General features: G+C 39.1%; 1 protein-coding gene and 1 pseudogene across 1 annotated transcript; both read left to right on the top strand.

Moving 5' to 3' along the window:
* The first annotated feature begins 37,179 nt into the window (after positions 1-37,179).
* On the top strand, positions 37,180-53,630 carry RAB32 (RAB32, member RAS oncogene family). Its single transcript, XM_002714864.6, has 3 exons — positions 37,180-37,617; positions 47,371-47,648; positions 52,001-53,630. Exons 1-3 carry the CDS (start codon positions 37,353-37,355, stop codon positions 52,148-52,150), a joined length of 693 nt encoding a protein of 230 aa, XP_002714910.1. The 5' UTR covers positions 37,180-37,352; the 3' UTR covers positions 52,151-53,630.
* LOC149126435 (ras-related protein Rab-32-like) lies at positions 52,404-71,599 on the top strand (annotated as a pseudogene).
* Positions 71,600-72,089: the final 490 nt, after the last annotated feature.

The following is a 72,089-nucleotide window of genomic DNA, read 5'->3' as shown; positions in this document are numbered from 1 at the left end:
AGCAGTGAAAGATGGTCCAAGTGTTTGGGCATCTGCCACCTACATGAGGACAAGGATGAAATTCCTGGCTCCTGGCTTCAACCTGGGCTGCCCCTAGCTGCTGTGGCCTTTTGGAGAAGAGAATCAGCATATGGAAGATCATTTTTCTTTGTCTCACTCTCTCTCCCTATAACTCTGTCCTTTAAATGAATAAGTAAACCTTTTTTAAAAAAATAACTTTTAGAAGTCAATGCATTTTAACTATGGAAGTAACATTTAAAATTTTTAAACAAAACTATATTCTCATTACTGAAATATGAGTATTAGTAGATAGTTATCATCAACACTGAAAAAAGGCAATAGATTTTCAGGCTAGATAAAAGATACAATATAATATGTAAGCCTAAAAAGAATATAACAGTAAAATGTATTTTATGCAAACAATAACCAAGTAGATAATAATTAATGTTCCCCAAATAAAGTTAAGATGGTGTTTATTAAGAAAGAACTACATCCATCATATATAAGTAAGTGCAATGAAACAGAAAAAAATGGGAACAGATTTGAACAGGCATCTCATGTTTCACATTTCCATTTGGCCAATAAATATAGGAAAAAATGCCCAGCTGTATTAGTCATCATGGAAATGTAAATTAAAGCCATAGAGAAATAGCACTGCACACCTACTCAAATAAAATTAAAGCATTTGATGACAGCAGCTACAGCAGGAAAGTGAGGAACTGAAACTCTTAGAAACTCTAAATGGTAAAAGAAAACAACTCTGAAATCATTCTCGCAGTAGCCTCTTACAGGTTCCAAATTAATACTGCCATTATAATGGAGGGTTTCTTTTCTGGACCTTAATTTTAAAGAAAAAAAAACAGGATTAGCATTGTGGCATATTTTGATAAAGCCGGCCTTATGATGCCTGCATCCCATCTGAGCACTGGTTAGAGATCCAGCGGCTCCACTTCCAATCCAGCTCCCTGCTAATGTGCCTGGGAAAGCAGGGGAAGATGGCCCAAGTGCTTGGGTCTCTACCATCCACATGGGAGATCTGGAAGAAGCTCCTGATTCCTGGCTTCAGCATGGCCCAGCCCTGGCCATTGCAGGCATTTGAGGAGTGAATCAGTGAATGGAAGATCACTCTCTCTCTCTCTCCCTCTCTCTCTGTTACTCTCACTTTCAAATAAACAAATCTTTAACAAAAAGAAAAAAAAACATATGCTATACACATATATCATATATATTTTAGTATATATTTGAATATATATTTCTAAGTTATATTTGACTATGTATACATTCAAGGTTATACACAGGTACTCGTATCTATTTTAAGGTAAACATCTGGTGATCTTTATTTAGCTTTTGTCATACTGTTGACATATTCATTATTAAATGTTTTCTTGTAACCATGAATCCCAGATTTAATAACCCTTCTGTATTGTGAAATATGTATACTGAAGATTCAGGTGTCTCAAATATATAGACAGGAAACTCACTAGTCTCTAGAACAGTGTTTCTATTTTAGATGCCACCCTCAAAAACGTTGAAACAACCTGTTATCTCTTAACTGGAGAAAAAGTTACAGTTTGCAAAGCATAATATATATTCTTTTAATTTCAATGCTGAACTTTTTAAAACTTTATAGAATCTTTTTACAATTCCAGAGTCATCTTTTCTTTTACTACTCAATGAAGTTATTTACTATTCTATCTCAACATTTGTGAAAAATCATTAAACCTATTGAAATAAGCCAGACTCCAAAAGACAAAATCATGTTTTATTTGTAGTATCTAGTAGAGTACAAAAAAGTAACGTATATGAATGAAAATGACATTTTGAGATTTGATTATTGTTTATAGCCTTTGTATATACTCCTGAGAAACTGTGGTCTTTCCACTTTCCACTTGTTGAATTCTTTACTTAGCGGAGGATTAATCCTGTGACTATAAAGTAAATTGAAAGTGTGTCATTGCAAAAATTAAAAGGACAAAAGAAGGGAAGGAAGGAAGGAAAGAAGGAAGGCAGGAGCAGGGAGGGGGGAGAGTGAGAAATATCATTATGGACTGAAAGTTGTATATATGAAATACATTAAATCTGTTCTTTTTGTATAAATAATTTTTTTTTTAAATTTTGACAGTCAGAGTAGACAGTGAGAGAGAGAGACAGAGAGAAAGGTCTTCCTTTGCCGTTGGTTCACTCTCCAATGGCTGCCGCAGCGGCCAGCGCACCACGCTGATCCAATGGCAGGAGCCAGGTGCTTCTCCTGGTCTCCCATGCAGGTGCAGGGCCCAAGCACTTGGGCCATCCTCCACTGCACTCCCTGGCCACAGCAGAGAGCTGGCCTGGAAGAGGGGCAACCGGGACAGAATCCGGCGCCCCGACCGGGACTAGAACCCGGTGTGCCGGTGCCGCAAGGCAGAGGATTAGCCTAGTGAGCCGCGGCGCAGGCTGTATAAATAATTTTTAAAAGAAGAAAGAAAAAGAAGTCAGCACGTGGCACAGCAGGTAAGGCCACTGCCTGTGATGCCAGCATCCCTTATGGGCACCAGTTCAAGTCCAGATTACTCCACTTCTGATTCAGTTCTCTGATAACAGCCTGGGAAAAGCAGTGGAAGGTGGCCAGAAAAGCAGATAAAGCTCCTGGGTTCTGGCTTCAGCCTGGCCCCATGCGGATGTTGTGGTCACCTGGGGAGTGAAACAGCAGACGAAAGATCTTTCCCTCTGTCTCCCTCTCCCTGTGTAACTCTGACTTTCAAATAAATAAATAAATTTTACATAAAAAAGAAAAAAAAAAACTGAAGACTTTCAGGAAATTTTTATGTTCTCCTGCACATGTCACACTGTTACTACTGTCCTTGCTGGACTTCCGAAAGGCCCTTCAGTATTTCAACTCATTTCCCTTCATCTTCCAGTCTTGCTATCAGCATGGGTTTACTCCTGGCCTGTCATCCAGCCTTTTTCTCCTTTCCCAAGATACCATGTTTTAATCGGTTTAGGCTGTATAACAAATGCCACAAGACCAGGTATTAGATACTAGGTTTATAAGCAATAGACATTTATTTCTCATATTTCTGGAGGCCAGACGTCTGAGATTGGGGTGCTAACGATTGGATTCCTGGGAGGGCCTCCCAACTTTTTCCTGTATCCTCATCTAGGGGAAAGCTTCTCTGGCCTTACCTTATAAAGGCATTAACTCCATTCATGAGAACTCCACTCTCAGGACTTAATCACCTCCCAAAGGGTCAGCCTCCAAATCATCACACTGAGGGTAAGAATGCACTGTATGAATTTGAAGAGTATATATTCACTCTGTAACACACCATCAATATAAGTTTCACTGACAATTTGGTAAAAATATTGTACCCAAAACGTTTTTAAAGTAAGTGTCAGATATCACTGCTCACAAAAGTTTCTTAGTCTACAGAGGTATTGTCCTTAAGGCCCGGTTTCCTGTTGGTCACCTTCTTTTTTCCAATGCCTTTCTATCACCTTAAACTCCAACTTGCTAACACCAAAAACAATTCTCAAATATTCATTACTCTACTGTACAGAAAAACGAATATCTTTTGTCTTCTTAATCATACTCCTCTAGAGCAACCCTGGAGAACAGGTGCTTCCAAAAATATCACCCTGTGCAACAGACATATACTATGCAAACACACAAATGCAGACACATACACGCTTATATGTGTTTATCCATATATCACAGTGATTTATTCAAAGGCAAACAATTCAGGATTTTCCTTTATAGAATTTCACATGCCTAGTAGATATTCATAGACTCTGAACAAATGAAATACATTTATAGTTATTTGCTTTAACATTTTTCTGCATATTCTAACTTTGTCAGTTCTTGGTAGATTTTATTCATTTAATCCACACAATAATTATATGACATAGACTACCATTATTATTTCCATTTCATAGATAAAAAAACCAACACAAAGAAAAATCAAGTGACCTGTGCAAAGTCACATAGCAATAAGTGATGGAGACAGGACATGAAGCCAGGCAGTCTGGCTCCATTGTATTAAAGGAAGTGTAGTGTAGACAAAGTATTTGTCAATTTAAATTATCTTAAATTTCTTTTCTCATAGTTCATATGGGTACCGTTTTAAGTGTTTCAAGTCCCAGCTACTCCACTTTCAATCCAGATCTCTGCTGTGGCCAAGGAAAATAATATAAAATGGCCCAAGTTCTTGAGCCCTTATTCCTGCATGGGAGACCCAGAAGAAGCTTCTGGTTCCTTGCTCCTTGCTTCAGATCAGCTCAGCTCTGGCTGTTGCTGCCATTTGAGGAGTGAACCAGTGGATGAGAGATTCTCTCTCTCTCTCTCTCTCTCTCTCTCTCTCTTTCTCTCTGCCTCTGTCTCTCTGTAACTCTGCCTTTCAAATAAAACAAATAAATCTTTAAAAAAATAATGAATCTAATATTTCTCTATACAGGTTAGTGATTGCAATTTTGCACAGTGTAATTCTGATTAAGGATCCATATTAAGAGAAGGGAGGAAGAAGAATGTGAGGTGCAGGGGAGTCCATATATTGATGCTAGCCACAAATTTCTTTTTTTTAAGATCTATTTATTTATTTGAAAGGCAGAGTTACAGAGAGGCAGAGTCAAAGAGAAAGAGAGGTCTTCCATCCATTGGTTCACTCCTCAGATGGCCGCAGCGACCTGAGAGGTCCTGATCCGAATCCAAGAGCCAGGAGCTTCTTTCCCATCTCCCATGCTGTTGCAGGGGCCCAAGGACTTAGACTACCTTCTACTACTTTCCTAGGCCATAGCAGAGAGCTGGATCGGCAGAGGAGCAACGGGGACTCAAACCAGCGTACATATGGGTTGTCAGCACTGCAGCAGTGGCTTTACTCACTGTGCCACAGCGCTGGTGCTGGCACTCATTTCTATTCAGAAGAAATTTTATGACATTTGAAGATGATCTACTGGTTTCAATGACAAGGTAGTATGGAAAAGAGAAGACCTGGAAATTTCTACCTAGTTCATCTGAAGAAATATTTTTATAAGACAAAGTAATGAGAATCATATCCCAACAAATGGGTAGCATGGCATTAACATCTTAAACACTTTTCACAACTAGGCTATGCATAGAAAAAAAGAATAAGAAAAAGTGCCTTTGCAGAGCAGATGGCTTGACACACATTACCAGTGATTTGTGTATACACAGTTTAAAACGAAAGTCTTTATTGTTCCCTGAACATGGCTTCTGATGACAGAAGCAAAGTCAACAGGTTTAAAAATATGCAGACATGTTAATAGAATTTTATGAATGGAGATTGCATTTCATCTATTAAAAAAGTAAACTCAACACCCTTTCCTTCCGTATGTCATAAGGCACCAGTTTTACTGATGGATGAGAAGTGCAATCTGGAAAAAGCTGCAAGACAGCAGTTACCAACTTCCAAAATAGAGACATAGAGGGAGAGACTGAGGGACACTTATCCTGAAAAATGCTTTGGCAATCACTAGAATAAATTAGCCCTAGAAAACTTTTATCAATGTACAGTGACAACACCGAAATATATTTAAAAAATAAAATGTTAAAAATTAGCAAGTAAAGACATAACAACACATGTCACAGTTTGATTCGGTATCTGAATGTCTTCCTCCTCAGATAAATTGCAGAGATGGACTTGTGAATGGGCTTTTGGGAGCCCATGAACTCCTTGAAATTATATGCCAAAAAATTTAAATCAGTAACTTCCTTTTATTTATACAATCTTATTAATCAATAATGTAATTTGTTAATAATAACAAGTTTATTCATTCTTGAATTTACCAGGTATATAATCATTTTATAGCACTGTGTTAGGGATTGTGGTTGTTTTCTATGGCTTGAATGTATTTTTCTAGAAAGAGAGAGTTCATTTGCATCAGACTTTCAAAAGGAACCAATCACAATTTAAAAAATGTTATGAAGCACTGATGTGTAAAATAAACTGAACTTTTTATATAGAGCAGGTTAAAAGACACAGTAACGGCTACATATAGAGTATTACACTAAACCTACCAGTACCTCCTGTTATCTTATACGATCCTCATAACAATCCCACATTGCTTTCCTCAATTTATACCTAGTAAAATTGAAGCATGGTAAGTATGAATGTGTGCCAAATGTCATACAGCTGACTCCCACTTTATATCTCCATTGTAATTCTTTTTTAAAATTGTTATTAATATAATACAAACAATACATTTCATGTATTTCATAGAAATAATTCTAAGAATTCTTGGTGTCCTTCAGGGCTCAGTCCTAAGGCCTATCTCATTTTCACAACTTGTTTGGGCATTTCTTTTCTCTCCTTTGATATAACTTACTATTTACATATTGGTAGCTATTGAGAATCTGCTTTTTGAGTGTACAGCTTCCTGCTAACTTCAAAGTCAGTGACTATAACTGTATTTGAGATTTCCCTGTTGTATTCCCCTTGTGTTCAAAGTATAGTTGTTCTTAGTTAAAAATGAGATCATTTTTTTCAGCTTTCCCCTTCAAGGCATATGGAATTGTTATTATCCATTTCCTGATTGCATAGACAAGAAACTTGGGGGCTACCACTGATATCTTGTTATCTCTGACCGCACACAGCCAAGCAACCACTTGAACTGTTCATTCAGCTTCCTAAATATGTCTGTTTGATCTCATGGCCTGCTAGACTTCCTGGAGATTCTCTTTTCTCCTAGGGCAGTACCCAAATGATCTACTTCCAAGGTCCTTCACAATACTGTCTTCTCCAGACTCATCTTTTGTAATTCCCAAAATCACAATTCAAATTTCAGTCTCAACAAAATATTTTTATTTCTTGATTAGTCATGTTCAATTTCATTCACTTTTTGCTTACCCTGATCCTTCCTGTAATTTCTACAAGTGCTTCAGTTCTTGTACATTAGGAATTGTGTAGTATCAGATATGCTAGATGAATAAATTCTAGAAATTGAATATACAACCTAGTACCTATAGTTAACCGTGAGATATTGTGCACTTCAAAATTTGTTTAGAGGGTAGACTCATGTCAATTTCTCTTACTACAAAAAACAAAACAAAACAAAACAGTGGGATATAAGGAAACATGGCAGGGGCAGGGGGTGTTGGTTATATCTATTTCCTTGATTGCTGTGATGATATCACATGTATTAAATATGTCCAAACTGATCAAGTTGTACACATTTCCTTGCATATTCCATTGTTATTTCCTTGTATATCAATGATACCTTTCTAGAGCTATGTTTTTTTAAAAAGCCAAAATCACATTTTATGGAAGAATTTTCTAATCCATCTAGAATGCATCAGATATCCTACTGTTTATATAACACTCAATTTCCCTCATTACAGAATTCATGAAATGATTGTTTTCATGGCATAGTAATATCATGGAGCAGGAAAGGCATGATTCACTGGTTCACTCCTGTATTCCCAAGGTTGAGCACATAGCCTACATGTATTAGAAAATTCTAGAGGCCGGTGCCGTGGCAAAGGTAAACCTCTACCTGTAGTGCCAGCATTCCATATGGATGCTTGTTCATGTCCCAGCTGCTCCTCTTCTGATTCTGCTCTCTGTCTGTGACCTGGGAAAGCAGTGGAAAATGGTCCAAGTGATTGAGCCCCTGCTCCCACGTGGGAGACCCTGAAAAGGCTCCTGGCTCCCGGTTTCAGTTTGCCCAGCTCCAGCCCATGTGGCCATTTGGAGTGTTTCATTCTCTCTCTGTAACTCTACCTCTGAAATAAATAAACTCAAAAAAAGGAGAAAATTCTATTCAATCCATAACCTTAACTTAATCCTCTGATTGGATCTCCTTTACAATCTCCTGGACAACTCCATTTCAGTTAGGTTGCCAGAGAAAAATACAACTTGCTAAGTTAACTTTGAATTTTTGAAAATTATACACACACACACACACACACACACACACCTGTTTGCCTTGGTCTATGCCTGTACTGTACTATTTCCTATCAGGAGTATCACAGCCAAATTTAGTGATGAGACCTCATAAGACATCCTGTAATGTTCCGGGGCATTTCTAATTGTTAGGAAATCCATCATTTTGTTATAACAAAATTGTCTTCCTCAATGCATTAACCTATTTCAGTTTCAATAGACAATTTGATTCTTGAGAGTAAAGCAAAATCTCATTCATGTTGATCTATAGCAGTGACAGGCACATGGACGGTTTTCCATAACTATCTGCTGAATATAAATGAATATAATTGCCTCTGGAACTACACTGTGTAAAATGAGTCTCAGTCACAGTCAGTTTCTCAAATATGTTATAGAGGTCTGCATAAATCTTGTCTTTTATATGGTGTTCCCAGTCCCTGAAGTATTTTTTTTTTTTTAATTTGAGAATCAGAATACCTGGCATAGAATAGGCAACTGATAACATTTGTCTACTAAGAATTTCTGTGTACTCAGCTTAAAATGAAAACTATTGATAGAGAAACTTAATGCCAGATATGTCCCTCCCAGGATTCATGTGCCAGAAGTTCAGTCCCCAGTGTGATGAGGTTAGGGGTGGTAGGACATTTAAGATGTAGGCTTTAGTGGAAGATGTTTAGATCATGCAACTATCACAATGGGAAGAAATCAGTGCTGACCTCATGGACTGAGTTGTCATGAGAGCCTGTTGATATAGAAAAAGCATGATGTGTCCCTTGCCACTCACTGGCATCCTGTCTCACCGTGTGATCTCTCTGCTTTGCATATGCTGCTGCCATAATTCCATCTACAACGTTGTGGTGTAACTAGGAGACTGTTGTTAGAGCCAGCAGATGCCAACACCATGCTTTCAGGCCTCCAAAACTGTGAGGTAAATAAAACTCTTTCTTTGTAAAGTCTCCAGCCTCGGGAAATTGTTGCAGTCATGGAAAATGGATTAACACAGATAGCTTTAATATATGTAGACATTACCAGCGGATATTGGTAAAAATAAAATTATTGACAATATATTCCACAAGAATGTATAACTTCTTAATCTTTCAGTGAAGAGACTTAACTATACAAATATATGTATATCTATCTATCATCTATCTAAACAAGCCCATAATTTGAGATGCTTTAATTTTGACATTCAATACTCTAATTTTTGTGCTATATTTTGCAAGAAACCAACAATTCTCAAACCTTATTAGTTGCCAATTCCCATCCCAAAACAAATTATCTAGATATTTTTGGCCTCTATATTTAACATGTATCAAGAGTTATCAATACCCCTTTTAATGAAATACAATTTTCCTTTTCCTCTTGAAATAATTAACATGAGAAATGATTGCATCATCCTGTTGTTTTTGTACAAAGAAATCTATAGACAAAGAAATAAAAGGAGTAACTAATGATTAAATCTATTGATTAAAAAGAAAACTAATGGGGGCAGGGCCCATTTAGATGTTAGATACACCATCATTAAGTTATTGAATGGTGAGGGAATTATCAATATATTTTCAAAAGTTCATACTTCCTTTCTGTTCTCTTACTAAACTTAATATAGTGATCATGTATAGTAACTAGAAAAAACTTTATTAAATTAAATTTTATAACCAGAAACATTTGATGTAAAATGGGTAACTCAATACTACCTTTTATTTATTTATAACTGTAGTTACTAAGATATTATATTGATTCTGTGTTCTATACTCAAATCTGGCATGGACTTGGATGACTGTCTGCCATTTCTGTGTTTCAAGCAATGAGAAATGGGGAGGTAAGAGAATAAATATTATTCTAGATTGAAATTTGCATGTGACCATACTACAGAACCATCAGTGCACCAATTATTGAAAATATTTCAGGCAAAATTAAAGGGGTGATAACTAAAGCACATTCCTCTAGCAATATACCTGAAGGAGTGTGTCTTAAGCACATAAACAGAACAGAAGGGGCAGACGTGTGGCACAGCAGTTAAACTGCTGCTTCAGATGGATGCCTACATCCCATGTCAGAGTACCTGGCTTGGAATCATCTTTGATGTGCTCTCAATCCCAGCTTTCTGTTAATGAGCATCCTGGGAGGTAGCTGGTGATGGCTCTAGTTTTTGGGTTCCTGCCTTCCGCATGTGAGACCCAATTTGAATTCCTGGCTCCTGGCTTCAGCCTGGCCCAGCCTTGCTGTTAGAGGCATTTGAGAAGTAAACCAGGAGACAGGAGATCTCACTGCATCTCTGCTTTTCTTTATCTGCCTGACTTTCAAACAAGTACTAAAATATTAATTGAAAAAAAAAAAAAAGAAAATTGCTGAAGAAAGCCGGTTACATCTTGCCCTTAATCAAGGAGTTACCATTAAAAATAGGTTTTATGAATAGAAATTCATGTTTTGAAGAGAATATGTATAAACATATGTTTGTGTGTGCTTACACATGTGTGTTTGTGTATGCATTTATACAGAGAAAGGGAGGGAGTGATAGAAACTGATTTTATTCACTGCCATGCTGGTACCAAGCCATATAATAGCTCTATGAGTAATACTGGGATTTCAGAGTAGATGAAATTGTCTTCCTACCAACAGATGCCACAGTAGCTGCTGGCTGTGGAACCATGGGTCATCCTCATGCCCTAGCTGCACATCCTGTATCACCCCAAAAGAAGTAAGCAGCACTCCCTTATCCCTCCCCTTGCAATGCCTCGGCTCCATTTGCTCCCCATCTTCTCAAATACAAGAGTTGAGGGGAATCCCTGGAGTAGGCTATAATTGGCTGTCAGAGAAAAATGCTTTTATTTTAAAGAGAAAAACAGTCAAAAAAAAAAAAAAAGAAGAAGAAGATTCCACTGGCTGCAGAATCATGGTGACAAGCTGCTGTTTGGAAGGCAAATCTCTGCTTCTGCCACCTCCACATGTATCTGGGAGGGAGTGTGCAAGAAAATACTCTGCCTCTGCACTGAAGATTTTTCTTTCTTTTAAGATTTATTTATTTATTTGAAAAGCTGAGTTATAGAGATGGGGTGTGAGGAAGACAGTAAGATCATCCATCTTGTGGCTTACCCCCAGATGGTACCAAAGGCTACAGCTGGGCCAGACCGAACCCAGGAGCCAGGAGTTTCATCCAGGTCTCCCATGTGAGAGGAAGGGGCCTTAACACTTGGGCCATCCTCAGCTGTTTTTCCCAGGTATATTAGCAGGGAGCTGGATCAGAAGTGCAGCAGTCAGGACAGGAACTGGCACCCATATGGATGCCAGCATCACAGGTGGTAGCTCTACCCAATCTGTAATACTGCCAGCCCCCTGGAGATTTTTCTACTCAGGAGATGCTTGGCCAAGCCCCTGTAGGGAAATAAAATAAGCAGCCTATCCCAGAACACTCAAAATGAGAGAAATTCAGGATCCAGTAAAGCAGAAGATACAACAGCCCTCCTGGGCCATATACTGTAAGTGATGGTGGGATTTGAACTGCTAGGGACCCTAAGATACGTAAGATTTTCTTTCTTTGAACTATAGCATCTGTTCAAGCTGTATCCCTAAATTCCTGACTGAGCTCCTAAAAATAGCACATCTCCTGAGACAAATGAGTAAGACTCTGAACAGTGCTACAGGATGGGGGGTAGAATGCTTGCAACTGAGATTTAAGAGAGAAGTTATCAGTAGGAAAGGGGATCAAAAAGAAATCCAAGAGCTGATATAAGAAACTCCCTTTTCTTATGCAATCATCATCTACTTTGTAAAAAAAAAAATGAGTGTCAGTGTCAGATACAAACATATTGAAGAGGTTCTCAGAGAGTGGTCCTCAGATAGTTCAAAATTAAGAAAGAGAAATGTGAGAAATAATTCCTGAAATTTAAAAAATGGCATCCAGGGAAATTGTATCAGGTTATAATTGTTTAAAACATGATTTATTCTTGTAAATAGGAAAAAGCCGATTAACTGGGAAAGATGCTGTTATGATTTAGATAATTGGATGATGTTAGTGCCAAAAGGAACCAAAAATTTTGCCTTGGACTTGACTGAACACCTCTGAGAGTAGTGATAGTCAAATACACCCCTAGCACAGAGCATTGGAATGAAACCCTCAGTTTTTACCACGCCAAGACAGATGAGAAACTGTGGTATCTGCCTTTTGTTCCTTGTGGGTAAATTAAGCGTTAAATAAACAATGCTAAGCATCACTGACCAGGTCTGATTCAAATAGCAGATGTGATTATTTGGGTAATTGGCATACGATGTTAGTCTCAAGCTAGACAGTGCCTGGTTTTTAATTCCTGAATTCTTACAAGGGAAATAATTCAGATGCTATTTATTCCCATACACTTTGTTGTTAATGGAATTTAGATATTTTTCCATGTTAAAATAGGCTTCATAAAGTTAATGTAACTGTCATGGTTTAGGAAAGTGCAGCAAAGTACAGCCTTTTCTATACAAGTGAACAACATTGACTTTCAGAAGTAAAATAACATCAACTTTGAAGGCACTTTTTAAAAAAGATTTTATTTATTTATTTGAGAGGTAGAGTTACAGACAGAGAAAGGGAGAGACAGAGAAAAAGGTCTTCCATCCACTGGTTCACTACCCAGATGGCCACAATGGCTGGGCTGAGCTGAGCTGAGCTGAGTTGAGCTGAGCTGAGCCAATCCAAAGCCACAAGCCAGGAGATTCTTCTGGGTCTGCCACATGGGTACAGGGGCCCAAACACTTGGGCCATCTTCCCCTGCTTTCCCAGGCCATAGCAGAGAGCTGGACTGGAAAAGGAGCAGCCTGGACATGAATGAAGGGCACCCAAATGTGATGCCAGCACCCCAGGCAGAGGCTTAGTCTACTATGCCACAGCACCCGCGCCTTTTGAGGGCATTTGTTTCAGGATTCTAAAATAAGTAAAATAAGCATAAGCCCCCACCTCAACTCTGTAATTTAATTGCCATCAGGGTTTGAAACTTCATAATCAAAAATAATCTCTAAATATGGCAATTGTCCCTAAACAATTCCAGGTACTTACTATTAATTTTTATATTGTGGTAAGATTGAAAGCTGATATTATAGGAAGTTCTCTACCTCTTTCACTCCAAATGACTCTCCATAAATCACCTAACATTATTGTTATTACTTTATTTTTTATAGGGAAAGAGAGAGAGACCTTGTTTCCCCAAACACTGAAGATTGATGTTTAAATCAGTGATCTGTTGGAAAGGCATGAGTGGGATGCTCTTCTCCCAAAGCATTAACTCATAGCTTCCAAGATGGTCAGAGAGCAATAAATCATTGAGCGAATGACAGCCTCAAGCAAAAGAAGTCATCTCAAGAGACTCATTTCTCTTGAACATGTACAGGTACAAACAGGTTCAGGCAGGAAGCAGCCATTATGTTAAGAGCTAGGTTCAGGAGAAGGTACCGTTTTGTACATAGCCTAAGATGACCTCCTTGTGGGTTATATAAGTTGAAAAAGACATACTCTTACCCAGTCTAAAGCATTTGTTCCAGGCAATGGCATTAAATTCTGTTTAATTTGAGGATTTAAAAATAACCTAGCTCTCCCTAGAAGTACAGCCCATGAGATGAGAGTTGTTCTATTTCATCTGATCTCTACCTCACACTAAGTTTTGGAGTTAGTCTCCAAACACAGATATATATGCTGTAGGAGAACAGGACAAAATTAAAAAGTCAAAAGCCTATTAAAATGTACCCAGCTATAATAGCAAGAGAATGTGGATCCAAGGGGAGCAAAAACATAATGATTTCTCTTCTCATAGGAACAGGAAGATGCCAGGCACTTCCATGTGTTCCTCTCCAGGGCTAAATTGCCTATGGGTGGTGAGAGAATGTTGGCATAGCTTATTTAAGGATATTTTGTTCACAAATCATGCTTACTAATATTTCATAATTCTATAAATATTAGGAAAATGAATGTCCCTTTGCATCCAAATAAAGCAAGAGGAGATTATAATTGCATATTCCCGATGACACCCAGATTCTCTCCAGGGGAATGTAGATAGAAGTATTGAAACTACCTATAAGCCTGCCTGCAAAATCTGACTAGACGACCAGGACAAAGCAACTGTGCTTTTCCCTAGGCAATTTCACCAACCCTAAGGTGCAGAAGCACATGAATATTGAAGAATCTCACCTATAGCAGAGGGCTAGAAACATCACAAGACCTGGCTACACAGTACTTAGTATTGTGGTTAATGGGGAATAAAATAAAAGTATAAATAAGCCTCTGGTTTCTTTTTGGATACTTGCAAACAATCAAGGATGGTCCTACCCACAGGCAACATTTATAAGAGTTGAAAAACCTTCAAAGAATAGGGGTTTACAAAAATTGAATGACAAGGCTGACTTAATAAACACCTAACAGTAAGGCCAGGCAGATACATAAAGGGAAAATCTAATAAAATAAATAATATCACAAAGAATAACTTGTTATTCAAAAAAGAAAAATATGATAACAGTCTATCGTGCAAAAAGAAGCTAGGGATTTCTTCTAAGACATTAGAGAAACAATTAATGAACAGTCACTGAGTTTTGTAATTAAAATTTTTCTCAATATGTGAATGTTATCAAGAGCTATGAAACTAGGAATGTAGTTCTAAAAGGAAAATAAAAGCATTATTTTCTAGCTACATCATGTGAATTACTAAGTAAGCCAGTCTAAAGTCTTTTCCTGATTTCTTTCATCTGTAAATTCAACCTGAGATGGAATACAAGATGGAAACAGCCATTTTTCCCCAACTTAACAGTCAAAGGAGAATGGAAGATGGCTACACTGATGCCAATGTGGTGTTTTGAGGTCTCCAGCACACAAAAAAAAAAAAAGATGAAACGACATCTTATTATCAATTATTTTGTAAACAATGTGCTTAAGGAATGCTTACATTTTGAAAATTATTACTAGTTTCTATATCTGAAAAAGGAAAACAGGTTACTTTGAAATACCCTATTTAAATGAACAAATTTGTATTACACTACTCTGCTTTTTCTTAACCAGGATACTTCAGAGTAGTGTTCCAAATAGTTCACTATCTTAGGATCAAAGAGTATATATTTATTTCCTTTCTATATAGTTTAGCCAGCTTCATAGTTTATATACATGCCTAATTGTAAGGTGGTTAATTTGACAGCTATAAACTACAGAATGCTAATTATCTGCACTGCCTCCAAGCACTTGTAGCTGTATATTTAGAGCAGACTTTCTGTTTAATAGTTTAGCAGATATCACAAACCAGTCACAACAAAAATTTGGTATATTTAATTTGTAGTGTTGAAAGTTTACCACTAATTGGAGAGGTGAATGATAATGAGGCCACAAGGAAGTAGAATTTCCTTGTTTCTGAGCTATAAATGACACACCTATCTAGAATTAGTTGGCTCACAAATGTAGAACTTTCATCTGAAAGAACTTTATGTTAACATCCTTGTAAGATATGAAATCATAGAAATCCACATTTAACAATAATGTAATACATGTGTATTTGGCCATAATATTTCTGCTCTAGGAGATGTAGATACAGTAGTGAGCAAAACTAAGTGTTAGCTCTCAAAAATGTAGGTTCTAGATCAAGAAGACTGCCAAGATGTGCATATCTGCATACAAGCTTAAAATGAGATATGGAAAATAGAGAGCAAGGGAGGTATGGGTACTATATTATTGTAAAGACCAAATGAGTCAAAGGGATCACACAAACAAGACTAGTGTCTTCGAATACTAACTGATAGAATAAAAAAGGGAGAGAACGATCCAACATGGGAAGTGGGATACACAGCAGACTCATAGAATGGCAGATGTCCTAAACAGCACTCTGGCCTCAGAATCAGCCCTGAAGGCACTCGGATCCGGCTGAAGAGCCCATGAGAGTATTTTAGGCATGGAAAGCCAAGACACTCTGGAAAAAAAAAAAAAAAAAAACCCTAAATGAAAGGTCTCTGTGAGTGAGATCCCAGTAGAAAGAATGGGCCATCAAAGAAGGAGGTACCTTTCTCTGAAGGGAGGAGAGAACTTCCACTTTGACTATGACCTTGTCTGAATAAGATCGAAGTCAGCCAACTCAAGAGGCTTCCATAGCCTTGGAAACTCATGACTAGAGCCTAGGGAGATTTCTGACGCCATAAACAAGAGTGTCAAATTGTTAGGTCAACAACAGGAGTCACTGTGTACTTACTCTTTATGTGGGGTCTCTGTCCTTAATGTGTTGTCCAATGTGAATTAATGCTATAACTAGTACTGAAACAGTATTTTACACTTTATGTTCTGTGTGGGTGCAAACTGATGAAATCTTTACTTAATATATACTGAATCGATCTTCTGTATATAAAGATAATTGAAAATGTATCTTGATGTGAATGGGTGGGAGGGTAGTTGTGGGGGGTAAAAAGCCATTGTAATCCATAAACTGTACTTTGGAAAATTGTATTTACTAAATAAAAGTTTTTTAAAAAAGATTAAAAAAAAAGACCAAATGAGGTCTCTGCAGTATTGTGATAATTTAGGGAAGACCTGAGTTATGTAATCATGGCAAAGAACAAGAGCTAAGGTCATGTGTTGTGGACTGTTTCTAACATTTGGGAAAGAGCAAAGCATTGAATGTGAGTAATGTGGAGTCAACGAAGGGGACAGGGAATGAGGCAATATCACAGACAGAGCCGGGTTTGGATCACATAAAGCCTTGCGGGCTTTGGTAGGGACTTTGGATTTTCTGTGAGTGAGGTGAGAAGCCTTAGGAGAGTTATAAGCAAGTAAAGGCACGATCTGATTGATCTTTCAAAATAATCAGTGTATTTGGTGTGGAGAAAATAGACTATAGGGAATAAAGATAGAAGTAGTAATTTATTGCAATAATTCAGGGAGAGGAAAGTGGTTTGTCTAAGGTGTTAACAGTGGTGAGTTGTAGGAGATAAAAGTTAGCTTGAGTGTGGATTTATTTTAAAGTCACCAAAATCTAAGAGTAGGACTTCGTTCTGCTTTGTTCTCTTCCATGCCTGTAGCTTCCAGAAAGTACCAGGATATAGAGTGTACTTAATAATATCTTTAAAATACAGAGTTAAGGTAAGGCTGGTAGACAAGACATAGGGAGTGAGAGAAAAAATGGCTTCCTCAAAGAATCTAAGATTTTTAGTCTGAACAATGTAAATGTGGAAATAATATTTGTTCAGATGGTTAAAATTGTGTAGGAACAAATTTTGGAGTGGGAATGGAGAGTTTGGTTTTGTAAGTAAGAAGGTGGGTATATAAAAGTCATGAGTTCAGGAAACATCACAATTCGAAGTGAACATTTTGTAGTCTGTAAAATATAGATAATGCATAAAACTGTAAGACTGGATGAATTCACATAGAAGTACTATACATGACTGAATACTACCCAGCCATAAAAAGGAAATGAAATCTTGTCTTTCAGAGCAAAATGGATGGAACTGGAGACCATTACACTTAGTGAAATAAGCCAGTCCCCAAAAACAAATATCATATATTTTCCCTGATTGGTAGTAACTAATACACAGAATACAAAAAATGTAATGTATATGAGCAAAATTGACATTTTGAGATTTGATTATTATTCATAAATGTGTCTACATCCTGAGAAACAGTGATTTTTTTCTGTTTACCACTTGCTGAATTCTTTATTTAGTGGAAGGTTAAGTTGGTGATCATAAAGTAAATTGAAAGTATGTCAAATAAAAAGAAAAATAAGAAAGGATTGAGGAGGGAAAGTGGGAATGATGGAGGGTAGAGTGGAAGTATCATTATATTCTTAAAACTGTATATACAAGGGGCCAGCATTGTGGTAGAGTGGGTAAAGCTGCCACCTGAAATGCTAGCATACCATGTGAGCTCCTGGCTTCAGTCTGGCCCAACCCCAGCCATTGTTACATATATATATGTAACTCTGACCTTCAAATAAATAAATCTTAAAAAACTATAAATATACATATATGAAATATATGACTTTTTTACTTTTATTTAAATTAAAAAATTAAAAAAATTTGTATCAGCCAATAAAAAATAAAAGAAACTGATTAGAACTATAAAATTGAATATATAAAGTTCAAGATACTATATTACTATATAGAATAATAAAGATAGGTGTTGACTTTTGGTGGGAAAACAAAAGAAAACAAATAGTAATGGGGAGGGGAGGAAAGAGGAGAGGAGGGGAGGGGAGGGGAAGGGAGAGGAGACATGGGAAGGGAAGGGCAGGGCAGGTCCAAGCTCTTTGGAAATTAACAACACATTTTGGTGTTGGGGATAATGGAAAACCACAAAGGAAGCCTGAGAAAGAGGAGAGAACAGGGAGGAAGTGAGTCACAGAATGCTGGCCCAGCAGGAAAAGAGGGGATGCATCCATCAGGAGGACTCCCAGCTGTGCAGGTGTAGTGACCCTGAGGCAAAAACTCAGCAGGTGTAGTGACCCTGAGGCAAAAACTCAGCATCCACCATGGGAAGAAGATTGTTACTTTTATAGCAGAGGAAGGGAGAAGAACAGGTGGGAAAATTGAATAGAGATGATTTTTTAAAGGATTTGTTTTGTCAATGGGAAAAAAGAAAGGAGGTGGGAACTGGGTGGGAGTTGAAGGGAATGCTGCAATAGCAAGGAAAACCTAATGATCCAAGAAAATCATCCAAAAATCAAGCTGACAATATAATAGTAAAATGTAAATATTGAAGTAATAATCCTTTGAGTTTCAAAATTTTTCTTTGTTTGAGTATTGCTGGAACAAAATTTATTCCAAATACATTTCAGGATTGGTTTCCTCTAACACCACCCAACATAATTCTAAAATACGCTTTTGCCTGTCCAACACTTAAACAATATCCCCTTGCTCTTCTATTGCTCATCCTTTTTTTCCCTCTTCCTCTTGCATTAATATGTAGATCAGTTCAGAATGATCCACCTGATCTCATTTGATGAAGATATTGGTTCCCAGTCTTTCCCCCTTTCACCCTTCTTCCTCGTGTGTCTGGCTCAGTTCCCTCCTTTTACTGGCAGTGATCCCTTCTCCACCCTGTGCTGCCATAGCCCTTCACTCAAAAAGGTAGAGGAATGCTCCTTTATTACTGCTCCTAACAGAAAGAAACCTCATCACCAACCAGAACAAAACATTTGGGAGGAAGATAGAATGCTGCACATTTGACTGAAACTAGTGTGAAAGATGAATTATTTAAAGCCAAGTAAATTGATATGAAAATTTAAAACTTCAAATTATTGTTATTTCTGAAACTCTGGCAGCAAGACATCTAAGCATACTAGTTGAGATGGCTCTATCAAATAAATCCATCATGTAAAAAGGCAAAAACCTTAGGGTATTTGGGAAGTTAGCATCTAATGAGAAAACATCTTCAACTTAATTCATTTCATGTTAGCTTACCCTGTGCAAGGGAATGCCAATTTGTGTGATATGTACAATTGAATGGGATGTAGTTCCTATCATTAAAGTAGGAATATTCAAAAATTAGAAGCAAGTATATAATTATTTACAGCAACCCCAACCCTCATGACCACAAGCACACACATATATACCGCACACATCCGAAATCATTCTCCAAATACATCAAGCAGTTTCACAGCTAGTGTTGGTGCACAACCACTCTAACTCCCTAAAGCAAACTTCCTCCAATTTTATGCCTTCAAAATGCTACTCATCTTTTGAGATTTAGTTTTCTGGGAACATGAAGATCTCTCTGCTGAGAATTAATTCTCCCTTCCCTCCTTTTGCAACTAGATCATTTTATTGCAAATTTATACATCTCTGCTCACCCAAAAGACTGGCAATACTTAGAAGATAAGTATTATATCTATATCTCTTAAAGTTCACTCATGGGTCTGGGCTGTGGCTTAGCAGGTAAAGCCACCACCCGCAGTGCCGCATCCCATATGGGTGCTGGTTCAAGTCCCAAGTGCTCCACTTCTGGTCCAGCTCTCTGCTATGGCCTGGGAAAGCAGTGGAAGATGGTCCAGGTTCTTGGGCCCCTGTCCTTGGACCCTGAGGAAGCTCCTGGCTTCTGGTTTCAGATTGGCCCAGCGCCAGCCATTGCAGCGACTGAAGAGAGAACCAGTGGATAGAAGACTTCTCGCTCTGCCTCTGCCTCTGCCTTTGTCTCTCTGTAACTCTGCCTATCAAATAAATAAATAAATCTTTAAAGAGAAAAGTTCACTCGTCTAGCTCAGTTCCTAACTCATAATAAGAACGATACATTTTTATGGAACTACATCATTTCATAAATCATGAGCCTGAGAAAGGTCGAGCAAGGACAAAGTCTATACACAAAACTCCTGAGTTCCTCATTACATTAACTAGAATTTAATGCCCTTCATCTGCGCAAGAAATATGCTGAGCTACAAATACAGTGTATCTAATCATTAATACTTATGACACCACTTTGAGATATATTTTAAGCCTATTTTAGAGAGGAGAAAGCAGACTTACAAAGGTTACCTAGCATAATCAAGATCCCAGATTTGCAAGGAGCAGATCTGACTCCATTGTAGGTCCAGATCGGATCAGATTTGACTACAGTTTTAATTGCCTTACAGCCTGTGCTTTCGTACACTATGCACCAGCCCACAGCCACGTCCTTCCTGTCATTGTAAGACTGGAAGAGCATGTCACTTCTTGAGCATTCACTCTGTGTCAACTCTTGTATAACAACTCAGAAAGCTTTTATTGGATGCTCAGGAGAGTTCCACAGCACAGGGTTGAAGAGGCTTAGAGGGAAATTATTTCTCCCAGGTATCATTGACAGTTGTGGCAAAACTGAGCTTTCTGCCCTACACTGCGCTTTAGCTAGATACTGTACTGAGCCTCTTGTCATTAAAGTCTGGTTGAGCCAGAGGCCTAAATGCTCATTGTGTCCATTTTGCTTTCCCAGATTCTCTGAGTGCCCTTGAAGCTGCTTCTCCTCTCTTCCCTCTTTGCTTCTTAAATGTTAAAAATTTTCCTCCACCTTTCATATCACTGTACTGTACTCACATTCATTTCCATATCTCAAGAAGTTCTCCAAATGCCTAGCTCATGGGACTTCCCTGGTACCCAAGGGGGGACCTCTGGGCAATTCAACTCAGAGAAACTTGTTTTTTCTCAGATAGCCACTTCTGCCTCATTCCTGCCCCACGTCACAAGAAACTGAAAGTCTCTGCCCTCATCTCTTTCCCCAGGTGCCCTACTTCTGTTGACATTACTCCTCCTGTGCATAGATTCCTTTACTTTGGAGTTTTCAAATTTTACTCTTACAATATTAATCAAATAGAGTCTGCAAGTGCTTCCCCTCTAACATTAAGTTTTTTCTTTTCAGGGGACAAGGAGGGAAAACAGATGTGAGGTGAGTCAGTCTGGAAAATTATTATTCTCAACCACAAGATATGCTACAAGTACTGACTGTGACCCATGAATGGTAAGAGAGGGAGACAGCAGGCCCTGATTTCTTTGCCTCAGATCAGGAAAAGTTGGGTAAGGGGTAAAGGTGTTATCAGGTAAACAGACAGGAGCAGGTCTTTTGACTGTGGGCAAGAGGAACATGCCATAGGGACAGGAAAATGATGAGGGCCTGGCACTGTGGTATAGCAGGTAAAGCCTCCGCCTGCAGTGCCGGCACCCCATATGGGCTCCAGTTCGAGTCCTGGCTGCTCCACATCCAACCTAGCTCTCTGCTATGGCCTGGGAAAGCAGTAAAAGATGGCCCAGTTCCTTGGGCCCCTGCACCCACATGGGAAGGCCCACAAGAAGCTCCTGGCTCCTTGCTATGGTTCGGCTCACCTCCGGCCGTTGTGGCCAATTGGAGAGTGAACCAGCAGATGGAAGACCTCTCTCTCTCTCTCTCTCTCTCTCTCTCTCTGCCTCTCCTTCTCTCTGTGTGTAATTCTGACTTTCAAATAAATTAATAAATCTTTAAAAAAATGGATGAGCCACTATTTGTATTTTGCAAAGGTTGGTGACAGAGGAAGCAGCATGATATGAGCAAAGGAGAACAGATTCCTACTGAAGGGTGAAGAGCATTAAGGCCTGAGATCTTCATGCTTGAGAAAATGACCTTTTCTACTTCTCCAGTTTCAAAGCACGGAATTTAAAACAAGTTTTTATTCTATAACACCGAGTATCATGAGTGGGAGTTGACAGAGCTAAGTATGTCTAGCATACATTGTGTAGCTTGTAGTCACTTAATTGGCAAACTTATTAAATCATACGTTGACAAAGCATCATATTTATGCTAATGAACTTCTACTCTTTAAAAAGCAACTTCCTTAAACTGAAAAATAATTGAGCTACTTAAATATTAAGACAGAGTTGATGCAAAGACAAAATTTAGATTCAGATGAGCATAGTTCAACACATGGACACATGAGCTGTGCATTGAGGCTCAAAACACATTTTAACAATAATATTGTGTATTATTTATACAAATCATGACTCTTCATATGGTTCTCACTCATCTACTTTATTCTGATTTTTCATATAGTTTGAACTTTTTAAAAAATCCTTGATCACTTTCTGTATAATGATTTCTCCTTTCAGTTTAGAGATACACTGGAATCCATATTATAAAACCCTATGAAGTAAGTAAACTCTTTAGATAGTACCTGCCTGCATGTTTAGGGCTTAGCAGCATTTTCCATAATTCTTCCCTCCCACAGCTCAGAATGCCTTTTCCTCTCTCCTTTTCCTCTTTTTTTTTTAAGATTTATTTATTATTTGAACGGCAGAGTTAGAGAGGCAGAGGCAGAGAGAGAGGTCTTCCATCTGCTGGTTCACTTCCCAATAGACCACAACAGCCGGAGCTGGGCCGATCCAAAGCCAGGAGCCTCTTTCAGGTCTCCCATGTGGGTGCAGGGGCCCAAGGACATGGGCCATCTTCCACCACTTTCCCAGGCCATAGCAGAGAGCTGGATCAGAAGTGGAACAGCAGGGACTCGAACCTGCACCCATATGGGATGTCAGCTCTGCAGGCGGCAGCTTTACCCCCTATGTCACAGTGCCAGCCCCTTCCTTTCCTCTTGATCTGCCCCATGGTCCTCTGCATTTCAGTTAGTTTTTTTCCAGGTGACTCAAATTAAATTCAGCATTCTTTGTTCCATTACTTCCTATTATTCCCTCCTTTGTGTTGTAGTGTTTTAATTGCTTTGCTGAAGTTTCTGTGGGTGAGGTATCTCCCTGTGAAACATTGTATGCCCTTCTATCATAGCACTTACTTTAATGATCTCCAATGTAATTTTATGTTAATGTCCCTCTTTACCCACTAGACTGTGAGTCTACTGAGAACAGAGGCCAGATTTTTTATCTTTGTCTCTTCTGTAACTTATAACAGTTCCTATTTCATAGGAGGTACTCAATAAACACCTGTAGAGGAAATTTATGAATCTTGAGTGAGAGGGCTTGGACTCAGCTGTCTCCCTGACATGTACTCATTCTGTAGCATTTCACCTTTTTCAACTTGTTTCCTCACACATTTAATATGAGAATGCATTTCTCTTTGAATTATTTCACTAACTGTGATGAAGTCCATATTTTGTAAAGTATATATGTCGCTCCCCCTCTTCGTGGAGGAACGACACAGGACCCTGCGCTGTTCTTTTGTCTGCTCGGCCCTCCCCGGGTTTGCTGCTGGTTCTTCCCGGGTTGGCTACTGTCCCTTCCACCTCCGTGGAAGGGCGGTTCCCCCTGCCACTTTCCCCACTTGCGCGGAGGAGCGGCACACCGCTGGCCGGCTCTCTCGGGGGCTGCACAGGTGTTCCTCTTAGATGTTCCTGGTGCATGTTGTCTCTCTCCTCCTTTATAGTCCTCTTCCACCAATCCCAACTCTGCTACCCACACGCCGAGTACGCTGCTCTCCTCCAATCAGGAGCAGGTCCTGCTGTTTATTGGTTGAACTGGAGGCAGCTGTGTAGAAGCTGTTTCCTCCTCTCCCAGCGCCATATTGTGGGAGAGCAGATGCATAGAATAAGTCTTAATTCCAGTAACTTAGTCTAGTCCGAGTTGCTCCCCACAATATACACATGTATATGTTACTGAGTCAGCAACATGATTTATTGTTGAATATGGCATGGTGGATGGTTCCAAACTGTAATTTTCAACCAAGGATGATTGTATACTCCCGTCCCACACCTCAACCCCCCTCCAAGAAGCATTTGGCAATGTCTGGAGTTGCTTTTGGTTGTCATATCTGGGGTGGGGGAAGGTGACTACTAGTATCTAGTGGGTAAAGACTAGTGATGCTACTATGCACCATACAATGTACAGAACAGCCCCATATAAGAAAGAACTATCTGAAACAAACAGTAAATAGTATCAGGGTTGAGAAACCTTTACTCAAACTTAAAATCATATAATATGTTAAACATTCTCCTAAGTATATTTTCCACTAGACAATTGTCTTAGTTTTAGCTTTTTTAAATGCATAAATAGGGTTCATAAAATTAATTTTTCTAATTATTGGAATAATTCCATATTTTCTACTATATAAATACATGTGTCTGCCCCCTGTTTAAGTCTGTTAGGAACACTAATCTACAGAGGGTTGTAACTTCTCTTTGCTCTGGTTCCATGATTCCAGAAGCAGCAGTTGACATCACAAAAAGAAAGCAGCCCGGATCCTAGAGCATCACATGGTAGACAGCTGCCTAGAGATGTGCCCAAATTCACACTTGATTTTACAGGACCAAAAAACAAAGCTTTTCCAGGTTAACCCACTGTAACTGACACCCATTTGTTAATTAGATTTACCATGGACTGATTTGATTAATACACTACATGAAAGACCAATATTGGTTATATTGAGCACTTTATGTCAAATTGAATAATTCCTGGGATAAAATAGACACTCTAAAATAATGTCATGCCCAATTATGACAGGAAGGAAAAGGAAATTATTGACCCAATTTATGGATTTTCAGAGTACCTGGCTCAATTTTGATAAGTATGGTGGATCTAGCCTCATGATCTCGTTTTCAAAGGGTTAGTCTGGAAATCCGAGGCATTTTGTGATATGCAATCCTTCAACCACTCACATTTCAAAAATGTGTAACGAGTTTTGAAACTCTTTGATCGTCTCACTAGCCCAAAATACCATAACCACATGCACTGGACCATCCAGTGTGGACACTTGATGGCCTTTTGCTACAAGTAAACTCCCAGGTCATCAAGTTAAGAGTTCTAGGACATCTCCTATCACTGTTCAAGCAGGGCTGAAAATACAAAGCTTGCTCTCTTGAGGCCACATATTTCCAGTCCAGAAATCCTTGTACCTGGACAATAAAAAGATTGCTCTATTTACCTCTTTTAAGCTACTGACTGAGAAGGGCTGGAATCTGCTGCACCGAGGAGTAAGGAAAAGCCGAGACTTTGGAACCAGTTGTTGGGCGTGGATCCAGCCTCCTTCTGGCTGTGTCATTCTCAGCTTCCTTTCCTATACCCATAAAATGCAACAAAAGTGTCCATGTTATAGGTTTTCTCAGTTAATTGTGTGACTATATGTATAAGGATTAAAATTGCATTGCCACATAGCAAGTTTTTAGATTAGGTGAACTAACTTTATGCACAGTGCTCTGAACTCTTTTCCTGATGGTGCTACATATACTATTGAGACAAGGAGTTGCTATTCTTAAAGAGATTACACATTTTATCTACTAACATTTTAAAGTATATGTGAAACAGATAAAATTTTTCAGTTTTTTTTTTTTATACAACATGACTATACTCTAAATTGAAACATGCCTTCCAATCATGTTGTTCTAGGAAAGTGCCTACCAATCCATGAAGATAGTCCCAGGAAGATTTGGGAATCTAAGATGTGAATAATATTCACATGCTCTCAGATTGCACTCTTGACTGATTCAGACAGAAAAATGGTTTCTTTTTTTTTTTTAACTGGTACCCAATGTTATAGTGGCTTTCAAACATTTTTTAACCACAGTTGATAATGCTTAAAAAATACATCATACATAATTAACTCATGCACAATACTTGTATACTTAACATATATACCTGAAACAAAAGTTTCATGAGAAAATTACCATGCTATTTTTAGTATATGTTAATTTTTAAATTTTATTTCATGTTATAAAAATCCTGGTCATTGGACAGGCATTGTGGCGCAGCAGGTCAAGCTGCTGCATTTGGGGTGCCAACATCCCACATCAGAGTGCCAGTTGGAGTCCTGGCCAGTCTGGACTGTGATGTTTCTTAAATATTCTCTCTTGTGTTTTCTGTTTCCTTTTCAAATTTCCAGACAATTGAATAACCATTATAATCACTAGTTCAGATATAAAAATCATATTGAAAATAAAAAAGCAGATAAATTGATTCATAAATGGTTTTTGATGGATTCAAAGTGGATATTCAATGTAAGAATAATTGGTAAAATTGATTATTGTGCATTTGGTGGAAATTGTGTGAACTAACTATGGGAAGAAATACTTAATGCATTCTGTCCACACATAATTATGTGGCCTCCAGAAAGAGCATGTAATATAAATTGTAATCTCCTAAACTGAGAAGGAATTATTGTATTTGGTTCTGTGATATCATGAATATTAAATTTTCCTGCACAACACAGAAACAGAAGGCAATAAACCAAATTGTCTCTACTGGCTAGAATTTATGTTTTGCCAAGCTGTTCTGCATTAACTGTTATATATATGAAATGAGCATGGAATAAAAATTAAAGTGGTTAAATAAGACAACATGACCTATGGGAAAATATTTTAAAATTTCATTGCCTGATGCATTTAAAATATTTATTTCCTGTATCATTAATTAAAATTAATAATGGGAATATGTTTTTACTTTTGTCATTAGTCATGTTATATTACTACAGAAACTTAAGAAAAATTAAAGATTGAGATTGATAATTTAGATAGAAAATCACACAGGGGGCTGGAGCTGTGGCTCAGTAGGTTAATTCTCCACCTGTGGCACCGGCATCCCATATGGGCGCCAGGTTCTAGTCCCAGTTGTTCCTCTTCCAATCCAGTTTCTGCTGTGGCCTGGGAGCAGTAGAAGATGTCCCAAATCCTTGGGCCCCTGCACCCATGTGCGAGAACGGGAAAAGGCACCTGGCTCCTGGCTTCGGATTGATGCAGCTCCGACCATTGCGGCCATTGAGGGTGAACCAATGGACAGAAGACGTTTCTCTCTGTTGCTCCCTCTCACTGTCTGTAACTCTACCTCTCAAATAAATAAATAAAATCTTAATAAAAAAAAAAGAAAATCTCACAGAACACACTATGCACACACAGCAATGAACATGGTAGGGAATTAGGCATTAAACAGCTCCTTAAAGTAAGTTTCCAGTGGTTTAACCCACCACCACAACACATGCTACTCATTAAGCATAAGGATAGTCTCCCACATAGAGTACAGAGACATAACAAAGATACATATACTCTGAAAACAAGAAATGTTGAGAGATTAAAATGTCAAAAAAGAGAAAACAATTATTCAGTTAGATATGAGAGAATACTTTTAGTAGAAATAGCAACTAAAGAAGAGTTGTTAGAGAAGAAAAATATGATACAAAAATTAATAGGAAGTCATTAAAAAAAGAAACCAGAAAAAGTTATATGAAATAGTACAATATGGTCTCAAGTTCAAGATACAAGGTCCATATATAAAAAAGCTAGATTATTGTATATCAGCAATAAACAATAGGAATGTGCAATTTTACAAACCAGTACCATTTATAACAGCATTCAGAAATTAAAATTTAGGTATAAATTTAACAAACTATTTTTCAGGATCTATGTAGACTTCTACAAAAGACTGATGAAAGAATAGAGAAACAACTAAACAAAGGAGAGGTATCTGCATTCGTGGACTGGAAGACTCCGTATTGTTAAAACACTAGTTCTTCCCAACATAATCTACAGACTCAATGGAATTCCATTAAAAATCCCAGCAAAGTGTTTTACATATATTGACAAAATTATTCTAAAATTTATATAGAAAGGCAACAACTCTGGGTAGTCAAAACCATATTGTGGGCTGGTGCTGTGGCTCACTTGACTAATCCTCCGCCTGCGGTGCCGGCACCCCGGGTTCTAGTCCCAGTTGGGGCGCCGGATTCTGTCCCGGTTGCTCCTCTTCCAGTCCAGCTCTCTGCTGTGGACCGGGAGTGCAGTGGAGGATGGCCCAGGTCCTTGGGCCCTGCACCCACATGGGAGACCAGGAGGAAGCACCTGGCTCCTGGCTTCGGATCGGCACAGCGCGCTGGCCGTGGCGGCCATTTGGGAGGTGAACCAATGGAGGGAAGACCTTTCTCTCTGTCTGTCTCTCTCTCACTGTCTAACCCTGCCTGTAAAAAAAATTAAAATATTAAAAAAAAAATATTGAAGAACAAAGTCAGAGGATTGACACTGCAACCTCAAAATTTCTGGCAAAGCTACAGTGATCCAGGCAGCAGGATGTTAGCAAAATAATAAGCATGTAGATCAGAAAAAAAGACTAGAGATTCCATAAACACAATGACACAATATAGCTGACTGATATCTGTGAAAGGGTTAATTACAATCTATTAACGATATGGTATTGAAACAATTGGACATTCAGCAAAAAGTAAACCTACATATAGAGGATATGTTATACACAAATATTAAAAACTCAGGATAATCGTTGTCCTAAATAAAAACACAAAAACTATAACACTTACTGAAGAAAATGTTCATGATCTTGGATTTGGCAATGAGTGTTCAAATATAACAGCAGGAAAATTGATGAAAAATATACTGGATTTTATTAAAATTGAGTATAATTTTATTAAAATTGAGTATAATTTTATTAAAATTGAGTATAATTTTATTATTGAGTATAATTTTATTAAAATTGAGTATAATTTTATTAAAATTGAGTTATAGCATTAATTCACATTGAACAACACATTAAGGACAGAGATCCTACATGGGGAGTAAATGCACAGTGACTCCTGTTGTTGACTTAACAATTGACACTCTTGTTTACGGCGTCAGTAATCATCCTAGGCTCTAGTCATGAGTTGCCAAGGCTGAAGAAGCCTTTTGAGTTCACCAACTCCAATCTTATTTAGACAAGGTCATAGTCAAAGTGGAAGTTCTCTCCTCCCTTCAGAAAAAGGTACCTCCTTCTTTGATGGCCCGTTCTTTCCACTGGGATCTCACTCAGAGATCTTTCATTTAGGATTTTTTTTTTTCTTTTTTGCCAGAGTGTCTTGGGTTTCCATGCCTAAAATACTCTCATGGGCTCTTCAGCCAGATCCAAATGCCTTACAGGCTGATTCTGAGGCCAGAGTGCTGTTTAGGACATCTGCCATTCTATAAGTCATCTTCTCACTCTCTTATTCCCACTCTTATAGATAATATGTACTTTTGATGTGAATTATAAGCCTAGTACTTTACCTGTGTGATCTTCCTCCAAAACCTACATTTACTTGTTTAATTGTGATGAAAACATCAGGCAATTCAATTGAAGACAGTTTACAAAACACTTAACCTGTACACTTTATTCTTTTAAATCTTTTATTGAATGAATCTATTTTTCATAAGTACAACTTTAGGAATATAGTGGTTCTTTCCCCCATACCCACCCTCCCACCCCTACTCCTGTCCCACATCCTGCTCCCTCTTCCAGCCCCTTCTTCATTATGGTTCATTTTTAGTTTAATTTTATATACAGAGAACCAACTCTATGTTAAGTACAGATTTCAACAGTTTGTACCCACATACACACACAAGTTGTACTTTGAGAATTAACTGCGAAATCTGTACACTTTAAAACAATTAAAGTCATCAGAAACGTATAAAGGCTGAGGAATAGTCACAGCCAAAAAAGATCTAAGAAGACATGTTGACAAATGTTCTGTGGTATCCTGGGTAGAAATAGAGCATTGGGCAAAAGCTAAGGAAATCTGAATAAAGTATGGATCAGTTAATTGTATCAGTATCAGTTCATTAATTGTGACAAATGTGCAGTACTAACATGAGATGTTAATGGGAAACTACGTGTGGATATACAGGAACTCTGTCTGAAACTTTTCTGTAAATCTAATACTATTGTAAAATACAAAGTTGAGGGACAGGGATTGTGGCACAGCAGGTTAAGCCATTTCTTGGAATACCCACAACCCAAATCAGAGTGCTGGTTCATGCCCCAGCTACTCTGTTTCTGATAGTGCGTCCTGCTAATGTTCCAGGGAAGGCAGTGAATGGTGCCTCAATTACTTGGATCCCTGCCACCCACAAAGAAGACCTGGATAGAATTCCTGGGCTCCTGGCTTCATCCTGGCCCAGCACTGTTGAATCAGTGAATAGAAAACTTCTTTCTCTCTTTTCTCTCTCTATCATTCTGCTTTTCAAAAATATAAATCAATATTAAAAAATAAATAGAATAGGGGCCAGTGCTGTGGTGAAGCAGGTTGAGCTTCTGTCTGCAGTGCTGGCATCCCATTATGTCAGCTGGTTCAAGTACCGGCTGCTCCACTTCTGAGCCAGCTCCCTGCTAATGGCCTGGAAAAGCAATGGAAGATGGCCCATGTCCTTTGGTCCCTGTATCCACATGACAGACTCAGAAGAAGCTTGTGGCACAGCCCCAGCCATTGCAGCCATTTGGAAAGTGAACCAGTGGATGGAAGATACCTCTCTCTCTGTGTCTCTTCTCTCTCTGTAACTCTGACTTTCAAATAACAAATAATTCTTTAAATAAATAAATAAAAGGAGTCAGCAAACTCAAAAGGCTTCCATGGCCTTGGCAACTCATGACTAGAGCCTAGGGAGATTACTGACGCCATAAACAAGAGTGTCAACTGTTTTGTCAACAACAGGAGTCACTGTGCACTTACTCCTCATGTAGGATCTCTGTCCTTAATGTGTTGTTCAATGTGAATTAATGCTATAACTAGTACTCAAACAGTATTTTACATTTTATGTTCTGTGTGGTTGCAAACTGATGAAATCTTTACTTAATATATATTAAAATGATCTTCTGCGTATAAAGATAATTGAAAATGAATCTTGATGTGAAGGGAATGGGAGAGAGAGCGGGAGATGGGAGGGGTGTGGGTAGGAGGGAAGTTATGGGGGGGGGAAAGCCATTGTAATCCATAAACTGTACTTTGGAAATTTATATTTACTAAATAAAAGCTTAAAAATAAATAAATAAATAAAAGTTGATTAAAATAAATTGATAACATCATGGTGAAAACTTTACCTCTAGAATTAGGGTCCCCACCCTCCAATTTTGTTCAAAATTACATTGAGAGCCCAGCCAGTTAAGTAAGATAAAGGAGATTAGAAAATGCAAAGGGTTGAAAAGTAAGAACAAAATAGATGTATCAATAGAAATCACAATTATGTAAATAAATCTTTAGAATGATCATGATCTTTGAAAACCAATTCATTATACAGAAACCAATTTATTTTTTAAGGTTTTTAAAATTTATTTTAAAGGGCGAGTGATAGAGACAGAGGAAAGACAGAGGAAGAGATCTTCCACCCATAAGCTTACTCCCCCAAAGACTGGGCAGGAAAGGGCGGGCAGGCCAAGGCCAGGAGCCAAGAATTCCTTCCAGATCTCCCATGTGGGTGGCAGGGTCTCAAGTAGTTGGCCCACTTGTTGTTGCCTTTTCAGGTGCATTAACAGGGAGCTGGATCTGATGCAGAGTAGCTCAGACTGGAACCAGTACTCTGATATCAAATGTTGGAATCACAGGAAATAGCTTAACCCCCTGTACTACAACACAGCCCCCATAAATCAATTTAATTTTAATTTTATACACTACCTACAAAATTTTTAAGATCTTTTCATATTGTTGACAGATTTGTTTTAACTTTTATTTAATGAATATAAATTTCCAAAGTACAGCTTATGGATTACAATGGCTCCCCCCCATAACTTCCCTCCCACCCACAACCCTCCCCTTTCCCTCTCCCTCCCCCCTTCCATTCACATCAAGATTCATTTTTGATTCTCTTTATATACAGAAGATCAGTTTAGCATATATTAAGTAAAGATTTCAACAGTTTGTACCCACATAGAAACACAAAGTAAAAATACTGTTTGAGTACTAGTTATAGCATTAAATCTCAATGTACAGCACATTAAGGACAGAGATTCTACATGAGGAGTAAGTGCACAGTGACTCCTGTTGCTGACTTAACAAATTGACACTTTTGTTTATGGCATCAGTAATCACCCTAGGCTCTAGTCATGAGTTGCCAAGGCTATAGAAGCCTTTTGAGTTCATCAACTCTGATCATATTTAGACATGGTCGTTGACAGATATTAAGACATACATAAATCACAGATTATACAATGCTCATTGAATATTCAATATATATGATATTTTGAATATTCAATACTTTTCAGTTCTCATCAAATTCATCTATGGAGTAAATGCAATCCCAACAAAAGGTTCAGTAGGTGTGTTTGTGAAAATCAAGATGCTGATTCTAAAATGTATATGGCAATATAAAGGAACTAGAATGGTTAAGGCAAACTTACAGAATTTCAGAATGAGAGGATTTGATTTCTCAGAAGACCTACAATGAAGCTGCAGTAATTAAGAATTAGTGCAAACAAAGACACATAGAATAAAGGAAGAAAGTGCAGAAACAGAATCTTCTTGTGGAAGCACTTGAATTAAAATGATGGAGTCACTGCAGGGGTATAAGAAATAGTCATTTCAATGAATAGTTCTGGACCAACTGATTTGGGACAACAAAGGAAACTTAGCACCTAGTTTTGACATTTTTTCTATTCAGAGTTGATGCTAATTAGTATAGCTTTTATTCTTCACTCAAGTTCATTACTAAATGATATTTTCCTATATTATCTTTCATAAAATTTATAATCATCTGAAATTATCTCATTTATTGGATTGCTTTTAAACTATATATCCTTTTCCCACTACAATTCAAAGTCCTAGAGAGCAAGAACTTTTGTCTATTCTTACTCATCACTGTACTGGATTGTCTAGAATGTTTCCTGGCAGAATTGTAAGCTTTGGAATAAATAAATGAATGTGCCTATCTGCCAGAAGAATTAGGAGTGAAAGGAACGGAAGCATTTGGTCTAGCACATGAAGGATGAGGAGAGTTTACTCAGGAGAGGTGGGGATAGGGTAATGGTTTGAGATATATTCCACAAAGGGGATAGCTGATATAGCAGGCACAACCTATGTGTAGTTGAACATCATAGGATGACTGTCTAAGTGGGTCATCCTTTATGAGGACTAGCATGAAATAATTGCAAATGTTTATTTAAAATTAAAGCAATCTTATTTATTCAATCACCAGGTTCAGATTACTTGTATGTTTTCCCTGTTAATGCCTAGAGGGAAAAGGAAACAAACCTTCTTGCCCCATTAAAATATCAGCCCATGGTTTCAATACACCCATTCTTCCTCTCCACCTTTCAAACTTCTCCAATTCAGAGATGCACAAGAGACACTGTTCAATACTGACTTATTTTACGTGTTATTACATAAGTTTGTTCAACATCATGCTTTCTGAGATTTGTTTTAAAATACATATTCCTGGGCTCTCTGGCAGATTAGACTAAAGGTTTGGGCTACAATAGCTGGTTCCCCAAGAGAGGCATATACACAGTTGATATGGGAACTACTCAGTTCTAACCTGAACCCTTGCTAACTTATATGTGATTCATCAGCAGTATTTACATCATCTAGGAGCTTTTTCGAAATTTTGAATTTTAAGCCCTACCCAAATATACTGAATCAGAATCTGAACTTTTATGATTCTGGATAATTCATATTAACTTAAACATTCTTTTATTGTGGTAAGAACACTTAACACGAAATCAAGTATTGTTAACTACAGGCACACTGTTGTACAGAAGATCTCTGGAACTTACCCAGCTTGACCAATTGAAATGCATGCACACTCATTAGTAAAGTCCCATTTCCCACTGCCCCAAGACCTTGGAAACCACCACTTCCCTTTCTGATTCTAGCTGTCTGACTATTTCATATCCTTCATATTACTTGAGCCGTGCAGTACTTGTCCTGTGACTGGCCTAGTTTAGCATGTTTTCAAAGGTCATCCATGCTATTGCATGTTGTGAAATTTTATTCTTTCTTAGGGCAGCAAATATTCCATTGTATGAAGATTAAAAACAAAAGACAAGGTTTGGTGAGGATATGCAGAAATGGGAAATGGTAGAAACGCACAGTGGTCTAACCTTTGTGGAAAATAGTACAGAAGTTCCTTAACAAATAACAAAAGAACTACCAGAAAGCCCACTTCTGAGTATTTTTACAAAAGAATTGAAATAAAGATTTCACAGATGTACTAGCATTCACGTTTGTTACATACTGTTATTCACAATAGTCATGATGTGGACAATCCAATATTTATGGTAGGACAAATAGATAAGAAAAATGCGGTATACAAATAAGGACATTTTATGTTTGAGAAGAAAGCTCTGGTCCATGCTACTCTGCTCCTAGACTTTCTACTTTAGTATCACCTGGAAAGCTACCAGAAAAGCAAATGACTTGCTCTACCCCAAATCTACTGAATCAGAATCCCTCTGTTAGTTATGGATCTAGGAATCTGTTGTAACATGGTTTTGACATTCAAATTTGAGAACTATTGATGTAAACTTTAACCTTGTCTGTAATTTGAGGATCATTTGTCCAAACCCCTTATCCTACCTTCAGCTGCGACCACATAGAATTTTAAATCATTGACAGTACGTAATTCTTAACACCACAAATTCCCCCAAGGTCAGCAGAAATCCAGTAAAATTAAAGCAGGGACCAATAAGAATCCATGATATTATGTACAAATGCAGCCAAATGGTGCTCATATTGCAAGCATTGGAGGGATTCCTCTTTTCCTAAGCTGGAGGTGTTTTGGAAGAGCTCTGTAATTGTGTGAACATAAAAGTCAGGTGCTAGTCACAAACTTCCTTAAAGACATATCCATGCTTTTTCAATAGCTATTCTAGAAAAGATTTTACTCCCACCTTGACTTCTAAATTTTGAAACGCCTCCACCTCTCAAAACCACTTTTAATGATTGTCAATTAGAGCGAGCACAGCAGGGTGGCAGGGTAAGCAGCAGCCGCTTTAGCTTATTTAAGGAAGATGCCAGAGCATGTCACTCCAGGTGTTTGTGGATAGGAAGAGGATGTGGGCATTCCTCAGTTTTATAGATACAGAAAGCAAGGCAGAGATTCCCGTTTCTTCTTCAAAATGAAAGCTCACATATTTCCACTTTTAAATCCATTTCCTAGGATTTACCTTGAGCCCTTAAATCTTTTCTAAACACTGACAGCTGAAGGCTTAGAAATGCTCACTTGCTAGAGAAACAAAATAAATTAACTTTACAGGCCCTGTGTTTTCTTTATCAGACTCACTCCATTTAAATCATAAAGTTATCCATTTTTAATAGATGAGTATATTATTTATTTGTATTGTATTATACAATATGATGTTTTGATATACTTAATGAAATAATTACTGAACTCAGGAGGTTAATATAGTCATCATCATACAGGGTTGGTCTTAATAATTTTAAGAACATCAAAATCTACTTTTTCAGCAAATTTCTAGTATACAATACAAAAATAGAGCCCTCATGCTATATATTTGATTGCTAAATTTATTCACCCTATATAATTGCAACTTTTTAACCTACATCTCTCCACTTTCTCTCTGTCCATGTAAATATCATTCCTTCTTCTTAAAAAAGATTTATTTACTTGAAAGTCACAGAGTTACAGGCAGAAAGAGATCTACCACCCTCTGTTTCACTTCCCCAGATGGCCACAATAGCCAGGATTGCACCAGGCCAAAGCCAAAAGCCAGAGGCTTCATTAGGTCTCCCATGTTAAGACAGGGACCCAAACACTTGGGCCATCTTCTGCTGGTTTTCCCAGACCATTAGAAGGGAGCTGAATCAGAAGTGGAGCTGCAGGGACACAAACCTGCAATGACAGTTTGAGCTATAACACCCAGCCCCACTATTTTTCTATTCTCTGTTTTTATGTATATTAACCTTTTTTTTAAAGAATCCACCTAAATGAGATCAGTAGGCTTGTTTCTGGCTTAATTCAATTAGCATATTGTCCTCCAGGTTCAATCATGTTTTTGCAAGGGCAAAATCAACTTTTACAATTTGCCTAATATTCCATTATACGTATATACAAGGGTATTTAAAGTTTACACAAAATTGGATCAAGTGTTAATTTTGGTGTGAAAATTTTGAAATCTACGTAAAATTTTTATAATACATATTCTCCATTAACTTTTTAAAGATTCCACATAATACATATATAGAGATTATTTCCACTTCTTGGCTAGCATGAATAATACTTCAATGAATTTGGGAGTATATATACCTCTACAAAGTACTTATTTCATTTCCTTTGGGCATATATCTACAAGAGTGATTGCTGGGTCATATTTTGACATTAGTTTTAACAATCTTATGTAAAATAACATCAAAGCTCTGGCAACCAAAGCAAAAAGAGACGAAAATGAGATTTAACTAAACTAAAAGGCTTATGCAAAGTAAAGAAACAACAGCCTAAAGTTTGGGGAAAAAAATACTTGTGACCACGTATCCGACAAAAGATTAATACCTAAAGTATAACAGAAATACACAACTGAACTTCAGAAACACCGAAATGCCTAATGAGAAAATGGCCAAGAACATGAAAGGGCATGTTTCCAAATAGGACTTACAAATGACCCACAGATATGAGAAAAGGAGCTCAACTTCTCCAAGCACAGGGAAATGCAAACCAAAACCAGGATGGTCACCCTTGTTAGGGCAGCTAGTATCTAAAACACGTACACCTTGCACACTCTTGATTGTACAGGCAGGAAAACTTTCCTCAGAAAACTCTTGGAACTCCCAATGACCCAACCTCCTCGGCGCTGGGATGCGGTCAGTTTTTCTGCAACCGCCACTCACTTCCTCCAGAGAGTGCTACTGGAGACCACTGAAAGTGTTCTGGGTGTTGCACTCCCTCTGGGCGGAGCAGATAAGGAGGCCCTTTCTTCCCTGGCCATCCCCCTTCCAGGCCGGGGCCGCCCCCTCTGACCAAGCACTGCCAGGCCCTTGCGCCACCCCCCACAGCCGGCTCCGGGACCTCTGGACCGTCTCAGGCCTACCGGGGGCCACTCCCAGCCCGGTCTCCGGGGGCCCGCCGCCCGCTCCCCTACGCGACCCGGCCCCCGTCCGCCCGGAGGAAGTGTCCCGAGGCCCTCCCAGCGGGCAGCAGCCCGCGCGGCCAGGCCCTCCCTCGGCCCGCCCCGCCCCGCCGCGAGCGCCGCCGTTCCGGTCCTGTGACCCATCAGGCGGCGCCGGCCGGCCGGCGCGGCGGCGCAGGGCGGGTCGGCCTCTGGGAAGTTTCCGGGGGCCCCCCGGGGGGCGGGTTCGGGAGGCCCCCAGAGCGAGGCGGGACTGCGCGCGTCTGGGCGAGGGCCGGGCGCGGAGCCCCAGTGCGCCCCAGAGCCGCGGCGCGCATGGCGGGCGGGGGCGCCGGGGACCCCAGCCGGGGGGCTGCGGCCACCCCCGCCGCCGCCGCCGGGGCGCCTGAGACCCGCGAGCACCTCTTCAAGGTGCTGGTCATCGGCGAGCTCGGCGTGGGCAAGACCAGCATCATCAAGCGCTACGTCCACCAGCTCTTCTCCCAGCACTACCGGGCCACCATCGGGGTGGACTTCGCCCTCAAAGTGCTCAACTGGGACAGTAGGACGCTGGTGCGCCTGCAGCTGTGGGACATCGCAGGTAGGCGCCAAGCGACCGGACCCTGCTCTCGGCCTGATCTGCCTTGTCCTCCAACTTTCCACTTGCCTGCCAAAGTTTGGGAGGAGGGAAGGAGGCCCAGTGAGATGGGGAGGGAGGTGCAGTGGGACTTCGCAGCTGAGGAGGAGGCGAACGCATAAAGAAGTAACCCTGGTTAGGTGGCTTTGAGAATCTGGGGGAAGCCCTTTTGCTTTTCAGAGATGGAGGGAGGCCCCTTCCTCTCTTGGACAGGAGCTGAGGAAGCCCAGGGAGGGGCCTTCTCCAGAGTTTTAACTCTGAGCAGTGACAAGCACAGAACACACCGGGAGTCCTAGCCCAGGGGAAGTGGCACGGCAGCTCTGCAGGGGACGGTTTCTGGCGTTCAGTAGTAACTCAAGTTCAGCACGATTACAGAACTCACCCAAAGCTGCACTCCCAGTCAGTGACACGACCAAGGCTAAAACCCGGGTTCTTTTTCCGAACTGTGTTTCATCATTGTTTTGGATCTGAGGCTCGCCTTTGTTTGGGAAGCTCTATCCCTCACATTCTTTGCTGTCTTGGAGAGGCCAGGTCTCCCAGTGAAGAAGTGGGGAAGCTTCTCTGGACCTTATGCATGGTCCCCCCTCTCCTAAACCACCCCAGACCACCCCCTCCAACCCCTTTCCTGTGCCCCCCCACCCCCCACCGCCGCTTCTCCCAAATGTGTTGTGTCCTTGACATTTGCTTTCAGTTGTCATCTTGGAGCTTAAGTATCGGGGTGTGTTTCCTCTTTCACTAATTTAGGAAAACTTGCACTCTGGCTGGGACGCTGGGTGGGGCGATGGAACTTTTGGAAAGTTTAAGTATGGAAATTGCTGAAAGTTGTCCTGTTCAGGCACTGCAGGTTTAAGAAATCCGGTGGCCGACTGGAATGGGAGCTCAGAGTTGGAGGACACCACACTTTCCCACATGCTGCATAGCACACACGGAGCAAGGTGTGGGGCACCTGCCCAGTGTTCCTATCTACAGCTTCTTACATACGCAGGAGAAAGTGTTCAAGGAAAACCTTTGCACTCACGTATTTAGGAGCTGATTGCTCAGTGTCAGATAAGAGAATAAGTAAATGCACACGAGTCCTTCAGAGAACGGGAGTAATCAGCCTGCGCTCAGCTTTTTTTCTTTCCCTTTTTTTGTTACCAAAAACCAAACGAACGTTTGAAAAGTCAGGGGCTTGTTGGGTAACACTTCCTGCAGTTGCACAGAATGGTAATGAACGGTAGCACTGCTTCAGGGCTTCAGGACAAAGTCTGGATTGCAAAGGTTGCCTGGTCATGTGACTCATCGCCAGGACTCTTCACTATGAAAGGGTGATGCTAAACCCATGCCTGCAAGGCAGGTTGACTTTGCCTCGTTGTGTAGGTGAAATCATAAGACACTTAGCTATTAAATCATGATTGGACTCCACGGCAGGTAATGAGTATGAGTAACCATTTCATTATGCAGCTGTGTTTTGAAGCTTCAAGGTAGAATGTTTCTGTGCAGTGACCTGAGGTGTCAAAAGCACTAGCAAGCGTTTTCTTCCTGGACATCACCCCTTCCCTTTTAATCCTTCTCGAACAGACAGAGTCAGCCAGGAAGGGGACACATTCAGTGTTTAGCAGACTGGCACACATCTGCCTACTTGGGATAGTCTTGTATTTTTGCCTAAATCCAAAGCTTGAGCTTTGCTGGGAAGAAAAGCAGCAGTTTGAAATCTCCAAGATTTTCTGCATAGTAGACACTGTTGCTTGAAAGGTACCATTTTTCGGCAAGTACATGCCAGCAGACAACAAAATTAGAGGAAAATGTAGGGGGTAACTAGGAATTATTAGGCTCACTCTGTGATTTTTAAAGATGGAATCTTAATAAGGGAATTATGAAACAAAAATAACTTAGTCTTTAGTGTAATGTTTGGAGAACCACATCATTAATTATGCTTCATTTGAATATTTGAGCTACTTGTGATTCACAACTCATGCCACTTGAATTAAATAGAAAGGGTATAACGAAGACAAATTGAAGGCCACTCCAGAAATTTCCCCAATGACTAAACATATTTGCTTTACATGGTAATGAAGTTAGATCATGTCAAATTCTCACAGAACAGAAATAATCCCTGATTGCGAAACAGGAGGTGGGGCCAGCTTGTTGATATGACTAACCCAGTGGTGGAGTTATTAGTAGTTTCTTGTTGATGGTGGTAGTGGTAACTAGCAGTGGACAAGGTTGTAAGGAAGTTGGCATTCTGCCACTCTTGAGGATTTTTCCCAGTGTGATAGGTAAGGGTTGTTGAAGTTTACCGTAAATGTAGCCAAGTAGATTCAGCTAAACTCTTCAGATTAAGAAACCATAAGGAACAGACCTTACGTATTTTCTCAGGGCATTGAAGGAATTTAGATTTAAAATACAGATGCAGGTCAGTGCTTTTTGGGAGTAAAACAGTGGCTGTCTTAACTCATACCTGCTTTGAGACTGGTACTCAACACATAACTTAAATATACTTGTATAAGATTTTAAAGAGAGCTTAAATCATGTACATTCACAAATGTATTAGGAGGTGTCTCTGATCCTCCTGTAATGTTTAATGCAGATAAAGTAGTATTTAGTTTGCTACTTTTTGGAAATTTATTTTTCATTAGCAGCAATAAGATTTTCCAAGCAGGTTGAATTGCTTGTCTATCTTAAATCTTGTGAATTTGCCTACTTAGACCTCATATACTTGTCTAAGCTAAATCTCATACTAAATTTGATCAGATATGATATGCACTAGTCCTCATGAATTGATTGATTTTCCTGTTTAGGATCATCGGGTCTTTAATATCTGAATGAGTTACACTCCTCTGAGCCAAAGGGCACAGTGGAAATAATCTTCTCTGAAGTTCATATACGTATAAAATGCATGCTTGGAAGAGATTACAAATTGTACAAGCTGCACTGAAATTCATTTTTCACCATCTTTGGCCCTATTATAAAATGCCATGTTGATCTTGATTTCCTTGCTCCTTCTTGTATTTTGCTAATTATGATAGCAAGTCTCCCCTCTTGTCATCTCGCCTCACTCTCCTACAAGCCTTTGTGAGAAACAACCTGGGGGCCGGCGCCGCGGCTCACTAGGCTAATCCTCCGCCTAGCGGCGCCGGCACACCGGGTTCTAGTCCCGGTTGGGGCGCCGGATTCTGTCCCGGTTGCCCCTCTTCCAGGCCAGCTCTCTGCTGTGGCCCGGGAGTGCAGTGGAGGATGGCCCAGGTGCTTGGGCCCTGCACCCCATGGGAGACCAGGAAAAGCACCTGGCTCCTGGCTCCTGCCATCGGATCAGCGCGGTGCGCCGGCCGCAGCGCGCCGGCCGCGGCGGCCATTGGAGGGTGAACCAAGGGCAAAGGAAGACCTTTCTCTCTGTCTCTCTCTCTCACTGTCCACTCTGCCTGTCAAAAAAAAAAAAAAAAAAAAAAGAGAAACAATCTGGAATATTTCCCTCTGATGCTTTCCTAACCTGATCAGTCTGCAGTTATTCATATTCAGATATCTTCTGAATATGAAGAAGCAGTACTTGTCTGTTGTCCTTGTGGTTAATTATAGTCTTTGTCTTAAGCAGGGAATAGTCCAATAAGATTCCTTATCCTTATTAGTAGCCTATAACATGCATTGATTTAAAAGATATTTTACAATCTCTGTTGTGTAGGGGTGATGTGGCTCATTGAGCCTTGCCCTCCTCAGCCTTTTTAAGCGCAGTTGATGAGCTGAATTTCAAGTAAAGGTTACTTCCGATTTTATTATTTTAGGTTTTATTTATTTCAAAGACATACTGGCAGAAAGAATGTGAGACACAGAGAGAAAGAGGGAGAGAGATGTTACATCCACTGATTCATTCCCAAATGTCTGACACAACCAGGTCTGTGCTAAGTGAAGCCAGAGACCAGGAACTCCATCAGGGTACCCCACATGTGTGGCTGGGACCCAACTGCCTCCCAGGTGAATTCGCAGAAAGCTGGATTGGAAGCAGAGGCAGGACTTGATCCCAGGTACACTGATAATGGGATACAGGCATCCCAAGCACTGGCTTAGCCCACTGCACCACAATGCCTGCTTCTTACTGTCCTGTTTTAGATTTTAGTTCTTGAGTATGAGACACCTTTGGGAGCCATAGTATGACCTATGAATTTACTATTGTCCAGTCAAGGCAGCCAGTCATCAAGGCAGCATGTTTGTATTAACTGCTCACAGAAATTCTTCTGATATTGATATGGCTATTGCCTTTCTCTTTTGAATATATTATCATTGTTCGTTGCTTGTTAGCCCATGTGAGCTAAAACACGCTCTTGTCAGCAGGAGAGAGTCCAGTGCTGATAGGCAGATCTAAAACTTGTCTTTGTGCTCAGCCATTTGCCTAACCATTTTACCTTCTGAATTCAATTAGAGGCTTTTAGAGATTCTATAGTCTAAAAATAGAGAGCTGTAGGACCTTGACCAAACAAACATGTGATCAATGGCACTGTATGGAAACGGGTTTCATGATTCTAAGATATGAAAACTGTAAGTTTTTAATGAAAATTCAGGTTTTTAGTTCACTGGCATCAAAGTAACAGCGCAGATTAGATTCTTTTCTAAATTTCAAATGTTCTGGTTATTCCTAAATTAGAACATGTAACTCATATTTTATGCTCACTGTAGCAATTACTGTCTTTTACAATTATCAGTCTAGAGATTCCAGTTTTTATAGTTTGCATACTTGTGAAGCATAGGCTTTCCAAGGCAGACATTGTTGATTGACTCCATTATTTCTTGTGCATTTGAGAAGAATGTTTCTCCACTGTGTTTTTTTTTTCTGTATGAAAGCAAACCTGTTTTATCTGTATAAGGTTGCAGAGCATAGCATGCTATGGGCAAGCAATAATTACAGATAGATTGTGAGACCTCACTGAGTAAACCTAAATGCCACGCATTATTCCAGGGAGGTAGTTTTTTTTTTCAAATATATTTTAGAAATTTTATACATCAAATATATATATATATATATAATATATATTATCATTTCCTTTCAATGTTCATAAATTTTCAACATGAAAAATGAGGACAGTAGGGACTCAGAACTGGTTGGATTGCATATCAAGGAGTGCTCCTAGGACAGATGTTATCTCTACAAATTTGCTACCCCTTGTAGGGCAACCCCTTCCCAGGCCCATGAGACCCCTAGTTGTCAATATAGAAAATAAAATACATGATTAATACGTATTGCTAGATACTGAAATAGACTGAAATTGGAGCCAGCACTGTGGCATAGCAGGTAAAGCTGCCACTTGCGATGTTGGCATCATATATGGGCTCCAGTTCGAGACCTGGCTGCTCCACTTCCTATCCAACTCCCTGCTAACAGCCTGGGAAAGCAGCAGAAGATGGCCCAAGTGCTTGGGCTGCTGCACCCATGTGAGAGATCCAGAAGAAACTTCTGACTCCTGACTTTGGCCTGGCCCAGCCCCAGCTGTTGTGGCCATTTGGCGAGTGAACCAGTGGATGGAAGATTGGTCTCTCTCTCTGTCTCTCCCTCTCTCTATAACTCTGCCTTTCAAGTAAATAAATAAATCTTAAATAAAAAAAGGAAATAGATTGAGGTCAAGACAAAGTACTTGTGGGGAGCAACCCGGACTAGACTAAGTTACTGGAATTAAGACTTATTCTATGCATCTGCTCTCCCACAATATGGCGCTGAGAAGGGAGAAACAACTTCTACGAAGCTGCCTCTCGCCAATTTGATTGACTGAGCTGCAGGAGCTGATCTTGCTCCTAATTGGAGGAGAGCAGTGTACTCGGCGTGTGGGCAGCCGAGTTGGGATTGGCGGAAGAGGACTATAAAGGAGGAGAGAGACAACATGCAGGAGGAACATCTAAGGGGAACATCTATCTGAAGGAACACCTGTGCAGCCCCCGAGAGAGCCGGCTGGCGGTGTGCCGCTCCCCCGCGGAAGTGGGGAAAGTGGCCAGGGGGAACTGCCCTTCCACGGAGGTGGAAGGGTTGGTAGCCAACCCGGGAAGAACCAGCAGCAAACCCGGGAAGGGCCGAGAAGATGAAAGAACAACGCAGGGTCCTGTGTCGTTCCTCCACGAAGACGGGGAGCGACATAATGGTGCCGTGACTCGGATATGAAGCCTAGGCAGGGTTTAGTGTCGTTCCTCCATGAAGAGGGGGAGCGACAGTACTCTTTCATAGGAAGAAAATTTAAAGGCCTTAGAGTTGTAGCCTAGGAATAACATAGTGTTAAAACAGTGAGGGTTTTACACCTTGTTAACACAAGTTATAGAGAGTATGTTCACACCTAGTTAACCGAGTTATAGAGAGAATGCTGTCAATGAAATTAAGTTGTGTAACAGGTTTAGAAGACTTCTCTTGGATGGTGACTAAAACTGGTGGACACCAAGAAACCCAAATGGACTAAGGCTGATCACCTACCATTCAGCTATCCCTAGGCCATGTTCTTTGACATTGTGGTCCAATCAAATGCACATGCCTTGCCCCAAGGACAGCTAGGAAATCTAAGGCTTTGGTTTTAAGCTGAGCACTTTGCCTCCCCAAATAAAATTCTCTTGAAAGATATTGGGATAGGCAACTAGCAATCTTCCATACCTAGCAAATCAGAATACCCAGGAGTAGGGGCTGGCATTTGATTGAGTAGTTAAGATAGTAATTGGGATGCCCACATCCTATATTGGAGCAGCTGGGTTAGAGTACCATCTGTACTCCTGATAGTAGCTTCATGCTTATGCACACCCTGGGAAACAGCAGATGAGGGCTCAATCAGGGGACCCCTGCCACCCTTGTAGGAGGCCTGGATTGAGTTCCTGGTTCCGTGCCTTGGCCTGGCCCAGCCCAGCCATTGTGTCTCATTATGCAGTGAACCCGCACATGTCCCCCCCCCCCTCCACTCCAAATAAATGCAAATAAAAATAATTAATTTAAAATAACTTCCAGAGGTTGGGGCTGTAAAGTTGCAATCTGTCAAGTACCATGGGTGATTCAGGTTTTCACTAGATGAAGATGAGAAGTTTTGTTCTGCCCTTGGCTTTGCTGCACCCTGGCCCACACCTGTCTTCTCACTGTGCTCAGTTCTCCATTCCACTAGATGTCTGAAGGACTCTTCAGAGAGCTCAAAGAAATTGCCTATTATGAAAAAACTATGCATGAGCTTAAAATATGAGTCAACTCATCTCCTTGGACTTTATTTTCTCTTGTATAAAATAAGAGAGTTTGAGTGAAATGAGTGGTGTACCTCCCAGTGTAGTAAGTAGCAACTATAAGAATACCACTGTTGCCTAGAGTTCTCTCTGAGCTAGTCTGAACTAGTTCAACAGACCCATTGAGAGGAGGATTCCCCTGAGTTATGATGAATTCCAGATTGTGGCAAGCTTTAACTCTTCACACGCATACCACATGAAGCAAAACAAATTTTGTCTTTGTATTTAAATTGACAGGATTCTGATGTGCCACATACTATGGTTGCTAAATAAAGTACAGGCTGATGTGAGGATTTTCAGAGAGTTTTTAATCCCAGATTTGTTAGTATCTAAAGAAAAATTAATATTTCAACGCCTAAGGATCCTCCACTAAATTTTCTTATCATTTTTGAGTGCCATATGTTTTACCAGAAAGTTTATATGAGAAATATTTGAATATGACTTAATGTTGCTAGTAGAAAGAAATTACTTGAGATTTACTTTAAAATAGTCACTAAAACTTACTGCGTATTTGGAACTTCTTGATTTCTGCACTTCCCTTTTTTAAGAAACAAAAAGTATTTATTTGAAGCATACAGTTAAAGAGAGAGAGGAGAAGAAGAGAGATCTTCCGTCCAGTTGTTCACTCATCAAATGATCACAACAGCCAGGGCTGGGCCAGGCCAAAATCAGGATCAAGGAGCGTCTTCCAGTTCTCTCACATGGGTGGCAGACACCCGAGTAATTGGACCATCTTCTACTGCTTTCCCAGGTGCATTAGCAGGGAACTGGATTGAAAGTGGAGCAGCCAGGATTTGAAGGCAGCTGCCTTCCCCGAAACACCAGAATACTAGCCCCTGTACTTTTCTTCTACTAGTTCTTCTCTAAGTTAAGACAGTGGTACAAAAATCCTTTCTTATAACTATGTAATTATACTGAAATTCTGATCTTTCAATATCTCTTAATCTATGACTTTGTTAATTGAGAGTATTTTCTCTGTGACCATCATCTTTTCATATTTAATGAAGAACCAAAATTCATAAAAATAGATGCAGTTGTTAATGGGTGTTCTGTAGTTGAAGTTAGAATTCAAATACATTAAAGTATCTGATCTGCCTGATGGTAATATTGGCTTTGAAGAGTTGAAATATCTGTATGTTTATGGAAAATGATAAATGAACTACACAATTGACTGATAAGATTCATAGTACCAAGAAAAAGATAAGATGAATATGACAGTGTGATTTCATATGTGAATATTTGTTACAATAAAATTTAGACCTTTAAACTATCATAATATTGTTTTAGATATATCCATACTAGGAGTTATCATTAAAACAAATGAACTTTTAAGTTTATCCCTGTAAGCTGACTATTGTATTCTTTCTTTAGTCCACACAGTATAGAGTTTGCAAAAGGAAAAATATATTTTGGGGTAGTTTTGCATTGGAGCAAATAAAATTTGAATTACAATATGTCAATAAAATAGAGATGAAACTTGTTCTTATCATGTGTTTTGATAGGAAAGTGTCTTATCACATTGTTTTATCTTAGATCAAAGAGCTATAAATCTAGATTTGCATTGACCATCAGTCATTTTTCCTTATCTCTATAAGTAGACTGCCTGAAGAGGTTTAGGTGGCAGAGCTGCTACAAAACAGTTCAGAATAGCTGACATCATATTTCCATAGGCCTGTGGAACTCAGAAGACCTGTATTCCACCCTATCTTCTTTAGTCAGTACCACTGTCACGCTGGCCACACATTATCTGCACATAATGTTGTTATGTGAAGATAAAACTATTTCCTATGTTAAAGATTAATATGATAGCAGATAGTAAGAGAATGCTTTGCAAATCCCATATGATAGATAGAGTAAATTGTTCCCAAAATGTTGTAATTTAAATAATTTTAAAAACAATTATATTTGAAGATCTGTAATTGATCCTTCATGTGATAGTGCAACCAATTGCCCCACATTTTTGTTCTCAAACAGTAGGCTTCCATGTGTCTGCTTCTCAAAGGAAAGCAGTCTTGTTGTATATTGAGTCATAGAGGATATAGGCTAGAGATGTAAAGGAAAGATCAGTTGAGGACAGGAACTGGTTTACCGCCTCTCCAGCCCTAATCTGACTAGAATTTTACACATTGCATTTATCTCCTTCCTGCAGCTCCATATTCTTTTTTTTTTTTTTTTCTGGTCTCTTCCTCCACAACCAGCCTTCTTTTTCCCTTGTTGCCCCTCAGGAGGAATAAATGATAGGCTTTTGTAGCCATCAGTCTGTCATAGTGATGTTGATGGAGAATGGGTCGGGCATGAACAGAACCGATTCATTGTGGACTCAGATGAAATTATCCGTCATTTTGGCTTTATGGGTGATGAGTCTGCAGAGATGACATTAACTCCAACAGTTAATGTTGCCATGGAATTGGAAACAATTCTCTACAGAATTATCCTTGGGGTCCATGGGGCTGTAACTAAATAAGACTGTGTCAGAACTAGACGTTTTTAATCTCTCATGATATTTATTTCTAGGGCAGGAGCGGTTTGGCAACATGACCCGAGTGTATTACAAGGAAGCTGTGGGTGCATTTGTAGTCTTTGATATATCAAGAAGTTCCACATTTGAGGCGGTCTTAAAATGGAAAAGTGACCTGGACAGTAAAGTTCACCTTCCCAATGGCAGCGCTATCCCCGCTGTGCTCCTGGCTAACAAATGTGACCAGAAAAGGGAGGGTGGCCAGAATCCTCCCCAGATGGACCAGTTCTGCAAAGAGCATGGCTTCACTGGATGGTTTGAAACCTCAGCAAAGGTGAGATCTGCTTTCCTTGTGAATCTGCTGTTGTGTGTTTACCTTGTAATCCAGAGCTAGGGCTATGAAGAATTTATAGGTAGCTTTAGGAAGTCTAGGAAAAGCAAAGACTAGCATTGATTTGGCATAGCTTCTTTCAACCTGTGGCAGAATTGCTTTGTACATTGGCTAATGGGGAGGTGCACAGAAGGGTAGATTTGACATTAGAATAAAACTGAATTATTTTTCAAAGCAAAGTACAAATTCCATATTCTTTGAGTTTATTTAGCTGAGGGACTGCTCATGTTTCTGGAGTATATGGGTTTCAGGTGTATTGTCAAGCACAAGGATTTTAAATTTGCACATAAGACTTGATGAAATACATGAAGATGCCACTGGCAAAGAAGTCTGTCACACACTGGCCTAACAAAGGCATTGCAATGATCAGAGAGATGTATTCAGATGTTGCTTAGATTAACAATATAGGAAAGGTTTGAATGAGGAAAATGCCAACATTTGTGGCATGCTTCTTTATGAATAGTTGAAAAGTTTTTATCCATTTTGTGAAGCTGGTCAAAATATTTTTCCAGAGGAAGAAACCTAGGAAGGTAGCATCAAAATGTTAATTTTGCTATTTATGAAAGAAAAGGTTAAAATGAGTACAAAATACGAGGTGTGGGGGGCAGTGTATGATAGTGTTTATATTCTGCATATTTCATATAAAAGGGTAAAAAAGAATCAGGTGTAGGTAAGATTGAGGGAATGACTGAGAAATTCTGTGATTTCAAATAAACACTAAGCTATAAATGTGGTGTAAGCATAATGCAGTTCCAGCTTTTGCTATGCAATTTGTGGATTTCTTTTGTATACATACATATATGTATTACTGTTCTTACTTCGCGATTACTTTTACTTTTACTAGAAACCCCAGAAGTGAAAGTTGCTTTTTTTAATGACAGTGGTGATAAGAATGCTATAAGCAGAGACTGCGTAGGAGTAGTGTAAAGATATTGGGCAGTGATGGAATCATTAGAAGCAACGACTGTCTCCTTTAGCAAGAATTATGTACTCCTAAGCTAGTGACTGCTTGTTTCTATACAGGTAGCATCTTAAAATTTACTGCCATAAACAAAAATTGGTGGTGGATGACAGAGGAAGCTCTGAGATGCAATGTGAACTCTTAGCAAGGCTAGAAGGAGAAAATCCCCAAATGAGAAGCTTCCCACAGAGACAGACCATACTGCAGACACCAGGGCTCTGTCTGCTTTGTGTGTATGGACTGTATTCCAAGACAGCCATGCTCTGTCCACCTTGTGTGTCTGTTGGATATCTTGCTTTACTTCTCAGCTTTTGGGGGAACAATTTATGTAAATGCTTGTGTCATCATGCAGTTTGATGAAAAAGTTTTCTATATTGCAGATAAAATTCCTCTTTCAGTTTGAATTGATCTCTCAGGTAATTAATAAATCAATTTTCCCCAAGAGCCTATATATAAAATTCATAACTGCTGACGTCACTTTAGCTGTAGCCTGAACCTGTGTGAATTGTAAGCTTCATTATCTTTATAGCCAAGATCACCTGTAGAAATGAGAGGGAAACACTGAACAAGAGTCAAAGTTTTAGGTCTGTTTGTGCTTCCCTACAAATATATAAGAAATGGCTCCTGTAGAGTTTTCTTAATAATATATAAAGAATGTTCCAACATATTCTAATAATAATAAAATTTCATGAAAGTTTTTATTTTTTATTTTATTTTTTTTTTTTTTACTTTTTTTTTTTTTTTTTTTTTGACAGGCAGAGTGGACAGTGAGAGAGAGAGACAGAGAGAAAGGTCTTCCTTTGCCGTTGGTTCACCCTCCAATGGCCGCCGCGGCCAGCGCGCTGCGGCCGGCGCACTGCGCTGATCCGATGGCAGGAGCCAGGAGCCAGGTGCTTTTCCTGGTCTCCCATGGGGTGCAGGGCCCAAGCACCTGGGCCATCCTCCACTGCACTCCCTGGCCACAGCAGAGAGCTGGCCTGGAAGAGGGGCAACCGGGACAGAATCCGGCGCCCTAACCGGGACTAGAACCCGGTGTGCCGGCGCCGCTAGGCAGAGGATTATCCTAGTGAGCCGCGGCGCCGGCCTCATGAAAGTTTTTAAGCTAAATTTTAAAGTACTGCCTAAGGTCACTGATAATTCTATTTTCTGAGCTTTCAGTGCTAACGTAATCAGATTTTTAGTTGTATTCCAAGGTTCTGAGTTCCTGTAGGAACTTAGCCAAATTTGTTGGAAGATGAAATAAACTGATAGATTTATTTTGATGCAAAAGAACACTTGAAACCCATGCATAATTTTATTATATATGCAATTTTCCTTAAACTTTTTGATGGTCTTTTGACTGGATGTCCGATATGAAATTTGCGGTTAATTTCATTACAATGTGAGAATTTTTGTTCATAATCCTTTGACACTATATGTAGTTAAAATATTTTATGATTATTTCACACAATGGTGATGGTAGGGACAGAATTAACTTAGAAATTCAAAGATCAATATTGAATTAATATTGATGCTAATCTTGAAAATGGAGGTAAAAAATTTTTGTTGATGCTTTGACAGATACGTGAATAAATGGTATAGCTCTTCGAAGTTTCTCACTGTCTGAAAAGTGTATTATAAATAAGGGAGAATTCGGTGAAACCATAGTGTAAGATTGGAGATATCACTATGAGCTCAAAGTTTCATATATCTACATCTATAATTATATATACATAGTTTAATATATATATGCATAATTTGCATATACATGTATACAAAGACACACATAGATATACATACACACATATATACACATGTATGTATACATAGACAGCTAAAGGAGATACAAATGTGTAGATGCATAAATGCAAATATTGGCCAGGTGGTATCTGCTGAAACAGCTTAGAAGCCACAAAACTACCAAACAAATGAACTTGTGTAGTTTGCAGAAATATATTTTTGAATACCATTCTTTACTAAAAAGAACCCTGAAGCCCTGGAGAAACACCTGATCCATGACTGATGGCACAGATAGTGAAGATGTGCCTTGGAATTTTGTGCAGCCAGAAACTAAGGAAACACTTGCAAACTGACAAAGACATGTCACAAACACTGGGAGCCTACTCACAGGAGCTCCAAAAATCTATGACAGCTTAAGCAACAAAGCAAATTAGCTTATAATTGGCTTCATAATAACCCATGTTATACACAAACAAATGAGTAGGTATGCAGAAAAGAGAATCTCCTCCTAACAATAGAATTCCAACAGGTAAGACTTTCAGTAACTAACTTCCTACACTGAGAAGGACATGACACACCTGTCTTTTTTGACATGACATACCTGTCTTTTTGACATGACACACCTGTCTTTTTTGGTAACAAATCCATAACTTGAATTTAATGATAAGAAAATATCCAGCAGATCTATACTGAAAGATGTTCTCTGGCCATTGCCCTCCAAAAAAATAAAAGCCAGGAGGCTAAGTAACAGTTGGAGATCAGGAGACCTCACAACAAAATACAGACCATGATCCCGGGTGAGAAATGGGGCATTAAGGTGACTGGTGAAATTTGCATAAGATTGAAAGTTAACAGTTATCCAATACTACAATATTTTCTAATTTTTCTGATTTTGATAGTTGTACTCTGGTTACCTGTGATGTAAGAATTCATTTACTAATTTTGCAATGTTTTTGTTAATCTGAAACTAGTTAAAAGTGAAACATTGAAATGACTTTAAAAATAAACACAGTTTTTGCTTTGTATTACTTGTGCATATTCAATCATGACTTAATAATCAGTCTCAAATGTGCTATGATACCTTATAATTTCTTAGGGGATCATTAGTGCACATCAGAGGGACGTCATAGTTTTAAGCTAATTTATGAGAGATGACTAAATGTTAGTAAGACTTTGTACTCAAAGACAGAGTAGCAATATGGCACATTTATCATATTTTAACGTGTTGTTAGCCTTTTCACATTTTCCATGGCAATGCTTCCTAAATACTTGGATGAGCATGAATTTTTCAGTCTGAGTGATTTCCTTTAGTGGCAACCCAGAACAGAGTGAAAATTTCGTTTTTATTCATCAAGATAGCTAATTGAAGTTCAGAGGTAAAAACTGAAAACAGGAACACCAGAAAGGGTGTTTCTGGAAAACAGAGAGGGTTCTGTCCATAGCTACCTTAGCCAGTAGCTTTGAACTCTCAGTAAGCAAACACTTTAGTGTTATTGAAGAGATTGGTAAATTATATTGGACCCTCTGACAAATTAGTCCACTTGCCTGTAATACGCTTATTGCTTTCCTCTAAGAACTCATCTAGAATTGATCCATTCTTCCCTCTGCATTACAGGATAACATAAACATAGATGAAGCCGCACGGTTCCTAGTGGAGAATATCCTTGCAAACCACCAAAGCCTTCCTAATGAAGAAAACGATGTGGGCAAAATTAAACTGGATCAGGAGACCTTGAGAGCAGAGAGCAAATCTCAGTGTTGTTGATGTGGTCCCTGCTGCTTTTCTGCCTGCCTGGATTCTGAGTGAGCTCCAAAGGATGGGGTGTGGAGGATACCCTGGAAGGTGAATCTTCCCAGGGGTGCCCTTTGTTAGAGCAGCACCATCTCACCACTTGAAAATGGAAGGCATGGGAAAGTGCCCTCGTGGCTCTGCAACCTAGGAGACGTCACTTAGGCTTGTGGTGTTGTTGCCATCATATTGAGGACGACATTTATGTCCTTTCACAGGGCCTTCTTTGATGGCGGTTCCTCAGGCTATGGTGGAATTCCAAGTAGTAGTTTTTGGGGTGAGTGTTGAGGAGGTAATAAATCTGTACTTGCAGTGTTACGGTCATGTTGAGCCTGTATCTTTGTCTCCCTGTTCCATGCTTACTTTGCAGTGAGGTTTTTAGACTATGTCTGCCACGAAGGCTGGCAGTTCCTTTTTTATTCAAAGGGTTGGTACTTCATATAAAATTGTTATCCTTACTATAATCCCAACAGTTGTGGCTGGTTTGACATGTGGTCACTCCTCTTAAACATACTGAAGTACTCTCCCTAATTACTCAGTTACTCTCCCCTGAGTTATGGGAGCTCCTCTGGATCCAGTTGCTAACACTTGGAAACAGTAAACAGGAATGTTTGGTCTTCTCTCTGCCCTTCTTCCTGTGCTCATGTTTATAGCTGTGGGGCTAATTGACGTTACTGCTCCAATTCTGTCTCACTAGAACTAGTATTTTCAAATATATAATCATATTTGTCAAGAAATAAATTGTTTCAAAGCACACACACATAAACCCAGTTTATATTTTATGTGTTGTGAAAGAAACCAGGTCATGTATGTCTCTGTGAACGTTCAAGTGTAATCCCTGGGCAATTGAAGGCAGATGTGTAATATGTGTGTTATCACTTACCCCATTGAAGGAAGAGGATAAATGTTGTGACTGAAGCCTTCATTTTGAATATATGTAGTTCTAGAAAGACAGTGTGTTGGAGCCAGCGCTGTAGCACAGCAGGTAAAGCCACCGCCTGCAGTGCCATCACCCCATATGGGCACCAGTTCCAGTTCCACTGCTCTACTTCTGATCCAGCTCTCTGCTATGGCCTGGAAAAGCAATAGAAGATGGCCCAAGTCCTTGGGCCCCTGCACCCACATGGGAGACCCAGAAGAAGCTCCTGGATCCTGATTTCAGATAGGCTCAGCTCTGACGGCTGCAGCCATTTGTGGAGTGAACCAGCAGATGGTTTCTGTCTCTCTCTCTGCCTCTGTGTCTCTGCAACTCTGACTTTCAAGTATAAATAAATCTTTAAAAAAAGAAAGAAAGAAAGACAATGTGTTATATACCTTTGTGTCCCAGAAAACTTTTGTCTTTTATGAGGCTTGTATTCTCTGCAAGGTCCAATTTATTTCCCTCAATGGAATTTTAAGGGTTTTTTTTTATGACATAATCCAAAGCTAATGAAATAAAAGCTGTTTACAAAACTTATCCATGAATTCATCTTGATTTTAAATACCCATGAAGTTAATGAGAAAAGAAAAAATGCTAGGATAGAACTGAGTTTCTCTGACAGATGTGTTCTAGTAATAAATAGTAATTGTCATGAGCTAGAAAATATACCAGTCTCTTCTCACGATACCTGAGTCTTGCCTAGAAATCATAGATATGATCTATCTGTATCTAAATAAACTCTTTGACCTCTTTGGACATGTATGAGGGGATTTTTTTTTTGTAGGTAAGCATGTCTTAAAGCTTATTAATGACCAGTTTACATCAGAAAAACCAAAGATACTTTTATAATTGTTTTATTTATTTATTTTTAAATTTTGTATACAAATCTCATATATTTCACAAGTACAGATCTAGGAACATAGTGATATTTCCTACCCTACGCTTCCCTCCTTCCTCTCTTATTCCCTCTTTTAGCTTTTATAATGATCTACTTTCAGTTTACTTATACTCATAAGATGAACTCTACACTAAGTAAAGAGTTCAACAAATAGAAGAAAAAACCACCATTGTATATTTCTAAAAGTCTGCAGAAAATGGAATTAAAAGACAAGTTTTATTTTGGTATAAAATTTTCAAATTCATGCAGATGATAGGATCTTAAAAAAAACATGAAAATGCCTATTATGAAGAACTATGAATTTTAAATTTCTGAACCAAAATAAACTTATCTTTTAGCTCCATTTCTCATGGAATTTTTAAGTCATTTTGTACTGTACAAGAGCTACATTTTCTGAAGTAAAAGAATAGGAGCCCCTGGCTCAAGTAATGATCATCATCAGATTAAAATAACCTCTTAATTTTTTGTAAAAATTAGGCATGACTTTCTAAGCAATTTGTGTTATACTCTAAATTTTTTTTACTGTAAGTACAAAGTACAACCTTTTTTTCTTTTATTATATTTCAAAGTCTGCTAGTGTAAGTATTAGGAAAAGTTGATGCCAAACTCCAAATATTAGAAGTACAAAGTTTATCCTAAGTAGTTACTGGAAGAGACTGAATTTTTGGAATTTTCTTTTATCTATATATTCATTACTTTTTTAAGAAAATTAAGGAATCCATTATATTTGAATTGATTTAGCCAAGTATTCCAAGTCAAAAAACTTGTACTTTTCTTTAGCTATATTTATGTACTATGTTTTCTTAGTATAATTTTAGGGATGACAATAACTTAAGTAGTTGTTTTTCTGTAAACATTCAGAATTCTCTTGTTGCTGTGAGGTTTTTCATTATATTTATCATTATCTACAATTTAGAAATAAAACTGAGATTTTACATTATTCCTAAACTCTTGCCACAGTTTGTTATTGTAACTTGAACATAAAGTTTGAACTTATAGTAAGCTACATAAATGATTAGGGAAAAAAGAGAATGCTATACACTTTGAAGAAACCAATTACATGTACACACACACACACACCACTAGCTGTGATAAAAAAAAAAGTAGAGACTACATCATCAATCAAAAGAGTATGTATTTAAAAAAAGGATATTATCACATCTTTGTGTGAATATCAGGCATCATGAAATTGCCAGTTCCATTCTCAGCTATGCCTGTTTGTGTCAGTAACTCAGTAATGTTTCTGAAACTGATTTATATCATGGAATGTAAGTTTTCAAGGTGTGGTTCATTTCTGAAAAGCTATGTGTGAAGCACCTGAGCTGCTTGACAAAATTCCCGAGTCTCATTTCAGACTTATTTTGTTTTTAGGGATGAAGTTCAAAAGTCTTCTGTTTACAAAAAAAAAAAAAAAAAAAAAAAAAAAAAAAAAAAATTTGAAAACCTCCTACAGTAACTTTCAATAATTAAAGTGTTAATCAGTTTGGACTCTATGGTATTACTCAAAACACAAACACTTAAATATGGTACTTTCATTTCTTTATAAAGTGTTGATAGGAAAAAGTCTGAACACTAAACAGTGAACAAGCAGTAAAACTTTTCTGTTATACATTGAAGAAAACAGGTTTAAGGTTCTAACAGGGCGGACTAGCCTACAACTAATATTGCTAGAACTGTTTAGCTGTTTTGAAAAACCAGAAGTAGCATTTCTAACTCACAGCTTTCCAAAGTGAAGCAATATAGACATTACATCAACCTAAATGTAAAAATGAAAAAAATAAAACTACACAGACTTCACATAAATGGAAAAATATTGATTTTAGCTGAGAAAATCCTTTTAAGCTCTCAAATGATGAAAACCAATGAGAAAAGAATACATCAAAATATCTCATATGTTAAGAGAGTACGATCCCCAGCTTAGTATGATTTGACTTAGGATTTTTCAGTTTTACCATGATGCAAATATCAATACATATTCAGAAAAAAAATACCTCTAACTTTAAATTTTGATCAATTCCTGGGCTCCTGGCAACCATAGCAACCAGTCAACCATGCACTCACAAAGGTAAACATTTGATTTCTCACAGTGAAACACATGGGATGTGGCTACATGTGGTAGTGATGGTAGGTTAAGTGTATTAAACGCACTTCCAACTTACAGTATTCTCAACTTTTGAAGGATTTGTTGGACTGTAACACAATTATAAGTGGAAAAGCCCTTGTATAAGCAAAATTATAACGTGCAACAGACTAAAAAAGTATTTGTAACCATTTAATAAGCAAAATAGGAAAGGTTTCTGAAGGAGAGAAACCTTAATTTCCTAAAAGTAGAACAATTGACAATGCTTATCGCAAAATAGTAAGATGAGAAAATGCAGAAAGACCACAACAAAATAAAAAAAAAGAAAGTTCATATGGGCATATATCTCATGCAAGAAAATCAAACCCAAACTTACAGAGTACCTGAAAAGTAAATATAATGAAAATAGCACATATGTAAGCCTCTGAGCTGCATGTAATACAATGCCCAAATAAAATGCTCTAGACTAAATAATTAAAAATGAAACAAATGGATGACCATCCCTTCATAATAAATGTGCTTACCAAATTTGTATAAAGGTAATATATTCTACATAATAAAGGGAAATATGACAAAAATCGCCGACATCTTGATGAAAAACAAAACTGTTACTCTGCAAACAGAAAAAAGAAAAGAATGCTGACTCTATAAATTTATTTTAAACATAGTACTGGAAATTTCACCCTGAGCAATGAAGGCAAGAAAAGGAAATAAAAAGTCATTTAAATTGGAAAGAAAGAAATGCAAGTGTCTGTTTACAGATGACATGATCTTATGTATAGGAAACTGTAAAGACTACACATATATTTTAACACAAACAAAACATAAATAAAAAATTAATGCAGCACACTGAACAGATGCAACATCAACACACAAAATTCAGCTTTATTTTTATGCACTAACAATGAACTCTGAAAAGAAAATAATCCCATTCACAATAGCATCAAAAATAATAGATATAGAATACTTAGAAATGAAAAAAATAATCATGGAGGTGAAAGACTGGTACAATGAAAAATTATAATGATGATAAATTAAAGCAGATGCAAATAAATGCAAAAGTATCTCGTGTTCATGGATTGAAAGAATTGATACTGTTAAAATGCTATAGCACCCAAAGCAATGTACAGATTCAATGACATCCCTATCAAAATTATAATGTGATTTTGCACAGAAATAGAAATTACAATAGAAAATAAAGGATCCCAGATAGCCAAAGAAATTGAAAAGGATCAAAGCTGAAGACATCACTTGTCCTGACTTCAAAATTAAAACAGCAGGATATTGGCATGAGAAACAAGCACAGATCAATGGGGGGAAAAATCCAGAGAATACTCCATGCATATGAGGACAACTGATGTTTGAGAAGAATGCCAAGAATTCACAATGGAGAATAAATAATCTCTTCAATAACTGAAGAGAAAATCATATATCCACTTACCAAAAGAAATAAATAAAAAGAGGACCTTTATCTTACATCATCCACAAAAGTCAAAATGGATTACATCTGAAGCTTAAAACTCAGAAATCACAGAGGAAAATCTTTTTGACATGGTCTTAGCAATGATTTCTTGGATTTGACACAAAAGCACAGGCAACAAAACTAAAAATAGACAAGTAGCCCTACATTCAACTAAAAGGCTTCTGCATAGCACAGGAAACAGTGAAAGGGCAACCTACTGACCTGAAGAAAATATTTGCCAACCATCTGATAAAGGGTTAATATCCAAAATATACAAAGGGCTCACACACACAATTTAGGAGCCATAAACAAACCACAAAATCCACACATCCCTTACTAGCAAAAGTACAAAGGATCCAAATGGACATTTTTCCTAAGAAGACATCCAAATGGGTCTTCAATATTCCTAATGATCAATGAATTGCAAATCAAAACCACACCTATTAGGGTGGCTATGATCAAAAAGACACGAGATAGGAGGGACAGGGTGTGCAGAAAAGGGTATCTTTGTGTAATGTTGGTGGGAATGTAAATCAATACAGTCATTTATGAAAAACCATGAAGGATCCTCAAAAAAAAATGCATATGGAACAATAAAATGGCCCAGCACATCAGTCCTTTGTTCAGAGAGGTTGGGTGCTCCATTTCACCACGTCTCAGCGACGTGGTGACATCGGTTCCAAGTGCTAACCTCCCCGGGGGCAGTCAGGTCATTTATCCCCAGGCCAGAGCCTTCCAGGATGGGAGTGCGCACCAGTGCTACCACCTCTGCCCTTCCGAGCTTGGCAGGAGCTGGCTCAGTAGCTTCAGCACTGTAAGGACCCATGAACTTGAGAGTGAGTGGGTGGTAAGTGCCCGCCAACGCCCGCAATTTTGGCATCCAGAGACCTTTCAGAAAGGCGGTCCCCAGGGTGAGGTGGGGGCAGCGCCCGACTGCGCCAGAAACCCGCGAGCACCTCTCCAAGGTGCTGGTCATCTGGTCATCGGCGAACTCGACGTGGGCAAGATTGGCATCATCAAGCGCTCCCAGCTCTTCTTCCAGCACTAACCGGGCCACCATCGTGGGGAACATCGCCTGGAAAGTCCTCAACTGGGACAGTAGGATGCCGGTGCACCTGCAGCTGTAACGCGTCGCAGGTAAGCGCCGCCGCCCCTGAGCCATCCGACCCCAGCCCGGGGAACCTGGGCTCCTCTCAGCCTCTGTCTGCCTTTTTCTCCTCCTTTCAACTTGCCAGGAAAAGTTTAGGATGAGAAAAAGGCCCAGATAGGGAGGTACAATGGGACTTGGTTGCTTGGACTCCAGTGAGGTTGGAGCATTGGAATGGGCAGAAGCAGTTGAGGAGGGACTAATTTTTTTAAAGATTTTTTTTTAATTTATTTGAAAAGCAGAGTTGCACAAAGAGAGGAAGAGACAGAGATCTTCTATCCACTGCTTCAAATGGCGCCAGCAACCATGGCTGGGCTAGGCTCATGTCAGGAGCCAGGAGCTTCTTCCAGGTCTCCTACATGGGTACAGAGGACCAAGAATTTGGGCATCCTCTGATGCTTTCCCATGGGCATTAGCAGGGAGCTGGATCGGAAGTGAAGCAGCCAGGACTCAAACTGGCTCCTGTATGGGATGTATGCAGGCAGTGCAGGCTGGGGCTTTCCACTGTGACACAGTGCCAGCCCCAGTTGAGGACTTTCAAAGCAGGAGGAGGTGAACACACAAAGAAATAGCCCTGGTTAGGTGGCTTTCAGATTCTGGGAGAAGCCCTCTTATTTTTCAGAGATGGAAGGAGCTCCCTCCCTTCCAGTGCGCCCCTTCATGCAACAGTGAGTGAGGAAGCCACAGGGTCTGTTCCGCAAGTGCCAACTCTTGAACAGTGGCAAGTGAGTAAGAAAGGCTTGGAAAGTCCCCTCCTTTGCGAGGGAGGCTCCATCCCAGTTTTCTTGTCCTCTTGGGAAGACTAGGTCTCCCAGAAAGCTTTTCTGAATCCTGATGCTCCTTGCCCCCTCCCCAAAACAATACCCACCCTTACACCTTTGGTGGTTTGCCTGTGTCCCCCAACTATATTATGTCCTTGGTATTCACTGTCAGTTGTCATGTTGGAACATAAATACATTCTCTTCCAGGGGGCAGCGTTCCCCTGGGTATAATGTAGGAACACTTGCACCCTGGAAGTGAGGTGTAAGGTGTGGGCATTGAAAGAGAGGTGACATTATGGAAAGTTTAAGTTTTGAATTGATACCAAAAGTTATCCTATTCAATCATTGAAGTGTTTAGAAGTCCATTGGGTGGTAGAGCTTTAGAATAGAGTTCATTTGGAGCTGGAGGACTCCTGCCAGTCCCACAGCCTACAGAACACACATCCTGAACCTTAGAAGCTATGGTTGCTCACTGGCAGCAAGATATGGGAAAAACATGACTACTGTGTTCCCTATTTGTAGTCCCTTATGTGTGAGTTTGCATGTATTGAGGAATTATAAACTCTATGCTCACTTACTTAAGAGCAGAATTTTTTTAATTTCAGATACAAAGATAAGTCTATGCACATCAATTCTTCAGAAAAGGGGTAATCAGCCTTGGGTTTGGCTTTCAGTTGTGTGTGTGTGTGTGTGTGTGTGGTGGGGGGTATCCAAAACAGAAAGTACATTTGAAAAGGTGTATTTGGTATATTGGAAGCTAGAGGCTTCTTTTGAAGCACTTCCTGGAGGTGCACAGAACAATAATGAACATGAGTACTGCTTCAGGCTTTAGGACAAAATTGTGGATCGCAAAGGTTGCTTTCTCATGTGACTCATCTCCAGAACTCTTCAGTATAGCTGTGGATTTCCACAAGGGTGATGTAAAAATAATGCCTGGAAGGCAGGTTGAGTTTGCCTCATTCTGTAAGTAAAATAATAGAGCACTTAGCTATCAAATCATGATCTGGGGGCCGGCGCTGTGGTGCAGTAGGTTAATCCTCCGCCTGCGGCTCCTGCATCCCATATGGGCACCGGTTCTAGTCCCGGTTGCTCCTCTTCCAGTCCAGCTTTCGGCTGTGGCCTGGGAAAGCAGTGGAGGATGGCCCAAGTGCTTGGGCCCCTGCACCCGCATGGGAGACCAGGAGGAAGCTCCTGGCTCCTGGCTTCGGATTGGCACAGCTCCAGCCGTTGCAGCTATTTGGGGAGTGAACCAACTGAAGGAAGACCTTTCTCTCTGTCTCTTCCTCTCACTATCTATAACTCTACCTCTCAAATAAATAAATAAAATCTTTAAAAAAAATCATGATCAGAGCCCACTGCAGGTAATGAGTATTAATAACTAAATTTTGTTGCACCATTGTGTTTTGAAGCTTCAAAGTAAAATATTTTTACATGGAGAGGTGACAAAAGCAGTAGTAACAGTTTTCTTCCTGACATCGCCCTTCCCTTTAATCCTTCTGAAATATATTCAGCCAGCAAGGAGACTCATTCAGTGTTCAGCAGACTGTGGCAGACACCTGCCTACTTGGGATAGCCTTGTACTTTTGCCTAAATCCACAGCTTGAGATTTGCTAAGAATAAGAGCAGCAGTTTGAGATCTCAGAAAAAGGATTTCTGAGTGTTAGAAGCTGTTGTTTCAAAGTTATTGTCATGTCATTCAGCCAGTACATGATAGCAATTAATAGAATTTAAGGTTAAATTTAAAAAGTAACTAGAAATCATCAGGTTCACTTTATATGTAATGATCTGAGGTGAAGTCTTAAATAAAAGGAAATTGAGAGACAAAAATAACAGTTTTAAACTAAGATTTGGGGGCCTGTGTTATTAACTATGTTTGATTTGAATATCTGAGCTACCAGTGAATGCCATCTCATACCAGTTGAATTACGTAGAAATGATGTAATGCAGACAAGCTGAAGGCCACTCCAAAAAATTTTCCCAAGATTACACACGTTTGTGTTATGTGATAACAAAATTGAATCATATTGAATTCTCACAGAATAGAAACATCCCTTGATTACAGAACAGTAGGTGAAGCACCCCCTAGACATGACTAACTCATGTGTGGTGTTATCACTAGTTGCTTGGTCTGGTGGTAGCTGTATATCTGGGAAAAGTGGGAAACAAAATGTCAACAATGTCTATTCTTAAAGGCTTTTCCATGTGTGATAGGCAAGGATTTGTGAATGTTTACTGTAAATGTAGCCAAGCAGATTTAGCTAAACTCGTCAAATGAAGAATCATAGTGTCCCATTATGACCAAAGCTTAACAAATCTTTTCTGAAGTCATTGAATGAATCTAGCTTTAAAGTTCAGCTGCAGATTAATTCTATTTTGGAGGTAAAGCAGTTGCTGTGTCTCATTCATACTTCCTTTGACACTGGTACTCAATACATAACTGATAGATACTAAAATATTTGTCTTCAGCAAGATTTTAAAGAAAGTCTAATTAAAGCACACTCATTAATGTTTCAAGAGATGTCTCTGATCTTCCTAAAATGTTTTGTACAAATAAAGTAGTATTTGTTTACCATTTATGGTAGGCTTATGGCTTATTAGCAACTGATGAATTTTCTAGACAGGTTGAATGACTGCTAGATGTTAAAACAAATGTGTCAATTTAGATATAACATACCTTACTCTTTTATATTGGCTGCAGTGATTCACTTCCTACAGTTGAAATTTTATTTTTTTATAAAATTTGCATGAGAAGCACTCCTTCAGGCCAAAGTACAAAGTACAAAGTACACTTGGCTCTGAAGTTCCTGTAAATATAAAATGCATACTTGAAAGGCATTATAAACTATATAAGCTATATGTAAATTTATTTCCTCCATCTTCAATCCTTCCCTCGGTAGAATATGGAAATTTACTTCTTCATTCCATCTTGTATTTTACCAAATATTATACCAAGTATCTCCTTTTGTCATGTCACCTAACTCTCCTATAACCTTTCATAGGAAAGTGTCAGGAATATTACCTCTGATGCTTTCCTGACCTTATCAGTTGGGATTACATCTTCTAAATATGATGAAGCTATACTTTAGGTGTGTGGTCTCTGTCTTAAGGAAAAGTGCAGTAAGTTTTCTTGTACTTATTGGTAGCCAATAACACACTGATTTAAAAAAAAGTATTTTACAGTCTATGTTACATATGTGTGATCTGATGTTTGTGCATTCTTGCACCCCTCAACCTTATTTAAGCTAGATTGTTCTGATGAATTTCCAGTAAATACAATTTTCCCATTTTACATCTTTAATCTTTCTCAGTTCCAGAGTGTGAGACAACTTTGTGTGCAACAGTCTGAGCAATGAAGCCAAAATTTCCCATACAGACAACTGGTTGTCATAACAGCATCTTTTTGTTAACTGCATGCAGAAATCCTTCTGATATTGACTATGTTATCATAATTTTTTAAATTTATTTGACAGGTAGAGTTATAGACAGTGAGAGAAAGAGACAGAGAGAAAGGTCTTCCTTCCGTTGGTTCACTCTCCAAATTCCTGTTACGGCCAGCACTGCGCCAATCCGAAGCCAGGAGCCAGGTGCTTCTTCCTGGTCTCCCATGCAGGTGCAAGGGCCCAAGCACTTGGACCATCCTCCACTGCCCTCCTGGGCCACAGCAGAGAGCTGGACTGGAAGAGGGGCAGCTGGGATTAGAACCTGGCGCCCATATGGGATGCCAGCGCCGCAGGCAGAGGATTAACCAAGTAAGCCACGGCGCCGGCCTGGCCTATGTTATCATTCTTATCTGCCTCAATTAACCAATGTGATCTGAAAGTTGCTCTGTACAGTGTTAGAGACAGTCAGGTACTGAGTGCAGTTCTAAAAATTGTCTTTGCTCCATGCTATTTGTCTCACCATTCTACCTTGTAAATTCATTACAGGCTTTTAGAGGCTCCATAATATGTATACAGAATGGAGTCGTAACTTTATCAAAAAAACACTCATCAGGAACCCATCATCATGGCAATGATGGCGACAGGGTTCATGACCTGGAGTATGAAGACAGTAAGATTTTAATAATAATGCAGATTTTCACTTCACTGGCTCAAAAGAACAGAACTTTCTTTCTAAATTTAAGTATCCAATTATTTCTAAGCTATATATTTTATACTGTCTCTTTCTATTGTCTATCCTGTTTCTATTCTTATAATTGTGAAGAACAGTGATCCCAAGGTGGACTATTTTGATTGGCTCTGTGATTTCTTGTGCATTTTGAAAGACTGTTTCTCAGCTGCAGATCTTTTACAGTTAATAAGCTGTTTTATTGGTGTATCGTTGCAGAGCAAAGCACTCCCTAGAAACACAATTACAGCTCTCAGCCTGGTGTACTCTTAAGACCTCACTGATCAATCCTGTAATCCATTCATTATTCCAGAGATGCCATGCTATTTTCAAATATATTTTAGGAGGAATTTTAGCCATCATTTATATGTCGTCCTTCCTTTCAAATAGTCTTGGCTTTTAAGAATTTATTTATTTTTATTTATTTGAAACAGCAACATGAGAGAGAGAGGGAGAGGGAGATCCTGCTGGTTCACTACCCAACTGTGAGTGACAGCTAAGGCTGGGCCAGGCCAAGCCAGGAGCCAGGAGCCAGGAGCCAGGAGCCAGGAGCCAGGAGCCAGGAACTCCATCAGGGTCTCCCATGATGGTGACATGAACCCAAGTATGTGGACTGTCATTTATTGTCTCTCAAGGTGCACATAGCATGAAGTTGAATCATTGAAACTTCAGGTCTGACTCCACCCCAAGCACTTAGATATGGGATGTGGGTGTCCCAAACAGTGGTTTAACGTGCTGTGCCACAAGACCTATCCCTATTCTTGGCTTTTGATAAGGAATTTTTGGTGGTGACCTTTGGATTTTTTAAATGTACCTAAGATTTTATTTTTATTTAGGGATTATAAATTCAACACATCTGGAGAAAACATCCATTGAAAAGATAGTCTGTCACTCACAGTTTCCTAGAGAAGGGGACACATACGAGGATACTCAGTACCGCAGGGAGAAGTACCTGGGGACAATTCCTGGATAGAACAAGGGAAATTCATGGGCTAGAACTTTTATTGTGATTTTTGCAGAAAGGAATACATGAGATATGGCAGACAAATTTACCAAGTTTTGGAGTGGAGACTTGAATAATTCAGGTTGCCTCTATGCTACAGAAGTAGTCTCAAGCTGTCTAGTGTGTTTGGCCCTTGGGTGATTTGGAGAGCCTAATACCAGAAGGCATTGAGTGATTTGCATTTCAAAGATGTTTCTGCAGAATTATCTAATATTGTATAGGCAGTTTCTCACTAGGCCTGCAAGGTCTCTAACATGATGAAGGGGCAGGCATTTGGCACAGCATTTGAGGCTCTGCTTGAGGTGCCTGCATCTCATATTGGAGTGTCTGGTTAGAGTTCCTAGTTCCGCTTCTGAATCTGACTTCCTGCTAATGCCTCCCTAGGAGGCAGCTGTGATGGCTCAAGTACTTGGATCCCAGTCACTCACGTGGGAGACCTGGATTGAGTTCCTGGCTTTCTGTTTCAACCTGGCCCAGCCCTGGTTGTTATGGCCATTTGGATACTGAACCAGTGAGTAGAAGATCTTTCCTTCTGTGTCTCTCCCCGTCTGTCTGTCTGTCTAATCTCTCTTTGCCTATCAGATACATATCTTTTAAAAATAAACATTCTGGGGGCTGGTGCTGTGGTATAGTGGGCCAGGCCTCTGGCTGTGGCTCTGGCATCTCCTATGGGAGCCAGATCAAGCCCCAGCTGCTCTTTTCTGATCCAGGTCTCTGCTTATGACATGGGAAAACCGTGGAAGATGGCCCAAGTGCTTGGGCCCCTGTGCCCATGTGGGAGACCCAGAGGAAGCTCCTGGCTCCTGGCTCCTGGCTTTGGATTAACTTAGCTCCAAAGGTTGTGGCCAATTGGGGAGTGAACAAGCAGATGGAAGACCTTTGTCTCTGTCTTTCCCTTTCTCTATATATAGCTCTACCTCTCAAATAAGTAAATAAAATATTTTTAAAAAAGCTATTATGACTTTGGACACAAATAAGATATTTTTTATTCTATTTTCTACTTTAAATTAATTAAAGTCAGCTGCTCCTTTAAGGTAGAGCTTAGATATTGACTTAATTACCATAAAAGCCCAGGTATCTCAAGTAAGCAAAAGGAGAAAGATCTAGAGCTTGAATTGGCATGAATCGGTGAATAGATAATTTTGATACCATTGTGGCCATGTGAATGTAGCTTTCTTATTTTAGGTATTTTTCTATTTTCTCTTTATTCTTTTTTGTTCCTCTTTCACGTGACAAACAGATTTCTTTACTCTCAGTCTCAATGTCAAAAGGTGGTGATATGAGCAACAATCATGCTTTAAACATCAACTTTGCACATCTTTTTCTATCATGCTTATTTTTCCAATTTGGAATACATTTCCAGATACAAGCATAGAACCCTAGAGATGGAAACTTTTAGTCACTGACTCTCTCATACTAATAGTTAACATTTCTTACAAGATGTTCTGTAGTCACCATCATTCACTTAACTTTGATTCTTATTTATATTTAACAATAATCTGGAGAAGAAAAATTAGTCACAGTTTACATGTGAGTAAACAGATCCAGAAAGGCTGAGGGCTTGCCTAAGCTCTATATGAATAAATCTTTTAGAGTTGGAAACTGGAACCAGATGTTTCTAACACCAAAGGAATAACTGCTTATATTCTTGCATCTCCATCTCATTTTGCATATGACAAATGGGAAATCCAGACAAGTGATTTGAATGGTGTCAAGTGACATGACTCCTTTTGCCATCTTAGTAATATGGTGCTACATGATGAAATTCAGTGCACAACAAATTCCCCTCCTCAGATGGTGCTAAATACAGTCACTTGGTTTTTGGAAAACTGTGCAAACTAATGAGTGGGGGAAGATGATGCCAGCAGTACAGTCTGATGGTGGTTAAATTGCTCTATTGGTTAGTGTTATGGTAGTTCTTTAGTTTAAGAAATTGTTGTACTCCTAACAATACTTTTAATTTCAACCTGTTAAACTGTTGTGAAATAAGTAGTACAAAGCATAATTCTGAGGGCGATGACTCAGAGCACTGTTGGGAAACTGGCATCCAGAAGCTGTACATGAAGTCGCTGAATCCATTGTTAGTGAGCATGGCCTTTGAGCATGCTGTCTGCACCCATCCGACAGGCATTGCTGCATCCCACCTGGAAGTCACAGCATATGAATAAAGCAATAAAGACAATTAATGAAGATGATATAGTTTCACAATGAATGTGCATGTGAATAGTATTTCTTTATAATGTATCTGAAGCGGAAAAAAAGAGTATGAAAACTTACTCACATATTACAAGCACTGTTTAAAACCAAAACATGTGTGTTAGCCTCTTGCTTGGTGCTATAATATGCACTACATACCTATCATTACGCCTAACACATCATAGCATAAATATAATTACTTATTTTCTCAAATAGAATGTTGGTTCCTTAGGAAGAAACATCAGATTGACTATTATTTCCACCAGGATCTAACACAATGTCTTGTATGCTACATAGAAGGAATATAGCACAATTTTTGTAGAAACAAGATTTGGAGTTCCGAAAGGAAACATGAACTAAAAAGAAATAGGTAGTTGTATCAGTCAGGATCAGCTAGCTTGTGTATGTTATTTTTATGCAAAAAAATGAAAACATTTGTGGTTTGAAATAATTATTTCTCCCTTTGGCACATATTTAAAGCAGAGTGTGGGAGTTGGGGTAGGGACAGTGGATGTGAGAGTAGCTTCTCACTGGAGTCTGAAGACCTTGACTAGCAGAGACATTCCATGATACAATCATCTTGAAGTCAGGCATCACCCTTGCTGCAGCAGGGCTAGGGCACCAGTAACTAAGTGGTTCTGCTTGAAAGCAATGCTTCTGCTCATGTTTCATTGTCCAAGACTATGTCAGGGCTACTCCTAATGAAGAAGGGGCAGAAAAGTGTGACTCTTCATGCATTCAGAGCTGAAGAAGAACAGGATGGTCATAGTGATACCCAGTACTGTCTTCCTTTTGAGTCCTAGCTTTGGACACTAGTGAGGGAAAGCTAAAATTGCAGAGGGAGAAACCAAAACAAATATGAGGGGACTTCCAGAAATTTGTTGAAAAAAATGGAATTAACAGATGATTATTTTGGTGTAAAAGTTTTATAAATCCATAGATTTTCCATAATTTGTATTTTTCATGTACATTTTGAACAATCCTCATATCTGAGACATACGCTTACTAACAATGGTTCTTTAAAAACTGTAAGAACCTAGCATCTCTGTGCATGTAAACCATTGAAATGACATTGTTAGATATAGCTTAGATACAGATTTTGGAGAACAATCCTTAATTTCATCATAAAACAATTACTGTAGATTAGTTCATTTTACATGTTCCTACTTCCTAATTAAATTCATCCATATGGTATGCTGGTTCTACAGGTGGTGGCTTAACCTGCCGCATCACAGTGCCATCCCCAGAAATTTTTGTTTTTTAATTGCTTTTACCAGTTTAGGATTGCCTCTCAAGTACTAATGGATTCATTAGGAATTTCATGAGAGATTAATAAAAACCATTAAAAGAGGAAATATAATTTACTAAACTTTTAGAAAATAAACTATTTCTCCAAATGCATGATTGTGTCTTTGTGATGCTAGAAATCAGTGAAACATTAAAGTTATGCCATGGGGATCTAAAATACCAGTTAGGAGGGAGTTAGGTGACCCCTAAAGACCCACAGGCAAGTGGGCATGATAAATTAAAGAAAATATCTTACCTGGACCTGCTTGACTGTTAGTTGCTTGCTGTTTTGTTTCATAGTTGTACTTTCAACAATTTTGCCCTTCTCTGCAAACCATTTTTACTACTATATGGTACAGCACATAACTAGCTAATATTTTGTGGTTTGTCCTTTTCAACTGATGACACTTTAAAAAGATTTATGTTTTCATCTATCTAGCACAGAATAATGGTACTAGCTGACAGTTGTGCAGTGGTTGTACAGCATTTCACACTTCAAAAGAAAACAATTTTTGAGGAACAAGAGAGAAGTGGGATCTCATCCATTGATTAATTCCCCATATGCCCAAAACAACCAAGACTGGCCTGAGCCGAACTTGAGACCCAAGAACTCCATCCAAGTCTCCATCATGGTAACACACTTTTCTTGAACTTGACGTATAAAATACATGCAGAGACCTAAAGTATACCCTCAGGAATTTTTACATGGAACTTCCAGTTCAAGGTATAGGATATTTCTAGACTTTTAGAACAGGAATCAGCAATTTTTTTCATTAAAGCATCTCAGAGCAAATATTTTAGGTTTTTTAAGCAATTTAGTTTCTCTTGTAACTACTCAACCCTGCCATTGTAGTACAGAAACCAACATAGATAATATATAAACAAATGATGGTAACTGAATTTCAGTAAACATTTATTCTGAAATTTACCGTGGGCTATAGTCAGCAAAAACTCTTTCTTAACTGTGGCACAGCAGGTCCTGGCCTGCAGTGCTGGCATCCCATATGTGCACCGGTTCAAGTACCGGCTGCTCCACTTCCCATTCAGCTCTCTGCTATGGCCTGGGAAAGCAGTAGAAGATGGCCCAGGTCCTTGGGCTCCTACACCCACATGGGAGACCCAGAGGAAGCTCCTGGCTCCTGGCTTCAGATTGGCACAGCTCCAGCCATTGCGGCCATCTGGGGAGTGAGCCAGTGGATGAAAAGACTTCTCTCCCTCTCTCTCTGCCTCTCCTCTCTCTGTGTAACTCTGACTTTCAAATAAAATAAACAAATAAATAAATCTTTAAAAAAAAGAAGTCTCCAAGGTAGGCATTTTTAATTTAAACTTCTTCATAACACTGAGGTAGGCATTATTTTTATATCTTTATTTACATGTAATTGACATATAATTAAATGTGCAATTTGAAAATTATGAATATCACTGTGAACAATATTGTAATATTTCTATCATCCCCATCTGCTGGTTCAATTCCCCGATGGCCACATGTACCAGGGCTGGGCCAGATCACAGCTAGGAGCCAGGAGCTTAACCTGGGTCTCCCACATGGGTGGAAGGGGATCAAACACTTAGGCCAACTTCCACTTTCCAAGCCCATTAGCAGGTAGACAAACAAGTGCCCATATGGGATGCTGATGTCTCAGGTGGCGGCTTTACTTGCTCTGCCACACAACACTGGCACCAAAAATCAATTTTATTAAGTGAAGATTTTCAGGGAGATTTGAGTGCTAGGCCTTGACTCTGAAAAATTTAATTGACATTTATAAAACATGAAGTTTTCCTCTAAAATTCCCTAACATTGATAATACCGATTTTTGTATGCTTTACCAGAAATTGTATATGAGTAAGCACTTGAATATGATTTAGTGTGACTGTTAAAAAGAAACAACTGGGACTTCTAGATGATTCACTAAAAATGAATGTCTTTTAAGGTTAGTTCTCTACATGTTTTCTAGTTTAGTATTCTACTCTCATTTTTACATAAAAAGAGTATTTTCTTAGAATTATGTATTATCTTGAAATCTTAATCCATTAGTTTTTCTTAATCAGTTATTTGACAGCCTAAAGCAATGAGATATAGATGTCAAGGCAGCGGGGCTGAGGTTTTGGCACAGTTGTTAAGCTACCTCTTGTGACACCGACATATGGACTGCTGGTTTCAGTCCTGGCTGCTATGCTTCAGGTCCTGCTAATGTGCTTGGGAGGGCAGTAGATGATGGCCAAGGAGACCCAAGTGGAGTTCCTGGATTCTGACTTTGGGCGTTGCAATCATTTACAGAGTGAACCAGAGGACGGAAAAATGTCTTTCTGCCTGTTTCTCCCTCTCCCTCTGTCGATCTGCCTTTCAAATAAATAAATCATTATTTTAAAAAGGAAGGAAGTATATGCAACTAAAATGTGGTTCAAAATGATGGACATCATATTTCTGACAGCCTTTGGAATTCCAAAACCTGGATTCAAACCTATCTTATTTAGTTAGTGCCACTGTCACACTAGGCAAGCATCCCAACCTACTTTTCCGCAGTCAGAAGAAGATAAGAGTTTTTCTTATGTCAACGATGAGTCTTACGATGAGTATTCCTAATAAAAGAATACTTTGCAAATCCCATATAATATATGGCAGAAAATTTTTCTCAAAGTGTTTAAAATAACAAGTAATTTTAAAATATAATAATATTTGAAAAATCTGTAATTCATCTGTAATCCATCCCTCATGTGAGAGCACAAAAAGTTGTCCTATTTTGGTTTTCTGAAACAGTAGATTTCCATGCATCAAAGGAAAGTGATCTTGAGTTTAGAATCATGGTGGGTATAGGCTAGGGGTGAAGGAAAGATGATTTGAGGACACAACTGTTTTATCTCCTTTCTAGCTCTCATCTGTTTGACAAGAATTTTACACACTGTGCTTATCTCCTGTGGCTGCATTCTCTTCATTTCCATTCTTTTCTTCATCCACCCTGAGCTTTCTATTTTTCCCTTGTTTCCTCTCTTCTCTTAAACCAAGAAGGGAGGAAGAGGAAGGGATGAGTTTTGTAGCTTTCAATGCTGTCCCAATAATGTTCAAGGAGAATGGGTTGCCCATAAGAAAAACATGAAGATGGTTCATTGTGGACTCAGACAAAATCCTCAGCCACCTCGATTTATGGGTGATAGTTCTGTAGATGACCTTAATTCCAACAGTTAGTGTTGCCATGGAATTGGAAACAATTCTCTACAGAATTATCCATAGGATCTGTGGGGCTGTAACTAAATAAGACTGTGTCAGAACTAGACGTTTTTAATCTCTCATGATATTTATTTCTAGGGCAGGAGCGGTTTGGCAACATGACCCGAGTGTACTACAAGGAAGCTGTGGGTGCATTTGCAGTCTTTGATATATCAAGAAGTTCCACATTTGAGGCGGTCTTAAAATGGAAAAGTGACCTGGACAGTAAAGTTCACCTTCCCAATGGCAGCGCTATCCCCGCTGTGCTCCTGGCTAACAAATGTGACCGGAAAAGGGAGGGTGGCCAGAATCCTCCCCAGATGGACCAATTCTGCAAAGAGCATGGCTTCACTAGATGATTTGAAGGTGAGATCTGCTTTCCTTGCGAATCTGCTGTTGTGTTTACCTTGTAAATCTGAGCTGCAACCATAAACAGCTTGGATGTGAGTGGTTTTTGAAAGCTTACAAAAAGCAAGGTATAGCTTGGATACAGCATAGCTTCTTTCAGCCTGCAACAAAATTGCTTTGCACATTGGCTAATGGGGAGGTGCACAGAAGTCGAGACTTGACATTAAAATAAAACTGAGTTATTATTTAGAGTAAAGAGCAAATGGCGTGTTCTGGAGCCTGTGTTAACTGAGGTACATCTGCTGGTAGAGTGGATGAGTATGAGCTGTGTTGTCAAGTATAGCATTTCAGGTTTTTACAAAAGACTTGAAGAAATACAGGGAGATGTAGTTCACTTTCAAATCTCAGAGAGGTCTTGAAAAGGTCAGCAAGTGGATGTATTCAGATGACATTTGAAGAATTTTAAATTAATTGTGTGCAAAAATTTTAAAAAGAAGGAATA

The sequence above is a fragment of the Oryctolagus cuniculus genome, chromosome 5 (genome assembly GCF_051225735.1).
Source record: "Oryctolagus cuniculus isolate XC-2025 breed Fujian yellow rabbit chromosome 5, ASM5122573v1, whole genome shotgun sequence".
Lineage (NCBI taxonomy): Eukaryota > Metazoa > Chordata > Mammalia > Lagomorpha > Leporidae > Oryctolagus > Oryctolagus cuniculus.
This window is presented reverse-complemented; position numbering and strand designations above follow the sequence as displayed.

Bases quoted from the DNA above. Each gene is read 5' to 3' on its own strand.
- RAB32 (XM_002714864.6), top strand. From the start codon at position 37,353: ATGGCGGGCGGGGGCGCCGGGGACCCCAGCCGGGGGGCTGCGGCCACC. The intron at 37,618-47,370 runs GTAGGCGCCAAG...ATTTATTTCTAG, and splicing joins GCAGCTGTGGGACATCGCAG to GGCAGGAGCGGTTTGGCAAC. The intron at 47,649-52,000 runs GTGAGATCTGCT...TCTGCATTACAG, and splicing joins GGTTTGAAACCTCAGCAAAG to GATAACATAAACATAGATGA.